This window comes from Capsicum annuum, chromosome 5 (genome assembly GCF_002878395.1).
Source record: "Capsicum annuum cultivar UCD-10X-F1 chromosome 5, UCD10Xv1.1, whole genome shotgun sequence".
NCBI lineage: Eukaryota > Viridiplantae > Streptophyta > Magnoliopsida > Solanales > Solanaceae > Capsicum > Capsicum annuum.
Genome location: NC_061115.1, coordinates 205421367 through 205493455, shown reverse-complemented (window position 1 = coordinate 205493455; position 72089 = coordinate 205421367). Strand labels below are relative to the sequence as shown.

At 36.7% G+C, this 72089-nt stretch overlaps 1 protein-coding gene across 1 annotated transcript; it reads right to left on the bottom strand.

Moving 5' to 3' along the window:
* Nucleotides 1-49856: 49856 nt before the first annotated feature.
* On the bottom strand, nucleotides 49857-51313 carry LOC107871108 (U4/U6 small nuclear ribonucleoprotein Prp31 homolog). Its single transcript, XM_016717911.2, has one exon. It carries the CDS (start codon nucleotides 51311-51313, stop codon nucleotides 50444-50446), a length of 870 nt encoding a protein of 289 aa, XP_016573397.1. The 3' UTR covers nucleotides 49857-50443.
* Nucleotides 51314-72089: the final 20776 nt, after the last annotated feature.

Genomic DNA, 72089 nt, shown 5'->3' with positions numbered 1-72089 from the left:
CAACCATAAGATCATATTTTAGCTATAATCACATCATTTAAAATGGTAAATAGTCATGAACGTACCAAACTGATGCATGCCATCACCGTTATTCAGTCAATGGAATAATAAGCATCATACTACATCTTCCTCCATCCCATACCAGAGAGATATGTATACAAATCTATACATATTCATAAATCGCAATCACATCATTCACAACTATAAACACTTCTTGGATATTTAATCAATACTATAACACGACCCTTGGCCCATTAATTTGTTTGGAATAATCATAACATCATAATCATGACTTTAGGCTCATATACATTTTCGGAACTCATATCAATAATCATATGTATAAGCCATAGCATACCTCTAATTATCTCATATATAGTAGGCATCTCACATACAGGAGGCATAAGAAATAAATATGTTATCATCTCTCAGACTATAGACATCTCACATCTAGGAGGCATAATATAGATAGACGTGTAATTATCTATAGGATATCATATATCAATAGGTCATATGTGAAGACAACGAGGAATATCGCTTCTCTAGGCCAATTTACATATCCAAAGGACCATCATCTCTATAGGTTCAATAATCATAACTAAAGGAAATAACAACTGTATAGGTCAAATATCAAGTCTAAGAGGAAATAGCATCTCTATAGGCCAAATATCAAGTCTAAGAGGAAATAACATCTCTATAGGCCACATAATGTATCTAGGAGGAATATCACCTCTAAATGCCCAATATTACTTCCACATGTAGTATCATAACCATAACTAAATAGCCACAATCTTGAAACATCAATACAAGTTATCAAGTTATGAAGTAACCTTATTCTAAGGTTTACTAGCCTCATCTATGTCTAACATCCGCAACTAAGTCCACAAGACTTAACATAAGCTTAGGCCTAAGTGGGTCGAACGGTCCCACTTCTAATCCATAATTTCCATAATTAGGCATACTATGCCCCAAACTAGGCTAAGGTGTCTAGTTCATCTTCTAGATATCAAGCAAGTCATATTAAAGCCTAAGATAGTAACTTCGACTAGAAGCAAGGGTACTGAAGTCAACTCTACCAAACTTACGGTTCCAAAACTATCACACTAGCCCAATAAGGCTAAATATACAAATCATGCTGCAAATTCTAAAACCATATTCCAAGCATAGCATTATATCATATCTATGCTACAAATTTATCCAAACTAGGGAGAAGGCAATAGGATTCTACAAGGGTATTAAGTAATTCAACCTACAAGTCAAAACTCCCATCTAATTCCCAAACTTATATGTATAATCAATACTAAGTCATTATATCCAATATCAATCTTAGCATTCGCATTCACACGCAATATATATCATACATCATCTATGAAGAAGAGTAGACAGAAACCTACCTTAAGGCTTAAACCGTAAAATCACACTTAAAACACCACATGCTCGTCTTCACTTCACAATCCCCAAAATTTTATCACACTATCAAAAATATAATCTACTCATCAATACGAGTCTAACGATACCCATATTGCACTATTGTGCTTCGGGTCAAAAAAACAACACCAAAAACTCCAAGTGGGTCCCACGTATGGAAATCGCATTTCCGAGGTCAACCCAATGCTCATACATCACCAAGGAATCATAATCCTCAATGAATTGGTGAAAACAAACCAAATTTAGGGATAAATCAAGCCCTAAGCTAAATTGGAGTTTTGGGTCAAGAACTAAGAAATTCACCAATAACGTGATGGAATCTTACCTTAATCCGAATGATACTCATGATAAAAGATGTTTACCAAGCTTCCTAGACACCCACAAAACTCAATTTTTAGTTATCATACCCATTTAGGGTTTTAAGCTCTCAAAGATGAATGAAAAATCCTCAAAGACCTACCTAGACTAAAATCGATATTTCGGATCTGCTGGTGCAGTTAAAATTTTTATTCGAGATCATTTCGCTGAAATTTTAGCTCGGTGGCTATTTGGAACCAACAAAGACTTCTAAGCAGGGAATTGACTCTAAAAACCAAACGAACTGCTCGGTAATCGAACCGTCAGTCCCATCAAGTCATAAATGACTTGGGCCAGCTATGGAGAAGCTCAAACGGTGAAGATAGGCATAAATATGGAAAATGACCTGAAGGGTCTCTACACATTAGCAGTGAGAGCAGTGCAGATTCAAATCAATTGGCTTCAAGCTGGCTCTATCTACAATCGTTAAGCAACTGGATGGAGAATTCCAGCATCTCTTGCAATTAGGTGTTGTATAGTTCCATTCATTTAGTATTGTTGAGACCTTTGGCCTTTTCATTTAGTACAATTACTGGAGAAGGCAATTGCCTCCCATAGGAATCTGGGTCGGGTCTCAGTCCTAGTCTGGCTGATCATCCTCTTGGACCAGCTACTGATCATCGTCTTGGTAAGTTATTGCCTCACCAACTAGCTAATCAGACGCAAGCCTTTCCTCGGGCGGATTCCTCTTTTTGCTCCTTAGTGCCTTCTCTACTATATGCTGGATACAAATATTATATATGTGCATATATATGTCCACATTGGGATACTGGTTGAAATTGCTGTTTTGCACCTCTTCTTAAGCTAATGAACGTCTGTTTCGAACAGCCTCAGTAGTGCTCATAATCATCAGATTGAATTATTAAACGAATCTCGAGTTCAGTATTCTGTGTAAATTGAAATTAATTATGTTTTATTTCTGGAATAGATTAAGTGAATGGCTATGGATCTTCAAATTCTGCTTTTAAAAAATTAACTTGGATTGTTCATATAGACAGGACATGTAGGCGATGAGCTTTCGAACATTGATGTTCAATATATTGGTCCATGGCTTTATACAAATACGGAATGACAAAATCAAAGTCTTAATTGTAGTAAGTCTTAGTTTTGGCTAACTAAGAACAAAACTTTTTTAATATAAATTTCATATTATTCTGAATAATTTTTCCATTACATCCCCCAAAAATGTGCAGAAGATTACTGTGAAAAATCTAATAACTGGATAATGTTTTCTTTTCGAAGTCAAGAGTTAACCATCTAAGCTAAAACGACAGATGGTATCACACTTCCGCAGTTCTTCTAGAATTACTTTGTAACATGGATGTTGGAAGTTTATTTTTATTAGCTAACATAATTGAATGCATTGACGATTCTATGTCGTACATCATATATGAAAGTGAGAAATTATATAAAAGATTTTTTATACGGTAAAGGCTATCATGCTTTTCATATCTACATGTTATAGAAATATGTTAAACTATCGTATGAATTATCTTTAATAATGGAGAGCAATATGTATATAGTTCAAACCATTATATCTCCAAGTCTATATATATCCACCAACTTTGTTCCAAACTCTGTTTCGTTCGTCTAATGTAAGCATGATAATTTGCTCTACAACGAAGTCTTTGAATTGAGTAGAAACTATCAGTTTACCTACATAGAAATTTGTTTAATTTGAGAATCCAAATGCTAATTACTATAACGATCGAGATATGCCATCAAGGAGTGATTGAGATTACTCTATGAGAGTATAAAGGACTATTAGTAAAGAACTATTAGCACTACTGCATTTTTTATACTGAAAAAGCAAAAAAATCATAACTTGAAGTTACTAATCAAGACAATTATATTCATACTGAAAATTTGAAGAAAGCGAAAAAGATAAGAGCGTCAATGTGCCATAAAATAATCCAATGGAACTTTTAAGCTAATGGTACCGAAAACCTTAAGCTCCTCGTTTTCTTGATTTTGTTCTGCTTGTGATTTGGATCCTCTTGCTATTTTCAATTCTTCTCTCATCATGCAATTTCCATAAAAACTCTATAGATTCATTAGCATTCATGCAGAAGATAGAGAGGAGCAAGAGTTGGGTAAATGCAATATACTTCTAGTATATAGATCCTTATGATCTGATTTTTTTTTTAATTTTGGGCATAGTAGGAACTTTAATGCACGGAATTGTCCTATTTTACATACATGAAAAAATCATTGTAGCTTGCTTTTGAATAGCTGAGTGGTAATCATCCTATTAAATATGACCATAACTTCACAAAGAACATCTGCAATAAACTAAGAAATCTGAACACGTTACAATTCCTATGTCACGATCCCGTTTGGAGTCATGATGGCACCTACCACATCCCACTGGTAGGTAATGTATTTTATGTGGTTGCGGGTACAAGAATTTGTATAATTGCAACACCAACTTCAACAATAGTTCATGTATAAACAAGAACACCTTTGAAGTTCTTTAACACCTTCAACACAAGATTGCCTAATAATCTATCCAAGAAGTGTGTTAGATTTTAGAAAATAGATGAAACAAAATTTAAGGCCAAGTCCCCCGACTTCACGGAGTGTCCTTAAGGAATAATTCCCCTCACTGTACCCGAGGTTATGGAATCTTCCTCCTAGGATAAAATGGCCTACAATCCGAACAATAGTGGTACCTCAAATTGTCGGATTCTACTAACTCACTCAACAGTTTGATTGATCATACAGAATGTTTTTAAGACAAGAAGAGTTTTTTTTTTTCAGAAAAATTTCGTTTATTTCTAAACGTGTGGATGAACGCAGGTTTATATAGCCATCAGATGCCTCTTCTGAAAGGTGGCAATGGATCACTTAAAAGGTGTATCCTTTGGAAGAGTCATGTCTGTTCATTCGAAATATTGTGTCTTTTTCTGAACAGACACAACTATCTGTCACACCCCTTTTTTACTGAAAAAAATTATTTTAGTTCAAAAGGGTTTTCATTATTAAAGTGACAAAATGAAGGTTTGTTTCGAAAAAGGATGATTTTTATATTCAAATTCAGAGTCGCCACTTGGCATAATCCGATGTGCCAAGTCACCTTAGGAAAATCCTTTTCAAAACAGTTTTGACTCTAGAAACTGATCCACGAATAGAGATTCCAGATAAGGAATTTTGTTGATCGAGGAAAAGGTGTTAGGAACCCCTCGATCCCTTGGTTCAACCACGATCGCTCGGTGGAGCGTATCGGCTAATTTAACACTACGAATGTATAAACCACACAAAGCACGCAAAACAATCAATCAAGCAAACCAAAACAATCCAAAATTTAGTGTCCAGTCCAATTATACAGTCCAAAATAGAAAAATGCAAAAGCGTAAATCCTATTCTAACCTACGCTAATCCTATACTATGTTCCAATGCTTTACCCGATACCTTGGTCCTTGATCACTGACAATCTTCGAAGACATAATACATCGGGACATTCCCCAATGAATAAATACATGAAACCTCAGGGCATTTCCCGGTCAAATGAATACACTTGAATCGGATGCGATAAACTAGAAAATATTCAACACATTCCACATTCAAACATTCAACAAATACACTTACTCCTAAATTTTGCCTACCCGAGCCTATGTTTGCCTATCCAGTTCAACACGTCATAAATCTATTACATTTATGCTTATCCCGAATTAAACAAAATGACATCAGACCAAAATTAATCTACATTCAAACTTTTATCAATTTCTCCATTCTTACTCCCCAAATTTATTTTTTAACCGCATGATTAAGGCAATTATACACGCAATTCATCAATCAAGTTTTCTCCTCCAAATCCAACATCAAGCAAACAACCAATGGGGATTCAAAACATGCACACACAAAAATTATTCATAATCACATAAAAATTAAAAAGAGAGAAGGTAGAATTGGACCTCAAGCTTTTGATAGACTTAATAATAGAGATAAGAGCTGCTCCGAGAAACTCGAATAATACCAATAAAGTCTCGAATCTATAAATTAGTCACAAAATAGTCCAAATTCAACTCTAAGAAACAAACCAGCTATTCGATAACCCAAATTCTGACCCGAGCAAAATAGATCTACAATAGAAATGAAGAACCATTGGTCAAGAGCACTGAAATACAGCCCGAGCAGAACAAATATACTGAAACCAAAAGTTCAAAAAAGAAACAGTGGAAAATCTAAAAAGCCAAAGCTGCGGCTATCTCGGATGACGACGAAGTGGCCGGACTCTAAGAACCTAACGTTTCTTGAGCAAAATTTGTTCTAAAATAGAGAAAAAAAAGGGAGATTTGGGAATTTTAGGGACTGGGGAAGGCGTGTTCGACAAATTAGGGCTGGTTTCGGTGAAGAGTTTTGCTGGAAAACTTGAGAAGACGGCCGAAAAATTGGAAAACCAGCAAGAAATCCATTGATGGGCTGATCTCACCCTTCTCACTTAATATCCTTCGCCATTCTCCTCTCTTTATTGTATTTTTTGTCCTCTTTAGCTGATGTTGCTAGCTATTGTTTTTGAATAAAAAAGAAAAGAATGGTCCTTGTCCTTGTTATGTTGTCCTCCCTTAATGTTGAGTGCTGAATATTTTCATCCCCCCCACCCGTGAGAATATTGGTGAGTATGTATATTCATTCTTTATGGACCAGAAAAAGAAGAGGGGGTCATGTGGGTGGGGTATGGTAGGTAGGTAGAGGGTAGGGTAGTGAGGTATGAGGGTATAGGTAGGGGTGAGGTGTTGTTTTTGAATTGGAGGGGTAAGTGTTAGGTGTCTATTTTTGAATGGGTGAGTTGTTGAAATCTTTAAGATAAGACAAAATTAGTTACGGTTTGTTACTTGGATAAAAACAAAAAAGAATAAATAAATAAGTAAAAGATGAGGTGGTTACTCATTTGTTTTTCTTGAAGAAAATTATAAGATACAGTCAAAGTGCATGATAACGGAGTAAGAATTATTTTTTACGGGACAAAATTATGTATCTACATCATGCCCCCTTTGAATGTAAACACCGAGTGTTTTCATACAAAGAGTTAGACCACGAGACAGAATTTTGTCCTGATCATTATTCGAGGAAAGAAACAGAAAGAAGAAGGGCAACCGAGTCTTGACGGATATCCTACCTACTCAAGTTATGAGGGAATCAAGTTACAGGTATCTTAAAAGATCAAAATGAGGTGGACTATACCGAGTTGGAGAGTCCAGTGAGGTTCCATCGAGGTTCCGGTCTGTGGCTCTGTCATTACATCAAAATAAAAATTGCAAGTTAAAACATAAATAACATTACAAAAATCCTATCTACGAAGCTTCTTTGGACTCTTGACTTGAGTTTCATTACCCTGTTCTTCAATGGGCTCCTGACTTGCTATTTCATCACCCTGTTCTTTAAGTGGGCTCCTGACTTACAACTTCACCTCTCTGTTCTTCAGGCGGGCTCCCGTCTTTCAATTTTATCACCCTATTCTTCAGGCGGTCTCCTGGAACAAAAATCAAAGCTAAAACGAAAATCATCCCAATTGAAAATTATGATAAAGAAAGATTTCATTCATTCATTTTTGTTGAAAGTAATGTCCCATTTTCCAGGAGGGCCCTGAACATAAGTAAATTCCCATTTTTTAGGAGGGCCCTGAACATCAGTAAATTCTGATTTTCCAGGAGGGTCCTGAGCAGAAAGTAAAACCCATTTTTCAAGAGGGTCCTGAACAGAAAGTAAAGTCCCATTTTTAGGAGAGTCCTGGACAGAAAGTAAAGTCCCATTTTCCAGGAGGGTCCTGCACAGAAAGTAAAGTCCCATTTTCCAGGAGGGTCCTGAACGTAAAGTAAATTCCAATTTTCCAGGAGGATCCTGAACAGAAAGTAAATCCCATTTTTTAGGAGGGTCCTGAACAAAAAGTAAATTCCCATTCTTCAGGAGGGTCCTGGACAGAAAGTAAAGTCTCATTTTTCAGGAGGGTCCTGAACGTAAAGTAAATTCCCATTTTCCAGGAGGGTCCTGAACAGAAAGTAAAATCCCATTTTTTAGGAGGGTCCTGAACAGAAAGTAAATTCCCATTTTTCAGGAAGATCCTGAACATAAAGTAAAATCCCATTTTCCAGGAGGATCCTGAACAGAAAGTAAAGTTCTCATGGATGTATTTTTCTAATGGTAACTGAATTAAGTGAAGTGAATTTGCCCCTGTTTTAACAAAGAAAATTTGTCAGTTAAAAACTTATTGGTGGCTTGCAGCACTTGGCTTCCCAGGCATCTTCTCCAACCGTTGTTTCTTTCACCTTTGTTTCAGATGGTTGAAACTTTCCCCTGTTTTGTCACATCATTGACACAGATCCAGATTTAGGGAAATGAGTTTTGACTCAAATAATGAATTTCCATTTTACCATGCCTCTGAGATGCACCCTTTTCAAATCTGAATACTCCTACGAATCCAGCAGTCTGTCAGTTGATAGACTTCCTTTACTTTGTTTCGAATTACGATCCTATTTCTTTCATGTGCTGGTCGTTGGCTTTTCCTAATACAATTGGAAAGACTGGTAGCAAGTTTTGAAATCCTTTCTCACTTATATCGACATAGACTTGACTAAAGTGTAAAGAAATGATGGTAACTTTAATTTTGATAAATGACATTAAAGAGACAAAAATATGAACATGTAAACGAAAAGAAAGGGCAATGTCCCTTATTCAAAAATAAATAAGAAACAAAAACTTATCTGAATATGGCAACCAACTCCAATGACTATGACATGCATTTTGGATTAAGCTGCCTGATCTTCCTATCCAAACTTCCCATCTGTTGTTGAGTTCGTGCCTTTGCCACTGAGCCGCTTATTCAAACCCATTGGACTCATATATCTCATTCAATTGATGCCATCTTAAAAGACTTTTACCAACAAATCTCTTTCCTTTTCACTTTTCTCTCGACCTTGCCATCGCCTTACGATGACCATGAGGGTTTTCACCAATAAGACTCTCTCATTTTTATTTCTCTCAACTCCCCATTGCGTTATGGTGCCCATGAGGGTTTTCACCAGTAAGACTCTCTCATTTTTATTTCTCTCGACTCACCATCGCCTTATGGTGCCCGTGAGGGTTTTCACCAATAAGACTCTCTCATTTTTTATTTCTTTCCTGATTTCTTATGCTGAGGAAGACAAGTAGTACCCCACAATGTATCATCATATCCATTGCATGCTTAGCCTTAACATTATCAAAAATTGGTTTGAAGAACTTTCTTCGGTTGTAACTTGGCTTTTGGATATGGTTAGAAAAGGATGGCAAGAGGCTCAAACGACACTTGAAGTGGGAGTGAGACTTACAACTTTTGGAATCGACTCAAATAACACACTAACTCATGCCCCAGTTTTTTGTTGACTAGGTGACTCTAAAATCTTTATTTGGTTGGATCGAGCCCTGAATAGGGCAGCCTACATATCTTACTCCCAAGAGAGAGGAATCAGGTCACACGTAGTTCCATTAGCTTGTTCTTGGTTTTTATCTAATTTTCTCTTCTCTTTTTTTCTTTTATTATTATTATTTTTTTTAACTTTTCTTTTATTCTTCTTGTCTTGACATTTTACTTTTTACTCTGTTTTGATTCCAAAAGAGGGATATGAAAGACAAAATAGAACTAAGCTCAATTGGGGTAAACAAAGGATGACACAATATTTAGATAGAAGAATGAAATGCCCTCATCATATCAATCTTAAAAAATGCAAGTACTAAACATGCAATAGAATCAACAAAGGATAAAATATCATACATAATATCTTTTGACTGCATTGGCATTAATAGCCATTTATGCCATTTTTCCTTCAATATCTGTGAAATATAAGGCTCCATTGGGCAACACTTTTTTCACAATAAAGGGACCTTGCCAATTTGGGGAGAACTTGCCTTTAGCTTCAACCTGATGAGGAAGGATACGCTTTAATACCAACGGCCCAACTTTTAAACACCTGGGGAGTACCTTTTTATTACTCGAGCCATTCTTTTCTGATACAATTGACCATGACATACCGACATCAGTCTTTTTTCATCAATCAAGCTCAACTATTCCAATTGGGTTTTGACACACTCATCATCATCAATCTCTGCTTCCATAATAACTCGAAGTGAGGGAATTTCAAATTCTGTAGGAATGACTGCTTCTGTCTTGTACACCAACAAATATGGAGTTTCTCCTGTTGAAGTATGAACAGTAGTACGATAACCTAGCAATGCAAATGGCAACTTCTTATGCCATTGTCTGGACCCTTGTACCATTTTTTGTAGTATCTTATTGATATTCTTATTAGGGGATTCCACAATGCCATTTTCCTTTGGATGATATAGAGTGGAATTTCGATGTGCGATCTTAAGCTGTTAGCACAGTTCTTACATCAAATGACTATTGAGATTGACAGCATTGTCTATAATGATCATCTTCGAAATTCCAAACCTACAAATGATGTTGGCATGAACAAAATCCACCACTACTTTCTTTGTTAGTGACTTGAAAGTTACTGCTTCTACCCACTTTGTGAAGTAATCAATGGCCACCAAAATAAATCTATGCCCGTTTGACGCTTTCGGCTCAATTAGTCCAATCACGTCTATTCCCCAAGATACAAAAGGCCATGGAGCAGACATTGCATGCAATTCAGTGGGAGGAGAATGTATCAGATCACCCTGTACCTGACATTGATGATATTTTAGAACAATAGTAAGCCAATAATAACCTGCTCTGAGAATTTTCTTTGATAAGACATAACTATCCATGTGAGGCCAGCATACTCTAGAATGAACTTCAACCATGATTACCGAAGCTTCTTTCGCATCTACATACCTCAAAACTCCCAGATTTAGGGTTCTCTTGTATAAGACTCCCCGACTTAAGAAAAATCAACTATCCAAATGCCTAATGGTCCTTTTTTGATCATTGGTGGTATGTGTTGGGCATTTTCTTAATTAGATGTATTGGTTGATATCAAAGAACCAAGGTTTTCCATCAAGCTCTTCTTCAACTGCGTTACAATAAATGTGTTGATCACAACTCTGTATATGCATTGGATCGATGTGGGCCTTATCAGGATGTTGGAGCATTGAAGACAAAGTGGCCAAAGCATTATCAATCTCATTTCCAATTCTTGGAATATACCTAAACTTTACGGACACAAGCCGTTGACATAGATTTTTCAAGCATTGTCGATACAATATTATCTTTAAATATCATGTCTCCCAATCACCTTGAATTTGATGGACAAGAAAATCTAAATCCCCTAACACTAATAGTTCCTAGACTCCCATATTAATAGCTAACCTCAAACTAAGAATGCACGCTTCATATTCTGCCATGTTATTAGTATAATAAAATCAAAGTTCCGCTGTTACCGAGAAATGTTGCCCTAATTAAAAAATAAGAACTGCACCTATTCTGACTCATTTCATGTTGACAACTCCATCGAAGAACAACTTCCAACCTGGATCAGCATTTATAACGACTTCATCGATACATAACACTTCTTCATTAAGAAAATATGTCTTTAATGGCTCGTACTCTTCGTCAATGGGATTCTCATCAAGATGATCTGCCAAGGCTTGGGATTTCATGGCAGTTCTAGTCACATATACAATGTCGAACTCGGTTAGCAATATTTGCCACTTTGCCAAAAGATCGATCGACATTGGCTTCTGAAATATATACTTCAAAGGATCTATACGGGAGATGAGATAAGTAGTGTAGGACAAAAAATAATGCTTTAACTTCTATGCTACCCCAGTTAGGGCATAACATGTCCTTTAAAAAAAAGTGTACCTGTCCTCATATGTTGTGAACTTCTAACTAAGATAATAAATAGTCTACTCCTTTTTGTCCATGACATCATGTTGACCTAGAACATAACCAAAAGAATTGTCCATGACTAATAAATATAAGATCAAAGGCCTACAAGGTTTCGAGGGTACCAGCATGGGAGAATTTGATAGATATCTTTTGAGTTTGTCGAACACTTCCTGACATTCTTCAATCCACTCTACCACAACACTCTTTTTCAGCAACTTGAAAATGGGCTCACACATGGTTGTAAGTTTAGCAATAAACCTACTGATGTAGTTTAATTGACCCAGCAAGCTCATCACCTCTATTCTATTCTTGGGCAGCGGCAGATCCTGAATGGCTTTGATCTTCGAAGGATCCAATTCAATACCTCAACAGCTGACTACAAACCCCAATAGCTTTCCGGATGGAACTCCAAATACACATTTTGCCGGATTGAGCTTGAGATTATACCTGCGAAGCCTCTTAAAGAACTTTCTTAAATCTTTAACATAGTTAGCCTGACTCTTTGATTTAATAATCACATCATCTACATAGACCTCAATCTCCTAATGCATCATATCATGAAACATAGAAGTCATGGCTCTCTTGTATGTTGCTCCAGTATTCTTCAAACCGAACGGCATCACTCGCTAACAATAGGTCCCCAACGGTGTGATAAAAGATATTTTCTCCATGACTTCATCATCCATAATGATCTGGTGGTATCTGGTATAGCAATCCACAAAAGAGGCAACCTCATGTTTAGCGCAGTTGTCCAGCAAAATATGGATGTTGGACAGCGAAAAATCATCCTTCGGACTTGCTCTGTTCAAATCACGGTAATAACACATACTCAAATTTTACCGTTTTTCTTCAGGAACAACATTTGATAACCACGTGGGATAACGAGCCACTCGAATTTCTTTGGCTTCAAGTTGTTTCATGACTTCCTTTTTGATTTTAATACTTACATCAGTTTTAAACTTCCTCAACTTTTGTTTGACAGGAGAGAGTGCGGGATCAGTTGGTAATTTATGGACCACTAATTCAGTGCATAAACCAGGCATATCATCATAAGACCATGCAAAAAATTCTTTATAATCAATTAATGCTTGAATCATTCCATTTTTTAATAGTGACGAAGAATGTATACTTATTTTAGTTTCCTTAACATCTTCTTGATCCCCAGATTAATTGACTCAGTTTCATTCAGATTAAGATTCGACTTGTCTTCAAACTGTTCCAACTCTTTGATTATTTCTTCTAGAGCCTCTTCTTCATCATATTACCCCTCTTGCTTCATTACATCTTGATTAGTTTGGATTTTTAGATCAGGCTAAAAATTCTGCAAATATGTCTTGTCATTAGAATCAGCATAAAGAGAACTGTATAAAGAAAAGACAAAAAACGAAATATATTAGACACGAAACAAAAGGTACATTGCATTTCATTAAAAGAAAAGATGGGAGGGTTTAAACATAAACAACAATATAACATAAACAAACTAAAATCGAATTACAACCCTAAAATAACTCGGATAAATAGAAAGAAAAACAAAACAAACTACCAAAACTCCCTCCTGACGGGGAGAGGAGTGACTTCCCAATTGTTAAACTGGACAGCTGTTGTAATACCCCACAAATTTCTCTCCTAGTTTGAGCCTTAGAGCATTTTCGATAAAGCAAAAATCCAAGTCTAAAAATTTTAGAAATATCTTCCCAAGTATGAAACACTTTGAATCGTGTTGTATTTTTATAATTTCAATTTTTTTTATGTAGAGAATTGAATAAGATTTCCATCGATACCATTTTCATCAAAATCTGACATTGAATGAGGGAGTTATGGCCGATTTACTAAACGGTATCAGAATCGCCCAGGTTAGACGGTCTACCTAGAAGACCGCTAAGTCCTTGGCGGACCGTCAAGTGTCCCTTTAGACCAATACAGAACATCCCATTTCTGGCCCCCGAGTGATGGCCAAAGTAGTGGACCATCAAAAAGTTGATGGACCATTAAGGGGTCCGTCAGGTTAAACCAGAATGGCCCATTCCTGACCCCCGAGTGACGAACGATTTGGTGGACCGTCAGATTCCTGATGGACCATCACTTCGACTATCACGTCGAGGTAGAATGTCCCAGTTTTGGAACTCTAGTGACGGACGACTTGTTGGACTATCAGTCCCTCTGACAGACCATCACTTCAATCGTCACAGACCCTGATCAACAGTTTTCAACTCTTTTTCTTTAAAGGGAATTTTGGTCTTTTCCACTCTTTCCCCAACCTCTATAAATACCCACTTAAGGGTTGAAGACCTCATTTCTTTTCTCTTCTTTCACCCAAAAATTAGGGTTTCCAAAATAAAAAATTCTCTCTTCTTTCACCAAAAATTTAGAGAGAATCAAGAGCAAGGATCAAGAATTCTTCCAAGAGCCTTCAAGAAAAGATTTTCCCCAAGGTATGTAGATGTTAATTCTTGGGTCCCTTTCATCCAAGAAGCTCAAGTACCTTTTTTTTTTTTTAAATCTCCAAGATTTATGTTTATGAAGTTTTAATGATTCTTGTGAGTTGAAATTGATGTTCTTGCTATAATTGAGTTGTGGTTCATGTTTGTCTACAAGATTATCAAGCCTTGGACTTAGTATGTGCTATTTGTGTTGTAAATAGATTATGTACTTGTTGTTGATGTTGAATGACCTCCAAGATGGGATGCTTATATGGTTTGTATGAATCTATGATAATATATGAGTAGTTGGGTTATTATACTTATGCCTAAGTTGTGCATGTGAGGTGTTTGATAAAATGACCAAGTGAATGAATTATTCCATGCTAGTAGTAAATCCCCAAACAAGTGTGAACCTATGCATGTCTAGTGTTTGTTGAAGGACCTTAGTGTACGAGTGGAGATGTGATGGTTGTAAATTCCCCATTATGTGCTCTTTGTCATATGCTAAGTTTTTAACACATGTCAAGTGATTAGAAAGTAAGCTATGACATGATAGTGTGAAGTTTCCTAAGCGATGTGCTACCCCAAACACATGTTAAGACTGATATAGGTATGAAATTGTTGAGGTAAAACCTTGTTGAATGGAGTTCAATCTAATAGCATCTTTACCCTATGTTATTATATGATTATTATCCCAAGATTCTTAAAGTGACCCTTTTGTGATTATTATGATAAATAGAGGTTTATGTTTCTAAAATGCTTGATGCGATACTTTAAGGATTTTTGAGGGAAAAAGTATGTTATGATTTCTAATTGCTTGGAGAAGATGCTTTAATAATTGTGATGATGCATTAATGATTATGATGATGAATGAATGCTTGTGTTGATAAATGAATGATTGTGATGGTAAATGGATGATCGTGATGATGTGAGAATGATTATGTTTTACTTTTATGTTATCAAGTCCTGGGGGTATTTATACCTGACAATGGAGCTGTTGTCTAGAGCCCGTGTCAGTTTTGCGATAATTCCAATCGAGCCATGATTCTCAAAACTCAGTGAAATATAGAACTATCTATCTTCAGAAAAGTGGAAAGCTTAATCAGGCTCTGTAATCTCAGTTATCTCTGTAATCTCTGTATCGCTAGTAATCTAGCCTCTTTCCTGTGATCAGCTCAGGTCTAATAGTATTCAAGTGATTCAATTCTAATATTAGAAGCGATTTGAATAATCTATTCAAGCTCTGCATCATCAGTCAGATGCTATGATTTGATAACTTTTTGTCAGATACGGAACTAAGTAATCTCAGCGTACCTCAGTCAGATTTCTTGATAAATATAATCAGTATCAGACTCATCTCAGTCTAAGTTAAATTAAGAATCAAATCAGTGTCTTTCAGTTGGGAGTAGAAACTAGCACCAAGTGAGCTCAAGGATGGGGACTCACGTACTAGTGGAGGATGTGATCCTTAGATGCGATCCTTGTTCTCCAAAACTATGTAGCTAGCGTAGGTTGAGACATCACACCTGCTATATGAGGGTGGATAAGAGACATCATACCTGCCAGATAAGGGTAGATGAGGTGGCTTGACCTGTTAGATAAGGGCTCCACCATTCTCATATGAGGACCTGATAGATGAGGGCCATATAAAGATAATGTCTTTACCCATGGCACGATATTGACATCCTCCCAACCAGGGTTAGAGGTTTGACCCCTAAGAGATAGTAGGGGCATATTGGTTAAGAAACTATTTCCAATGGTCTCAGTTTCAGAATCAGTCTCAGACTTCAAGAAAGAGCTCAGTTCAGTTTAAAGAATTTAAGGATGTTAGATACAGGCCATTAAATATGATTACTTGCTAATTTAAAGATCCACTGCTATATAGGCCGATCTCAAAATCATTTATCAAGAAGTATTGTTATCCACAGACACAAAAACAACCTGTTAGACAAGGTTGCTATCCATTTTAGAAATTTCAGAACTCATGTCCTAATGTAAGTGCATTCATATTCCCAGTTATCAGTATCAGATAAGTCTATGATTCAGTATCTCAGTGTAAGCAGTGAGTGCAGTCTGCAGTAAAGTGGCATTCGAGTTTCAGTCTGTAGAGTTGTGATGATTGTGATTATGGACGGTGCATTTATGTATGTATTCTCGTCTGACATTTTCATGACTATTTAGTTTACATATTATGCATGAATGAGCCCTTAAATTTAGCTTTACCTCGTCTACATACTTGGAACATTTTTATACAGAGGCATTTGTGCTATGATGTTTTGTTAGACACCATAGTTTCAGAGGCACAGGATTTAGAGTTTCCTCAGAAGTTCAGTTTCAGTTAGTAGCGGAAGCAGTAAGATCTCTTTCTTTGAGGACGAATCTCAAATTACTATTATTGCATCAGATTTTATGTATATTTTTAGTTGATGGAGTTAGTTGGGGACATGTCCCATCAACTCCACAATTCAGACAGTTTAGAGGCTTTTCAAACGGATGTTGATGTATTAGTATTCAGTTTTCAGTTTGAGTATGTATAGATGTGTTGAACCTTATGTCCAATTTCTATATTTATTTCAGATATTATGCAGTGTACAGGTACAGATATCAGTAAAGGGTTAGCTTGTGGTCCTTCAGGTCCATAAGCAGCGTGTGACGTCACGAGTGGGATCTCGGGGCGTTACAGCTGGACCTATGAATTGCACGTCTGCCTTACTGGTACCTTCTCCTACTTCAACCATGTCAACTTCGATTAACAGGTTCTAGAAGTCATCAACTAATTCAGCTTCAAACTCTATAGGTGCCACGACACTTCTCTTGATGAATGACTTACTAAGTAAAGGCACTGGGCGAGGGAGTGACCATATTTCTTTCTTTCTTTCCTTGGCTTTATTTAGATCTTCAGCCGTAGGTTTGAAACCCAGACCAAAAGTGCCTAAGTTCTCCCTCGAACATATGGGATGAACTATACCGTGAAGAGACACTCCCAAACCCTTTCCTGGCTCAAATCCATATTTTAACATTTCATTTATCATCATGACAGAAATGGGAGACAATTGTGGCCCTGGAATAACCTGCCCTTCAAAGATATGATTCACCGACACTGTATCAAAATTTTGATAGACAAATGTCTCCTCTACATTATTTTCATCAATAAGGGACAAGGGAGAATCTTCATAGGTGGACAAATCCCCTTCACCATGAATAACCACTTCTTGCCTATCATGCTCAAAGTTGATCATTTGGTGCAATGTAGATGAAACCGCCTTGGCCTTGTGGATCCACGGTCTTCCCAATAACAGATTTAAAGAGGAGTTGATATTCAATACTTGAAACTCTATGGCAAACTCAACAGGCCCTATAATCAACATCGATTCTATTTCACCAATGGAGTTTGATTTTGCTCCATCGAAAGCCCTGACACATACATTGTTGGGCTTGATCCTCTCAACACCAATGTTTAACTTTTGCAAAGTAGAAATAGGGAAAATATTTTCACTAGAACCTCCATCAATCATGACATGAGTGATGTAGAAATCTTCACATTTCACGGTAATGTACAGACCCCGATTATGCCCCATTCTTTCAACTGGCAATTCGTCATTAGAGAAGCTGATTCGATTTACTTCAAAGATTTTTCTGAAAAATTTTCTCAAGCATATTTACCATAATATCCATAGGAACATATGCTTCATTTAATACCTTCAGTATAATGTCACAATGTTCCTTGGAATGCAATAACAAAGATAAGAGGGAAATTTGAGCAGGAATCTTCCTCAACTGATCTATTATTGAATACTCTGGTAATTTCATCTTTTTCAAAAAAATTTTGGCTTATTCTTTGGTTGATAGGATTTTTGAGAGGTGAAGGCCCACTCACTACTATCTTGGTCTTCCTCAAACCTTCAGGCATGAATCATCTTCCTGATCAAGTCAGACCCCCTACCTCATCTACTTCTTCCTTGACTTCCTTTCCCTGATAAGTTATCACAGTCCGCTTATAGTTCCAGGGGACCTTTTTCGTATCAACTATCGAAAGTTGGGTTGCTGGTTTGATGATAATAGGCACTGCAAGTAATTCTTTTACCATTAAAATAGGCTTACCTGGAGCTTCTACTACCATCAACTTAGGTTTGTCCTGACTTAGACCAACATCTTTTCTAGCTCCTTGCACCCTGATCACGAGTTTCTTTGTGCTTTCTTGGACTTTATCTCCTCTCATTCCTTCCTGTCTTAATGACATTGCTTTTAACAAATCTTCCATATTCACCGATTTGTCCTCATTGGTCTGTATTCTGACAATAGGCTTATAACACATCAATGACTCTTTGCCATCGTATATCAACTCCAACATATTGGTTTCAGCATGGGTTGGCAATGGATTCAAGTTAATGTTTGGAACTTTTGGGGCCTGGACCAGAATTTTATTTGCATCAATCAAATCTTGGACAGCTTTCTTCAAATGCCAACATTTCTCGATATCATACCCCGACATGTCAAAAAAATACGCACATCTTAATGAATAATCAAGATTTCTTGGAGGTGGATTAAAAATCCTTCCTTGAATTGGGCTGAAGACCTTTAACTTCCTCAACCTATCAAACAGGCTGGCATATGACTCCCCGAGAGGTGTGAACTAATTCTTGGCTACCTTCTCTTTCTTATACTAGGGCCTAGGTTAGAAAACAGGTTTGAAGGGGTTTTGGTAATTTAGAGGAGCTGAAGGACGATTTTGAGGAGCTTGCACATGCCATTGTGGGTAAAGAGGGGTTTGAGCATATGGTTGTATGCTATATACTGGGTACGGGGGTATTGGAATGGAATATAGTGGGTTTTGTAGGGGATAGTAATGATGGGGAGGATTATATGGAGCTTAGGCATAGGCTTGGGCTTGGGGTTGGTGATAGGGGTGAGGCGGTCTTTTGGGATAGGAATGGGATCCAGCTACAATGGCCGCCACGTCCTCTTTGTTTTTTTACCTCCAAAGGTTCCAGAGGCACCTTGAATCGCTTGGGTGGTGGCTTTCAATGTGGCAAAACTCACTATCCGGCCGGTCTTGATTCTGTCCTCTATCATCTCTGCCATTTTGAGGACTTCAATAAAAGACTTTCCTATTGCTGGAAGTAAATGTTGAAAATAGGTCTCATCCTGTGCTTGAATGAAGACCTCTATCAGCTTACTCTCCTTCATTGGAGGTTTTACCCTGGTGGCCTATTCACGCCATCTTATTGCATATTCTCGAAAGCCTTCAACACTTTTCTTCTTCATGTTGACCAGGGATTTCTCATCAGGAACCAGATCGACGGTATATTGAAAATGTTGCACAAATTCATTAGCTAGGTCATCCCAGTTGTTCCCAATTGTCAATATCCTGATCGATGAACCATTCTGAAGCCAGACCGGGAAGACTATCGCCAAAGAAAACCATGAGCAACTCGTCTCCCCCCTGCAGCCCTCAATTGGTTGCAATAGCATCTCAAATATGCCACGGGATCACCGTGCCCCACTTACTTCTCAAATTTGGGCATTTTAAAACCAAGGGGAAGGTTAACGTCTGGGAACATGCAGATATCTCTATAGGAAACACTCTTATAACCCCCGATTCCTTCCAAATTCCTCATGGCCTATTCCAAACTTTTCAACTTCCGCATCATGACTTCTTGTTCCTCTGTTACAACAGGCTTCTCTATAGCAAATAGAAATGCAGGTGGTTGAGTGTACCCATACGGTTCATTCATCTTCAAAGTAGGTTCCGGGGCATAATACTGATTATCTAAAACCTTCAATACCGGTTCACTAGCAGACCGAGGGAGTACCATTGTTGGACGCACAGTATAGGCAGGAGCTTCAGGTGGTGGCGGAGCCATGAACACAGGCGCTACCGGTGGTGTTGGATGAGTCGTGAGCCTTGGTTGAGGAATTGCCTGGGGCACACTAGAAGTGCTAGGGTAATATTGACGCAGAGTGAATCCTGGTTCGTACTCCGGTGACACAATGGGAATAGAGAATTACGCCTGAGAGAGCAGTGGGAAATTGGGGGTATTCCCAAGATCTTTGGAGAGTGAAGGAGGAGGCATTCCACTAGATCATGCTTGGTGCAGATCTAGCAATTCTTGTCTAAGTCTCAATACCTCATCATTGCGTTCTGAACTTTCTTCCCTGGGATCCTGATCTGGGTCAATGAGTGAATTTTCAATCTCCCTACTAGCCATGGCAAGCTTCGCTTTTGATCTAGTGAAGTACGGATGACTAGCCAAAGTGCTACAAACCAACCACTTATCTGAAAGAACATACTCATCAAAGACAAAACCCGTTAGGATTTAGGCCAGGCAACAAGCATAGAAATCACATTGTATACATCCTAGGTTCATGTACATTTCTACCAGACTTAGAGGGTAATGAGGCCATTTTAACATCATCCCGATCTTTATCCTATGCCCATTTGCTTCTTTCCTCCAGCCACACCTTTTTTTTTCTTTTCCCCCTCACTTCTCTCTTCTTTTCATCAGTCTCTTTTCTTTCACCTTATTCTCTCGTCACTCTTTTTTTTTCTCTCACTATCTACCTTCTTTTATCATTCTTTATAGCTTTTGCTTTTCATTAAAAGAGGAAAAATAATGAAGAATGAAGAATCAAAATGATTAGATCGAACACAAAACTAGGTTGCCTACGTATCATGTTGTACATGAATTAGATCTTGCGTAGTTCGGGAAGCACATGCACAAAGTTGAAGAATTTTTTTTTTCATTTTTTTTGAAAAACAAATAAAAAAAAGAACAATGCAACAATACTACATTTCATAAAAGAGGCGACTCAAACATATTTCAAATTTAAGACAACCTTAAAACTAATCAACGATGACTAAACAACACTCTAGGCCCATAGGACAACATGCGTAACATTCCTTATAAAGACCCTAACATTAAAACAAACTTGACACCGACTTAACGAAGAAATAACACTACAATGGCAGAAAACTAAAGGACTCAAACTAAACAAAAGATAGGAAATGCTCTTTCAAACTGGTGCTCTGTGTGATGACCCTGGCTGAGATGAACTTGTCTGTGAAGTTCTCACTTTTCCCTTCAGACTTTGCAATATATCCTGCAATGATGCTTTAATACTCAGGAATAAGCTTCTCACACGTATCGCCGCCTCTTGGAGACTACACCCAAAAAGGTTTTTCTGGCACCCTTCCACAGCTGTGATCAACTTAACTGCTGAACTCTCAAAAGCTCCACTTTGGCACCAGGATCTTCCTGCTCATCGTCCTCAACCACAATTTCTTCTTGTATTTGCCCTCTAAGTTGAGCTGGTAATGGTCTACTAATGCCGCGGGGTATAGATTGTATCCATATTTTATAGTTTTGATTACACCCCGGATTATCCAAACCTTCCACGAGGGTATCAACATCTCGCCTCATTGTGTTATTCCAGAATTACTCATATTTTCTTTCCCCCAAGGCTTGGTCTTAAAAATACTCTACGTCCTTTAAAAGGTCCATTATCGATGGGACGTCTTGCACCCTACCCAACTGACGCATCATCCTTCTTTGACTGTAAGGTCTAGTGCAGTTAAGTCCTATTAAAACTAGAAGTAGTTGCATTTGAGATCCAATCAAGATTCTCTTAGGACGAAACCACATATAGGTCAAAAGAATGTTGTCCGGAGTTCTTGATTTGAGAAATTCAATCTAGGCATTGACTCCCACAGGTAAAGAAAATTTATCAAAATGCATTCTCTCATGCATGGCTTACACTTGATCACCCAGACAACGGTCGATCATATCTGCTTTAATCAAAGAAGGCGTACGAAAATGCTCCATCATCCACAACTGCAATATCAGATTACTCCCCTAAAAAAATTATACCCCTCCTTTTACTTCGGTTAAAGCCTTATATATTTTTGGTAAGATCATTGGTACAATGGTAACCTTATCATTTTTATTGAATAAAGCTATCACCACTGATTGTGGACAAGTATTGATACACCTCTCATCTAACGGAACACTCAGATGCCCAACAAAGCTAGATAGAAAACCTCAAGATGACGCTGTTCCTAGATTTTTTTGGTAGTATAGAATTCATCCCAAAAGCAGTCGAAACCTTCTAAGGACCCAAATCTAGCAAACAAATAGTCAAAGAAAATCCAAGATTGTTTGAGACATCCCAGCTGCTTGTTGTCTTTCAATCCACAGAGTCTAAGAAATCTTTTGCGAGTATGGTTGTGGGCTAAAATCATCTGTTGACCCATATAAAACAATTGAAACAAACGAGATATTTCTGCCAGGGTGAGAGTCAGCTCACAACTTCCAAACCTAAACACCAAATTATTTGGATCCGAAAAATTAACAAAGCTTCTATTAGATTCGGACGGGGCGTGAGATCCAGGAGTGCAGCAAGATTACCTAACACTTTCCTCACTTCGTGCTTTACAGAGTAATTGAATGTGCCCCACCACTTGATCAAATTTTTGGGTACCTTGATGACCATAAGGACCCTAGACATTGTGGACAGAACCATCCTGTAATAACAGATAAGACATTATCTCAAGAAATCAAGAAAAGCAAAAGATTCCCAACCTTTGGGACTTTGACACGGACATATATCGAGGGGACAGACCACTTCATGACTCCAATTCGCCGAATAGTAACACTGAATAAAATCACCCTACTTGTTTAGGACCCACTAACAACACTAAATGACAAAGAGAAAAACCTAAGCTAAGACTAAGACAAAGGCCAAAAATAAAGATTACCAGACCCATCGAGGGTTGCCTACATATCCCGTCCTGAGGGACGGGAATCAGGTACGCGTAGTTCATCCAGATAGGATAATTAAGGATTAAATAACCGACTGAACCCTGACTTGAGAGACGCGACCACAAACAGAAGATGCAAAATATCAATAAAATCTTTTTGAGTTTTCAATTTGACACTTCACATAAAAATGACACCAACAACTATGAAAGAAAAATATTTTTGGTATTTTCATGAAATGTACAAAAGTCCTACAAATTTTTTTGCATTTTTCTTTTATAAAAACTCCTATGAATGAAAAATCTTTTTGAAGTTTTTGAATTGTGAATGCATGCTAAACGAGGTAAAGAAAAATCTTTTTGATGTATTTTTTTTTTTTTTTGAAAAATGAGTGCAAAAAGTAAAAAAAATCTTTTTTTTTGAATTTTTGAATCGTGGAAAACAAAATCCATAAAGAACCTAAAAACTACGAAACTCTTTTTTTGATTCACCTTTTCTCTTTTTTTCCCTTTTTTTTTCATGCCTACACATCTTTCTTTAATTCTAGAACATGCTTTCCCCAAATCAGTCCGTCAAATGACCCTGTTACCCTAAAAAAATGCAACAATTAGCACGTAGGGATGCTTAAGAGGAGAGTCTCCTACAAAGGACCAAGAGGGCCCCGCTAGGTCTCAATATGATGCACATAAGCATGACCTAAAGGCTGACCTACGTTGGAGTTCACTAACAAGGCCGTTTGGGAGAATATATGGTCGATAGTAGCTTCTTTGCTTTTCACCTACTCCATACATCCGACGGCTTCCTCTCCTAAAATAAGGGTAACTTAACTAGAGTTCGTGCGCACGACGTGCACTCCGGGACTTGTTGTAGAAAGAATTAACTCGGGTTATGCAAATGATGCAAGATATAAAGCGGTAACACATAGGAAGAAAAACTATAAATACGTAGCAAGTAAACACTCAATGATGATAACAATAACACAAACCAAATGTTTATACACCCATAATGTCAAACTAAGCTGACATAACTCCAAAAAATAAGCTCAAATTTTGAAAAAGATTCCCAGCAGAGTCGCCAGAGCTGTCACACCCCTTTTTTATCGAAAAAATTTGATTTTAGTTCGAAAGGGTTTTCATTATTAAAGTGAAAAAATGAAGGTTTGTTTCAAAAAAGGATGATTTTTACATTCAAATTCAGAGTTGCCACTTGGCATAATCCGATGTGCCAAGTCACCTTCGGAAAATCCTTTTCAAAACAGTTTTGACTCTAGAAACTGATCCGCGAATAAAGATTCCAGACAAGGAATTTTGTTGACCGAAGGAAAGGTGTTAGGCACCCATTGATCTCGTGGTTTGACCACGGTCGCTTGATAAGAAAGAAAACTAAGAATAATTGACGAAAGAGAACCATGTACGTGCTTCTCTCTCCAAAGTTCTTTTCTGAATAATGAAAACTTGATAATTTAAAAACCCTCAAAATTGCTATTTATATTAAAGCCTAATTAAGGTAATAAAATAACAAAATCACAGTTGGGCTCGGATTTAGGTGACGGCATATTGGTGTTGATCGTCAGGCTTCTGACGGCGTCTCAGATATGTCATCAAAAGTTGTGCCTTCTTAACCTGTTCTGCCTCACTCTGACGATGTCCTCCGATGGCTTACCAGAGGAATGACGGCGTGTAGCAAATGTGTCAGACCTTCATCTTATTTCACCATGTTCTGTCCCACTTGACGGAATCTTCTGACGACTTACCATACTTGTAACGACATATTGAGAATGTCGTTACCTTTATCCAGCAACTCTTCTTCACTATTCTTCCTGACGCCTTTTTCTGGTAGCTTACCACATCTCTGACGTCTTGCAAGAAATGCCGTCAGACTCATATCATCTCACTTGTACCAAATTTTACTTATTTTGTTCATTTTTTCTATGTTTTCCTCCCATCCTTAACTTTCCTACAAAATCTTAAGAAATAATATCAAAAACAACAATAATTACTTAAGAACTTACAATTATTTCAGGTTAAAAAGTCTTAAATGTGCTACAAAAATCTAGCACATCAACACCCTCAACTTAAAATAATTGTTTGTCCTCAAGCAACTACATAACACCATACTACGATGCTTAACCAAGAGACACATAAGATACCTATCACAGTTGATTATCAAGTTTAGCTGAAAACTCATGCCACTCTCCACGTTTAACTACTTATAAATCCGATTGTGCATATCAATGAAGATTAACAATGTGACCCAAAGAAATCAAGATATGGCATCAATTCAGCAACAATAACCATGCATATGTACAAGTTACACTACCCAAACAAGTAAATAGCTAGTAATGCAATCGATGTTCCCTTACAACAAAGAAGTCCCTCCTCACTCATATATGAAATCAAGCATGTCAATGCGGGGACGGTCAAGAGACACTCACTCTCAGAAAGAAATCCCAATCAATGCATGTCAAATACCATATGCTTGCCCTTATTTTCATTACCAAGGTGTCCAGACAGGTAAGTTAGGATTACTATAGGTCTTTTATTCGGCTTGTAATGTAGGCTAAGGGCTGGTATGAAATTCAATGGCATTTAGAGTGACTAATCCTCCTTGGCACTACCTTAACTTATGGGGCCTCACTTATTAGCCTTTTTCTCAATTTTTCTCTTCTCTTGATCACACACATTGAGGATAGGTGTAGTTCTTCTTATTCATTTTTTTTCACAACTATTCTTTTCTTATTCTTTTTCCACAGCACCCTACTTTTTATTCTTTTTCCTTTATTCTACCATTTCTCATACTCATTTTACATCACGTACCCCTATGATAGCTACCCTCAACTTAGGTTGTTTGCCTAAGTTAAGGTGCACAGTGTCCAAGGAGGACCACGGCCAAAACAGGTTCATTATGATATAAATAAGAAGGTGATAGGTGTCATAGAAAGAAATGGTCCATTCAGGCTCAAAATAGGGATCAAGAGATATCATGCATAATAGGGAAGGTCATTTAGGCTAAAAGTGGACTAACATCAACAATGTCCTATGATCCTTTCCTAACCCCTATCTTTCGACCAAACTAAGACTAACCGTGCAAGTTCTGGATTTAACATTTAAAGGGAACTAAGTAGTATCTCACACACACATGGCACAAAGGTGCATCACAAGTTACTACCTATCTAGTTCATACGATTGTTTAGCAATGGATATCATGTCACTAGTACTAATGCCATAACAAGATGCACAGTGGTCACACATAAATGTATATCACACAGTTATAAAACAGACTAACGGAGAGGTGTTTATCAGTCTCAAAAATCAACAAAAATATGTCAACTATCCTAGATACTTATTTTTCTCCCAATTAACCACAACACATCACAAAACAAATACAATATGCCTAACTATGTCGGCTCTACTACGAACAAGACTCCAAGGAAAAGAGGCACGGCAACAAAAACCCTAGGAGGACATCAACACCCATAAGTATCCCCACCCTCAACTTAATATCATGCATTGTTCCCAATACGTCAAATCAAAATAAGAGAGATAGAAACATACCTGTGGCACCATGGGTGCGAAGATCTGATTTCAATCACATAATATGAATACAACTAATAAAATACCTTGGGTTTCCTCCGAAGAAGCGCCTAGTTTAACATTGCGGCATGACCCAACTCAACTTTTTCCTCTACCTTGAGGATATGAATTTTACCCCCAACTTAGAGTCCATCTTTTTGTATCGCTCATAGGGAGGTGGTACAAAGATTAAGAAGCTGAGTAATGGATGATGCATGGTAAACAACTCAGCTTTAAAGTGAGGTGTATTTTTGTATTGCTTATCAAGTGTAAAATAAAGAATATAGGATTCTTGTTCCTCATCTTCACAGTCTTCCACTATTTTAGATGTGGTAAACATAATGTGGAAAAATGCTTCAAGTGTGGCCCAACAAATCCTACTTCAAAATTTACACTATCCTCTACACACTCACTTTTATTCATCTTCTCAATATTTTTACTTTGAATTTGGCTAGAGTCTTCATAAGAGATTGGTTTGGCTTCTTCTTTTGCCTCTAGCACCATTCCCTCAATCTTGGCATCATCCCTCATGGTTGGCTCGATTGGTTGGGAAATCTCCAAGGGTTGATCAACATCAAGCTCATCATTAGTATAGGAATCTTGCTCTTCATCGTCACACTCTTCCATTATTTTAAATGATTCCACAGACAAGATATCATCTAAACATAATGTAGAAAAGTGTTTTGGATGATTGACCTCGATATCCACCTCTTCTATCATTTCTCTTCCCTCGTTAACTGTCCTAATGTCTTGACGTATGTCACAAATGGTATCATTCGTTGTATCTATACGATCCAACATTAGTTGAAGCATAGCTTCAATGTCACTCTTTCCAGTGCTGTGTTCTTCCTTTTCTTGACCATAAGACCTATCATACTCATAAGAAGAACTAGAACTTGGGTTAGCACAATAGGGGGGGGGGGATTTGAGAAATCACTCCAATGTCCATCTTGACCACCACATAAAGACCAATTATACTCCTGATAAGATGGAGATGGTGCACACATCTCTCTTCGGGAAGCATATCTATAGTTATGTCAAAAATGGGGTCCATCATAATATAGACATGGATCATCCAGATAAGATTTCCAACCATCAAACTCACATTCAATCCATGATGCCATAGTAAGAAATAAGCAAAAATAAATAGAATCTACCTAACACACGAAACAAAGGAAATCACAAACAAATATTTACAAGTTTGAATTCAAGCAAGTAAGCTAAAATTCCAAACAAACTCAATACGCCAAATTGTTCCCCGGCAACGGCGCCATTTTTTATAACACTCAACTTACACCTCAAATTAGTGTAAGGCGGTCGTCGTCAATATAATTACCCAACTTTGGAGTTGGGGTCGAATCCACAAGGAACAATATGAGTGGCGATTAAACTAGTTTGAAATTATAGCTACAAGTTAAATTCAAACAAATGATACAAAAATATAAAATGGGGTTTTAGTATTAATGTTTGTAATCAATATAAATGGAAAACCAGAGTTATGATCACCAAAGGTTTCGGGTATTGACAGATACTAGGTAATGCTAGAGACCCTCGGAATGAGTAGAACAACAAAATATCCTTGACTATGATACTATCTGACTTATCTCTCCACCTCACCAGACAATTTATTATCTAATTCTCTCAAACTTAGATAATTTATATATATCCAAACGGATGTTATCTCAGGTAGATTAATCTAGTTATGACATTAATCATTAAACAGAAGGTTGGTAGCTTCTGAGTCCCTGCTGATAATTCCCGTCCTCAAGTCTATTTCTCCGTTAGAAGTAAATAAAACCTAAGGCATAATCTAATATTTGTAACCACTAGATTTCAGTTAAAATCATAGAATTTCAAGTTGTTCTACTACACCTTGAATTCGTTAAACACCTAGCATCATATCAAACCCTAATCATTGGATCCCATAACCCCAGCTAATAGAATTAGCCGCTCATGATTTGATGAAAGAAATCACAAGTTGAATTCATGATGATAATAATCAACTTACTTATAGATGGAAAACAACAAGCAATTTCTTTAATTAAATCCCAAGTTAGAAACCCAAGAATAATTGATAAGAATGAAAACTAAGAATAATTGATGAAAGAGAACCATGTACGTGTTTCTCTCTCCAAAGTTCTTGTTCTGAATAATGAAAACTTGATAATTTAAAACCCCTCAAAATTGCTATTTATACTAAAGCCTAATTAAGGTAATAAAATAACAAAATCACAGCGGGTCTCAGATATGTCATCAGAAGTCGTACCTTCTTAACCTATTCTGCCTTACTCTGACAATGTCCTCCAACGGCTTACCAGAGGAGTGATGGTGTGTAGAAAATGTCGTCAGACCTTCATCTTATTTTACCATGTTCTGTCCCACTTGATGGCATCTTCTGATGGCTTACTACACTTGTGACGACATATTGAGAATGTCGTCACCTTCATCCAGCAACTCTTCTTCACTGTTCTTCCTGATGCCTTTTTATGGTAGCTTACCACATCTTTGACGGCTTGCAAGAAATGCCGTCAGACTTATATCAGCTCACTTGTACCAAATTTTACTTATTTTGTTCATCTTTTCTATGTTTTCCTCCCATCCTTGACTTTCCTACAAAACCTTAAGAAATAACATCAAAAACACCAATAATTACTTGAGAACTTACAATTATTTCAAGTAAAAAAGTCTTAAATGTGCTACAAAAATCTAGCACATTATCGCTCAGTGGAGCGTATCGGCTAATTTAACACTACGAATGTATAAACTACACAAAGCACGCAAAACAATCAATCAAGCAAACCAAAACAATCCAAAATTTAGTGTCTAGTCCAATTATACAGTCCAAAATAGAAAAATGCAAAAGCGTAAATCCTATTCTAACCTGCGCTAATCCTATACTATGCTCCAATGCTTTACCCGATGCTTCGGGTCTTGATCAATGACAATCTTAGAAGACATAATACATCGAGTCATTCCCCGGTGAATAAATACATGAAACTTCAAGGCATTCCCCAGCCAAATGAAAACACTTAAATCGAATGCGATAAACTAGAAAACATTCAACATATTCCACATTCAAACATTCAACAAATACACTTACTACTAAATTTTGCCTACCCGAGCCTATGTTTGCCTATCCAGTTCAACACGTCATAAATCTATTACATTTATGCTTATCCCGAATTAAACAAAATGACATCAGACCAAAATTAATCTACATTCAAACTTTTATCAATTTCTCCATTCTTACTCCCCAAATTTATTTTTTAACCGCATGATTAAGGCAATTATACACGTAATTCATCAATCAAGTTTTCTCCTCCAAATCCAACATCAAGCAAACAACCAACGGGGATTCAAAACATGCACACACAAAAATTATTCATAATCACATAAAAATTAGAAAGAGAGAAGGTAGAATTGGTCCTCAATCTTTTAATTGACTTAATAATATAGATAAGAGCCACTCTGTGAAACTCGAATAATACCAATAAAGTATCAACTCTCCAAATCAGTCACAAAATAGTCCAAATTCGACTCTCCCAATTTGTCAAGAAACAAACCAGCTATTCGATAACCCAAATTCTGACCCGAGCAAAATAGATATACAACAAAAATGAAGAACCACTGGGCAAAAACACTGAAATATAGCTCGACCAGAACAAATATACCAAAACCAAAAGGTTCAGAAAAAAAACAGTGGAAAACCAACAAAGTCGGAGCTCCAGCTATCTCGGATGACGACGAAGTGGCTGGACTCCAGGAACCTAATATTTCTTCGGAAAAATTTGTTCTAAAATAGAGAAAAAAGGGAGATTTAGGGACTGGGGAAGGCGTGTTCGACGAATTGGGCTGGTTCTGGCAAAGAGTTTTGTCGAAAAACTTGAGAAGACGGCCGAAAAACTGGAAAACCAATGGGAAATCCATGGATGGGCTAATCTCACCCTTCTCACTTAAGACACTCCGAATCACCAAGTCATTGTTTGTTTATATATGGATGATATGTTGATCAAACATGGTTTGGTAAAAAACAAATAACATATTTATCACATTCATTTATCTTGAACCCATTTACCAACATGGTTTGGTCAAACTTTTAATGCCATTGTTTAGGTTCTTGCTTTAGTCCATACAATGAATTAATAAGCTTACACACCTTATTTTTCTTTCTTGGAACCACAAAATCCTCAGGTTGTTCCATGTAAATTTCTTCCTCTAATTCTCCATTTAGGAATCCGATTTTCATATCCATTTGATGGATTTCAAGATCATATACCGCCGCCAAGGCAATAAATATTCTAATCGATGTTATCCTTGTTACTAGAGAGTATGTATCAAAGAAATCAAGGCCTTCTTTTTGTTTGAAGCCTTTCACTACAAGTCTTGCGTTGTATTTATCTATAGTACCATCCCCCTTCATTTTCCTTTTGAAGATCCATTTAGAACCAAAAAGTTTATTTCCTGGAGGAAGATCAACCAATTTCCACGTATGGTTGCTTAAGATTGAATCAATGTCACTGTTGACTGCCTCTTTCCAAGAGGATGAGTCTGATGACGACATCGCTTCTTTTAATGTTTGAGGCTAATTTTCTAGGAGAAATGTTACAAAATCTGATCCAAATGAAGTAGACGTTCTTTGACGTGTACTACATCTTGGATTCTCTTCATTATGTACATTCTGACTTGGTTCATCTCGAGTTCATTTAGATCCTCCACTAGACTATTCATGTCTAATTTTATATGAGTAAACATTTTCAAAGAATTCAACATTATCTGATTCAATTACCATATTTCATTTATATCTAGATGTTTGGATTTATGAACTAAAAACCGACATGCTTTCCTACTTTTAGCATATCCTATGAACACGCAGTCCACAGTTTTAGGTCCTATCTTAACCTTTTTAGGCATAGGAACTTGGACCTTTGATAGACACCCCCACACTTTGAAATATTTCAAGTTGGGTTTCCTTCCTTTCCATTTTTCATAAAGAATTGATTTTGTCTTACTATAAGGAACTCTATTGAGTATACGATTGGCTGTAAGGATAGCTAAGGCATTCATTATTTCCTTCAACGTTCAATTTTTCCTTTCCACAATTCCGTTAGATTGAGGTGAATACGGGGCCATAGTGTGATGGACGATTCCATTCTCTACACATATTTCGACGAAGGGAGATTCATATTCTCCGCCCCTATCACTTCTTATCATTTTTATCTTTTTCTCTAACTAATTTTTCTACTTCAGTTTTGTATTGCCTAAACCCATCTATTGCTTCATCCTTACTATTTAGAAAGTAGACATAACAATATCTAGTGCAATCGTCAATAAAGTTATGAAATACTTTTTCCCACCATGTGATGGTGTTGACTTCATATCACAAATGTCAGTGTGTATTAAGTCTAAGGGATCGGAATTCCTTTCAACGAACTTATAAGGATGCTTTGCATACTTTGATTCCATACACGTGTGACACTTTGATTTATCGCACTCCAAGTTTGGCAAAACCTCTAAGTTAATCAGTTTTCATAACATTTTGTAATAACATGGCCTAAACGTTCATGCCACAAATTATAAGACTTAAGCAAGTAAGAAGAATTTGAACTTTTATTGATTTCAACATTCATCTTATAAAGGCCCTCGGTGAGATAGCCTTTTCCTACATATACTTCTCCTTCGCTAATTACAATTTTTCCAGAAATGGTTACACATTTGAATCCATTCTTGTCTAGAAGTGAAACAGAAATCAAGTTCCTACATAACTCCAGAACGTACAAGACATTGTTAAGTGTCAAGACCTTTCCTGAAGTCATTTTTAAGCCCACTTTTCCTGTTCCTTCTACCTTAGCTGTAGCGGAGTTAGCCATGTAGATCATTTCTTCTACTTAAGCCGGAGCAAATGCTGAAAACAACTCTTTGTTGGTACAAACATGACGAGTGGAACCAGAATCCTTCCACCCCTCGTGAAGATTCCCCACCAATTTGCATTATGAAAACATAGCACACAGATCATCACATTCTTTGTTGGACTCAATCATATTTTCTTGGTCCTTTTTCTTACCTTTCTTAGGGGCACGAAAATCTGTGGACTTATGGCCAATCTTTCCATAGTTTAAGCACTTTCCCTTGAATTTCTTCTTGGGTTGATTTCTTCCTTGTTCAACTTTCTTCCTTTTCTTAGAATTGTTTTGGTCACCTTTTACAATATGTGCTTCATTAATTGTAGAGTTTCCTTTTGACCTTCTCTCGGAAACTTTATTATCCTCTTCAATACACAGTCGGACAATAAGATCTTCAACAGTCACCTCCTTGCATTTGTGCTTCAAGTAGTTTTTGAAGTCTTTCCACATAGGTGGTAGCTTCTCAATTATCGCTGCTACTTGAAATCCATCATTCACAATCAAACCTAAAAAACAGTTTATGTGAGTACTTTGAACATTTTCAATTTGTTCAACTAAGGTATTTTTTAAATATATACCTTCCGCTAGGAGATCATGGATGATTACTTGCAATTCCTGCACTTGAGAGACAACCAATTTGCTATCTATCATTTTAAAGTGCAGGAACCTTGCAACAAAGAACTTATTAATTCTCATATCCTCTGTCTTATATTTTCGTTCTAGTGCCCCCCACAATTCCTTTGATGTCTTAGTTCCACCATAAACATGTAGAGGTCGTCTTGGAAACCACTCAATAAATAATTCCTACAAAGAAAGTCCGAGTGTTTCCAAGCCTCTACAATTATGAAACGCTCTTTGTCCGAGGTTCCCTCGGGTACCTCAGGAGCATCCTCACTAGTGAACCTTTGAAGACATAGTGTTGTGAGGTAGAAGAACAACTTCTGTTGCCATCGCTTAAAGTCAATGCCCTCAAATTTTTTGGGCTACTCCACAGGTGCCATTGGTTGCGGAGATTTGCTTGACTTGTTGAGGAAATACTAGTTGCCCTTATAGTCATAGCTACATATTGCATTTCACTTTTGTTAGTCATTTTTCTGTCACCACAAGAAAATAAAATTTAGTATTTTCGGAATACTAATTATAAAGTTAAGCAATTATAAAGTTAAGCAACTTTAAACTCTTCTTCTTGTTTCTAGTTAACGACGAAGTTTTTATGACTTCCAATCGTCAACCAAATGATCTTTAACTTGTTAAGATTTTATGTCTTTGAATCACTAGATAAGTTCAAACGGAGTAGAAAGCTTAAAGCTTTAATCTCCAAAAATAAGCAATACAAATTCTGCAAGTATTATTCTTTAAGATTGTTATTTTATGTAGTTTTGGGCACAAGAATCTGTATAATTGCAACACCAACTTCAACAATAGTTCATGCATAAACAAGAACTCCTTTGAAGTTTTTTAACACCTTCAACACAAGATTACTTAATAATCTATCTAAGAAGTGTGTTAGATTTCAGAAAAAAGATGAAACAGAATTTAAGGCCAAGTCCCCCGACTTCATGGAGTGTCTCTAAGGAATAATTCCCCTCACTGTACCTGAGGTTATGGAATCTTCCTCCCAGGATAAAATGGCCTACAATCTGAACAATAGTGGTATCTCAAATTGTCGGATTCTAAGAACTCACTCAACAATTTGATTGACCACACAGAATGTTTTTAAGATAAGAAGAGTCTTTTTTTTTTAGAAAAAATTCATTTATTTCTAAACCTGTGGATGAAAGAAGGTTTATTTAGCCATCAGATGCCTCTTCTGAAAGGTGGCAATGGTTCACTTAAAAGGTGTATCATTTGAAAGAGTCATGTCTGTTCATTCGAAACATTGTGTCTTTTTCTGAACAGACACAACTATCTGAACAGTCACACCTTTCCCAAAATAACATGTCTTTTGCTCAAAGGTTGTGTCCCTCCATTTTACATTCACACCAATTAAACCCAACAGGTAAGCTGATACTGTAACCCAGAGCTATGGCACTGGGTTACCATGGTAAGAACGTCCAATATGGAATATATGTATAAACACAATATATATAAATATTTATACGACTAAGGACAACCGATATTCAAACAGAAATTCTACGACCTGATAGTATTAATACAAGAGCTTCTACACTTGACAAGAGGAATTTAAAATCTCAAAATCTAAAATGTCCTAATTAATCTCATACATTTGTCTCAAAAGCAAAAGACAAATAAAGATAGAGAGGAAAAAGAGTAACTTAATCTCTAAGAGGTCATCCTGTCACCGAATAGTTAACTCGCATGAACTAGCTCAACGGCGGAAACTAGGACCTGGATCTGCACTAAAAAGGTGAAGAAGTGTAGTATGAGTACCAAAACACAGGTACTCAGTAGGCATCATCGGCCGACTAAGCTCAAATATAATGTAAAGACGATATAAAGTAAGACGATAATCATAAAGTCAAGGAATAGGATCGAACCTAAATCTACTTTGATACCACTGTAACATCTATATTACTAAAGTAATAACATGACATACTATCTCTATATACTACATAATCTCTATCACAACTGAGTATCATTTAGAAAATGTAAAGCAATAGACACAATCGCAACGCATCTACTTGCCATAATCATTAGGAACTATCTTTAGAACATAAATACAAGAACTTACCACGACGTCCCATACCACCGGGAAGTACACTAAAGAGAGCACAACAAAGAACTATCATGGCGTCCCATATCACCAGAGAGTACACAAAAGCAATACAACAAATAATATCATAAAGCACAACTACTTCATCAATTTACCGAAAAAGAGACCTCATAATTCAAGCACGTAGGCGGTTGGCCCCATGCGGCCTAACCTTACAAATATCAATGCAGATAAGTAAATTGGCCCCACACGGCATCATAAAGTTCTTACCTCTTTCGAATTCACTGGTCATCATCATAATATCAACATATTCCTCCGGATTCATCTGGTATCATCATAATATCACACATTCCTCCAGACTCAAACCAGGCATCATCATAATAGCACGTATTCCTCCGAACTCGAACCGGGCATCATCATAATATCACATATTCCTTCAGACTCGAACCCAGCATCATCATAATAGCACATATTCCCCCGAACTCAAACTAGGCATCATCATAATATCACATATTCCTCCGGACTTGAACTAGGCATCATCATAATATCACAATTTAAACACCCTCAGTGGTCAAGTGAATAGTGATCCTTTCATTATATTTCCAAAAACATCATTTAAATGACAAAACCATATTCCATATATTGCCAACGCAATGCAATTGAGAAATGTTGCTTTCAGTTATATAGAGTTTTCTATGAATGCAACAAGGTTTAGTGAAGGAGAACAAGGACTTATCTTTTCATAAAAGTACAAAGACAATTGTCTCAAAGATACATATGTTTCGTTGTAGATAAATTGTTCCACAATAAGACATGCTAAGAGCCAAGAACGTGAATGATATCTACATTATAGGAGCAAACATATCATAGAGCAAGGTGGATCGATTTTGTATGCTTGTTAGGGAGACCATTAACCACTTATTTCATGTAGAATTATTATACATACTTAAAACACTACAATAGGTATCAACAGACAATTCTCGTGTATAGAGAACACCAAATTGCAAAGCTCATATTTTCAGCATACAACAGAATCAAAAATCAAGCTTCACCCTAGGTCAGCATTCTACTGCATAAAATCACAGATCCAAGCAAACCAAGTAAAAATAATTGATGAGAGTTCAGGCGTTCTAATTTACTTAGTTCAAACTTAAGGTGGGTTAAGTCCCACTTCTAAATCCCGGGAATGCCAAGCTTTCTAACACATGTCTAGCTTCTACGCGAAATTAGACTAAGTCATTCATGCCTTATTATGAGGGCTTACCAACCCTTTCTAGTTCTACAGGGAAAGTCTCTTCAAGAATTCTTTCTAAGTCAACCCAACACCAAGGTCATCTCCTATTAGGCATTATATACGTCAATATACTCCTAATAATAGAGAAGTATACCAATTATGTATACCTAGGACAACTATAATGTCCTCACGCTAGTCATGAGACCACAAATAGGGTAACCAAGGTCCTAGGCTAAGGCTTAAATATCATACCTTATAATTTAATAGTCTATAGCAAACCATAAATCCCAAGTTCACCATGTAATCAACTATCATCTAGGTACCCAGCCTAATCTTGTAAGATATCAATAATTACATCATAAACAAGCTCAATCTATACTACAGGTAATCCTAACCTATCTTGAATCCAAGCAACTCATGAACCAATGAGCTTTCCCTTTCCTTTTCAAGAAGTTTTCCCTTCCATAAGCAATGCTATCAAAAATACACTCCAAGCATTACAACAAGAATGAAAACACCTATTATAGTATCATTGTGCCATTGGTTTCCAATAGGTGCCAAAACCCCAATTGGGTTTCACCCTTGGAAAGGAGTTTCCAAGACCAACCCATAGCCTAATTATCTTAAGAGAGTTAAAACCCTCAAGAAATTTACGTGAAGCACTTAATTTTGGGATACAATTGACCCACAATGATTTAGGATTTTGAGTCAAGAAATCATGAAATTAATATCAAATTAGAAGAATTCTTACCTTGGATTTGTAGTAAAAAGATGAATTACACAAGTTGTTAAGCTTCCAATCAACCTAAAAGACTAATTTTTTCCCTCCAATGTCCTAAGGATGCTAGGGTTTTAGAAGAAGTGAAGAATGCTCAAAATCTCCCAAAAAACCCCTTTTATATGGTTTTAGATGGTCCCGCAAGGTCAAAATTTATTTTTGACCTTGCAAACTCATTCGGACTCCATTTTTCGCAAACTATGTAATCCCACTAAATTTGACATTTCGAATGCATTGGTGATCTCGGATTTTTCATCCAAGGTCATTTAGACCACTTGTGGGTCCCACACCCATATATTTCAATTTTTGGACTTTTTCGACTAATGGGTCAAACTGAGCTCGGTGCTGTGGGATCCGAACCAAGAGTCTATCTATCCTAAAAGCGATATTACATAGCTACTGGCACAGTCAAAATTTGCATCCAAAATTATTTTACTATTTTTTTGCTCGACGGTCATTCGAAATCGATAAAGACTCAAATTGGAAATGTGGTTCTATAAACCAAACGAACTGTCAGGTAACCGAACTATTGGTTCCAGCAAGTTACTAATGACTTAGGATGGCTATGGACGAGCTCTATCGAAAAAAATAAGAAAGAACACAGCTAATGACCCGAAGGGTCGTTACAACATCCACTACTTAGGAACTTTCATCCCCGAGAGTTAAATATAAGCAAGTACGTGAAGCCTCGAATAGGTAAGGATACTGGGCTCGCATCTCGCTCTCTAACTCCCAAGTGGCCTCCTCCACTGGGCGGTGCCTCCACTGAACCTTAACTGCAGGAATATCTCTCATACGCAGTTACCTCATATCACTAGCCATACAAGCACGGGCTCCTCCACAAATGTCAACTTATAGTCCAACTGGACCGAGTCCCATCTAAGCACATAAAAAGGATCTGGAATATACTTCCATAACATAGAGTCATGGAAAATCGGATGGATAGTGGCAAAGTTTGGAGTTTGAGCCAACTCATAGGCCACTTTGCCAACAATGCGAAGAATCTCAAAAGGACCAATATAGCGAGGGCTAAGATTACCCTTCCTTCCAAACCTCATCACACCTCTAATAGGTGAAACTCGAAGGAACACACGATCACCCACTCCAAATCTCAAGGCACGGAGTCTACGATCGGCAAGGCCTTCTGCCTACTCTGGGCTGCTCTTAACCTATCCTAAATCACCTTGATTCTATCCAACGAGTCTTGAAGCAAATATGTACTACAAGGTCTAACCTCAGATGTCTCAAACCATCCTATAGGAGAACGACACCTCCTACCATACAACGCCTCATAAGGGGCCATCTCAATACTCGAATGATAACTGTTGTTTTAGGCAAACTCTGTCAAAGCTAAGTGTTGATCCCACTAACTGCCAAAGTCCATAACACAAGCTCGGAGCATATCCTCTCAAGTACCTGAATAGTCCGCTCGTATTGACCGTCTGTCTGCGGATGAAAGGCTGTACTCAAATCCACTCGAGTACCTAACTCCTCCTGGAATGCTCTCCAAAACCTCGAAGTAAACACAGAATCACGATCTGATATGATAGACACAGGAAGCCCATGCAAACAAACTATCTCCTGAACATAAATCTGGGCTAATCTCTCGGCACTGAAGGTCATCTAAATAGGAATGAAATATGCCAACTTGGTCAAACGATCCATAACAAACAAGATACCATCGTGACCACGGGGAGTACGAGGCAAACTACCAATGAAGTCCATGGTGATCCTTTCCCATTTCCCATTTCCACTCGAGAATGGGAAATCTCTGAGTCAATCCACCGGGACGCTGATGCTCGGCCTGATGACAACACAAGAAACGAGCTATGAAGTCTGCCATATCTCTTTTCATTCCAGCCCACCAATACAACTACCTCAAATCTTTATACATCTTAGTCGTACCAGGATGAATAGAATATCTAGAACTGTGAGCCTCATGAAGAATAGACTGGATCAGATCATCAAGTAGGGGAACACAAATATGACCTTGGAATATCAGAATACCCTCAGAATCCATAGTGTGCCTCTTAGACTCACTATTAATCACCTGGTCATGAATAAAGTACAATTTGCTATCCTCAAACTGGCGATTACGAATCCTCTTAAACAGGGAGGGCCTCGCCTCTACACAAGACAAAACTCTTGCTGGATCCAAAATATTGAGGCAAACCATCAAATTGGCTAAGGACTGAATGTCACATACCTATGGCCTCGTAGAAACTGAAATACATTCCAAACTATCCATACTCACTGCCTTGCGACTCAAGGCATCCGCCACCATATTAGCCTTACTCGGATGATACAAGATAGACATATCATAATCCTTTAGCAACTCTATCTATCTACACTGGCGAGCATTAAGCTACCGTTGGGTTATAAGATGTTGAAGACTACGGTGATCAGTGAAAAATCTCACAATGCATACCATACAAGTAATGCCTCTAAATCTTGAGCGTGAAAACTACTGCCGTCAACTCCAAATCATGAGTGGGGTAGTTGCGTTCATACATCTTAAGCTGTCTAGAAGCATAGGCAATGACACGACCTTGCTGCATCAAAACATATCCAAGACCAACACCAGAAGCATCACAAAACACTGAGAATCACTCGCCCTCAACTGGAAGAGCTAATACAGGGGCAGAAATGAGACAATCCTAGAGCTTCCTAAAGCTCAACTCATACTCCTCTGACCATCAGAAAAGAACTTCATTTTGAGTCAATCTAGTCATAGGAGCTGATATAGTAGCGAAGCTCTCAACAAAGTGCCTATAGTATCCCGCCAAACCAATAAAACTGCGGACCTCAGTCAGAGATGTAAGCCTATCCCAATCACGAATCGCTGCAATCTTAGTCGGGTCTACCATAATACCTACCTTGGACACCACGTGTCCGAGAAAAAATACTAACTCAAGCCAAAACTCGCTCTTGGAGAACTTGGCAAAAAACATATGCTCTCACAAAACCTAGAGCACAATCCTTAGGTGTTTCGTATGCTCCTCACTACTCCTCGAGTACACAAGAATATCATCAATGAACACAGTAACAAAGGAGCCTAGATAGGGTCTGAACACATGATTCTTCAAGTACATAAATGTGGCAGGGGCATTAGTCAGCCCAAAAGACATCACCAAGAACTCATAGTGACCATAACGGGTTCTGAAAGCTGTCTTTGGGATATCTTCTGCCCGAATCCTCAACTGATGATAACCAGATCTCAAGTCAATCTTAGAAAACACTACTGCACCCTGAAGCTGGTCAGATAAATCATCAATGCGAAGCATCGGATAATGGTTCTTCACCATCACTTTATTAAGCTGCCTATAATCAATACAAATATGCATGGAACCATCTTTCTTCGTTACAAAAAAAAATAGGAGCTCCTCATGGGGATACACTCGGTCTAATAAAACCCTTACCGAGAAGATCCTGAAGCTGAGAATTCATCTCCTTAAGCTCGGCAGGAGACATACGGTAGGGTGCTATAGAAATAGGTCGGGTACCAGGCTCAAGGTCAAGAGAAAACTCAATCTCACAATCAGGGGGAATACCAGACAAATCATCAGAAAATACATCAGGAAACTTACACACAATAGGAACAGAGTCAAGCGTCGAACTCTCTACACGGGTATCACATATATAACCAAGATAAGACTCGCAGCCGCTCGATATAAGTCTCCTAGCATAAACATAAGAAATAATCCCTATCGGCTCATAGCTAACCGCTCTCTGCCACACGATTGGGGGTATACCTAGCATGGCTAAGGTAACAGTCTTGGTAAAACAATCCATGAATGTATGATAGTGAGCTAACCAGTCCATGCCCAGTATCACATCAAAATCCAGCATATCCAGAATAATAAGATCAACATAAGTATAAACATCACTAACTGTCACAACATATGATCTGAATACCCAATCCACCACTAAAGAATCACCTACGGGAGTAGATGCACGCAATGGCATAAATAATAAATCACTAGTCAACTCCAATCGTGGTTCATAATAAGCAGATATATGAGAATAAGTGGATCCAGGATCAAATAAAGTAAGAGCCAACTTGCGACATATCAAAATCGCACCTGTAACTATAGTATTTAATGTCTCATCCTTGGGCTTAGTAGGTACTACATACAACTGACCATGCCCACCACCTGGCTGGGCACCTGAACGTCCATCTGCCCTGCCTTCTTGAGTACCACCTCGAGTACCCTGGTAACCATCTCTACGACCTTGCAAACCACTTCTACCTAAAGGAGGAACTACCTTAATAGGAGTAGCTCCCTGGGCTGAAGCAACTATCGCCCCACGACTAGGGCACTCTCTAAAGAAATGACCCGGAAGAACATAAGTAAAACACGACTCACGAGAAGAACCAGAACTCATAAATTCGGATGATCTGGCATAGCTACCACGCCTAGCATGGCCGATAGATGAACCTCTCATAGACTGATCACCACCCTTATTAGGGCGCCCACTAGAAATAAACTATTTTTCATCAGTTGTCTGAAGAGCTTCCTGAACTGGTCGACTCTGAGGCTGAAAAGATGGGAGCGGAGGATGTCCAACATAAGAAATACCACTTATAAATCAGAAACTACCACGGCTCCCACCAAATCTACCCTAGAATCTAGGCTTCTTATCACTGCCCTCACGACTCTCCTTGTGCATCTCCTCTATCTCTCTAAGATGATCAAAAACCTCAGCAAAAGTCCTACCTGCAGCAACTAGACTCTGAGTAGCCATCCGAATAGGGAGTCTCAACCCTCTGACAAAGCAACAAACCCTCTCATACTCAGTGTCCAAAATAGATGTCGCATGTCTAGCCAACTCATGAAAATAATCCTCATACTCAGAGAATATCATAGAGCCCTACTCCAATCTAAAAAACTGATCCCTCAGTCGATCTCTAAGACTACGCAGCATGTACTTCTCCAAGAACATCTCGGAGAACTGAGTCCATGACAGGGGAAAACATCCAACTGGTCTAGAATCCGCGAAACCTTTCCACTAGTGAAGAGCAGAAAAATCCAACTGAAATGTAGTGTAATCCACACTACGAGTCTCAACAAGGCCTAGAGCACGAAGCCTATCCTCACAAGCAGTTAGAAACTCAAATGCATCCTCCCCAAGAGCACCAAAAAACTTAGGCGGAGTTAACCTAAAAAATCTACCGAAAATCTTTTGCTCATCGACAGACATAACAGACTGGGTCACAACTGGTAGCACGTTTACCGACTGAATGACTACCGGTGCAAAAAGAATCTCAATGCTGGGAGTTGCAGTTGTAGACTGCGTCCTGGTCCCAAAAGTTTGTGCACCATCAGACGGTACACCACCAACCATACCAAGTATCTGAATCATGAAATATCTGAGAAAAAAAGAAGAAATAAAACCTGGGGGGGCCTGGGCTGGTCCTTGTCCTACCACTGGCTGTGGCAGAGGAATCTCTGGCTCAGGTGCAAGGATAGGTCCCAGGGAAGGCAGCCTATCCTAGCCCCTAGCTGGGGACACATCACGAGGTTTTTCTCAAACTCTAGGTCATCTACGAATAAGAGAAGGATTCTCGAGCCTAATCTCGGGACTCGCACCTCGCATAGGGTCAGAACGTCTCCTCGACATCTATGAAAGAGTAATCTCAGGACTCGCACCTCGCGTAGGGACAATACGTCTCCTCGACATCTGTGAAAGAATAAAGTCAAGAAAATATACTGCAAATCAACTCAGACTCTTAGCACGATATGAATAAAAAAAATGAAAGACTCCTAAGAATGTCACATAGCCTCCCGAAGATAGAAAACGGACGTCAACATTTTGATCCGCATGACTCTGTTAGACACTTGCTCTTGTATCAATAATATCGGTGAAACCTAGGTTCTGATACCAATTTGTCACGACCCTATTTGGAGTTATGATGGCACCAACCACATCCCATCGGTAAGTAAGTTGATACCATAACCCGGAGCTATAGCAATGGGTTACCTTGGTAAGAATGTACAACATGGACTCTATGTATAAACACAATATATATAAATATTTATACGACTAAGAAAAACCGATATTCAAATACAAATCTCATGACCTGATAGTATTAATACAAGAGCTTCTACACTTGACAAGAGGAATTTACAATCTCAAAATCTAAAATGACTTAAATAATCTCATACATTTGTCTCAAAAGCAAAAGACAAATAAAGATAGAGAGGAAAGAGGACAACTCGATCTCCAAGAGCTCACCCTGTCTCCAAATAGTCAACTCGCACGAACTAGTTCAACGGCGGCAACTAGGACCTGGGTCTGCACCAAAGAGGTAGAGAAGTGTAGTATGAGTACCAAAACACGGGTACTCAATAGGCATCACCATCCGTCTAAGCTCAAATATAATGTAAAGACGATATAAAGTAAGACAATAATCTTAAAGTCAACGGATAGGCTCGAATCTAAATCTACTTTGATACCACTGTAACAACATCTATACTACTAAAGTAATAACATGACATACTATCTCTATATACTCCATAATCTCTATCACAACTGAGTATCATTTAGAAAACGTAAGAAATCAATCATTTAAAAGAGCTGTAGTTAGTTCAGCATTGCCCTTTTAAGTGGTAAATCATTTAGTTCAGAATTAAGTGGTAATGCTCTTTTAAATTATTTTTTTCGATCCCTCTATTACATGTCGGTCATTTGCTTTAGTGCCACTCTCCTATTAACTTGTTTTTCGATTCCTTATTATCATAGGTTATCTCTTTTGCTTTCGGCTATTATATTTATTACTGTTGATATTGTTCTGCACTTTATTACATTACTTTTTCTCAAATTTGCTTTAAACTGTTTTATTTGAGCAAGGGTGCATCTTTTGAAAATTATCTTTTTACATATACACAAGGTATGAATAAGATTACGTATACGTCACTTCCGAAAATACATCAAGTTGTTGGCGTTGTACGAAATAAAACTAAAGAAAGTACAAAAAAGGAAGTATAGAACGAATTAAAACTTGAAATCTAGTCTATTTAGATTTGAAGACCCAAAATCTAGTCCATTAAGATTTGAAGACCCAAAAACCTTCACAATATATTTAATTTTCAACTATTGTAAAGTTGTTCGTGCATTTGGTGAAGTCTTTGCAAATTGGAAAATCTTAACACGCTTATCTAAACTTTTATTTCATTGTTAAGAGTTCAATTTATAGTTTTCCACCTCGTAATACCCTTCTATTTTTCTTAACCTCAATTCCTTTTCTTTTTCTTTTTATTTTAAAAAAGGTCTTCGCAAATTTACTAGCAGAATTATAAATAGTCATTTTCTATTCCAAACAGGATTGGTGCTGCGAAAGCTTTGAAATAAATGATTTTCATACTTTGCGACTGTTTCAAAAGTTCTTCCTTTGCAACTGTACATTACGGGAGGTATTATATTGTAGTGATTTTGCTTAAAAAGTGTTACTATTATCTTTATTCCTCTTGTTTTCTTGAAATATATCTTCCATAGTTCTTCCATTGCTAACAAGAACATTTCTAACTCCGCTACACATATGGTGTTTGTTGCTACAAATTGTACCTGAGGAATGTCAGAAAAGTAAATAAAACAAAGCTCACAAAGCTCAAGGCATGTAACCATGCTATAATTTAAAGAGTATTTCATCACTTTAGTTGGACAAAAAACAATAGAAGTTTGGAGAATCGAAGTAAAGGTTGATAATAGAAATGTTTTAAATGAACTTTAGCAGAAAGAACCTGAAAACAAAAGATGTGAATGCGAAATTCTATAGGAGCAAGAGAGCCTGCATCTCCAATTCCGGATACAGCCCAACATGGTTCTAGCAATGTATTTAGAGATGGCTATGGGGCGGTGCGGGTGCGGGATGGTGATGTGGAGCGGTGCGAATTTTAGACTATGTGGGTGTGGGGCAGGTTTAAGTAAGTTTTTTTTCTAAATGGGGCAGGACGGATTGCTGGTATATGCAGGTTTAAACTTAAAAAAAGTTAAAAAATAGTATTATTCTCATGAATCTACCTAAAATTATATGTATTCTTCACTTAAAATTTTATGATACTTAAAACAACATATATAACAACTATAAATAAGCAATTTTATAACTTGTTAAATTTCTTTATTCATCTTAATAAAAATTTAATATTTGATTATTACTTATACACGTGATACTTTTCTAATAGTTTTTTAGTGAAAGTAATATAATAGAAATTGATTGTTACTATTTTCTAGTATTGAAAATATTATGATTTTTAGTAAAGTTATAAATTTTCAAAAAGGACAAAAATAAATAAGTGGGCCAGTGCAGTGCGGGTATGAGTGTGAGGTTATGCGGGTTTGAAGCTGATGTAAGGTGGTTTTAAAATTCGCGGATTTAGAAAAAACCCGCACTACACCATTGCCACCCCTAAATGTATTTCATAGATGGCCTTGCGATAAAAATAATTAATACAAGAAGATTCAGAATTTACAAGAAGGTTCAAAAAATAAAAATATAGTGCTTTGAATTTGAAGTGAATTTTGAACCTCTAAATTACTGAACCAACCTCTAATCTTGTGTTCGGGGAATCCAAAGCATATACTTAATATAAGGGAAAAAAACTTACATATATAGAGTAATTTTTTGACAGAGGACTTGGGTGAACCCCCTCGCTCCCTTTTAGATCCGCCTCTGGTCAGATAAGGCAAGTGGCCACACGAAAGGGCAATGCTGAACTAACTACAGCTATATTACGCAAGAAATTTGATGTTGATTTGGCTATAAAAGCTAAATGAGACAACGCATATCATGCTAATCCTCCAAGAGCAAAAGGCATACAAACCAGGCGCACAAATTCACACCATATTTTCAACCTGCTATTTCCGCCTTGGTTGGATTAATCTACGTGTACTCCAAGACGAAAAGATGAAACACGAAACCAAGATCTGCAACTGTTAGCAGTACCTCTGCCTCCTACTCAGATATATTAGGCTTGAATACTCACTGCAACCCACTTCTGATAGCCACAAGAAAATACCAGCCATTGTACTAATATTAACATCAATAATAAAATGCCAACTAAGCCTACTCTTAGAACTGAAAGGAACAGAGGCAACTTCTGTGAGAAACCGTGAAGACAGAAAAACTGTACAAGATGAATTCGCACGACTGGACATAATAGGATAACAGTAAGTCTAATAAATTAATCTAAATGAAAACATATCAAGAGATATTGTTGACAGAACCAGACATCATGGATGTGAACTACTTTAAGAACAATCAAAGAATATGCATGCAATATCGCTTATTTGAGTTTCATGACCAGCGGGTACATCTTATTAGTAGATTTTTGTAGTAGATCATTATGTTCCATGGTGCTCAGATTTGCATAGTACATTCAAGGTGAAATTATTCCTAGGAAAATTGACTTGGTGGGGATTTAAAATTTGAAATGTCACCTCTTGAGTTCATCTATACCGGAACAAGTATTGCTGTACTACTGCAAATAGATGGGCTGGTTGGGCTGAGCTTAAAGCATGGAAGCAAGAGTGGGGTTATGATCCTACGGAATTGTGTGGATATTCAGCAGGGTTGTTATGCAATTACTTGTTTGTTGGAAAATATCTCAGGAAAAAATCAAATGGTGTATTCTATGGACCTCATTCCAATCTAGAGAGTTTGCAGCTATCAAAGGCGTGGAATGAGCAGTGAATTATTGGTGGCGACTTCAACATATGCAACTCAAAAATGAGGTACAATTGCATTAGGGGATCAAAAGCCAGGAAAAGCTTCTCAGACATCAGGCAAGAAGTAGACTTGATCAGTTAATCGACCTCCCTCTCCATGGTCCCTTCTTCACTTAGTCTGGGGAGAGGATTCCATTCAAGACTCCAGGAATTGTCGGGTTTTTTGTTCTCATCTCAATGAAATGCAATTTTAAAGAAATAAAACGAATTGGAAAGTTAACCCATCATATTCCAAATTTGAAAATATGTGGTTGAAGAGCAAAATTCTTGGAGAAAATTAATGAGTGGTGGCACAATTACTCTATTGGGGGCACTCCGGACTTGAACTTGGTGCAGAAATTGAGATGTCTAAGAAAAAGATATCACTAACTGGCATAAGCAAACCTAAGGCAAGCTAGAACCCAGGAAGAGTAAAGCATTAGATGAGACTATGGTCACTGAGAAAGTATCATGAAGAAAGTCTACGCCTGGCACAGGGAAGGAAATAGAAACACTAAATATTGCCAAAGGGGTGCTAACTCTTACAGGAGAAACAATCTGATCAATAAATTGAATGCGGGGAGGAGATCATTGAGGGTAAAGATCAAATGAAAAGTTAAAGTTTTGATTTGTTCTGAATCTCTACACTGAGAATGAGAAATTGAGGCCTACTACAAACTTTGAAGATCTAGCCTGCATTTCTCTGGAAGAAAAGGAATGAGTAGAAAGAGCTTTCGAAACTGACGAAATTCTTGCAACAATAAATTCATGTCCTGTTGATAAAGCTCCAGGCCCAGATAGCTAAACAATTTATTTCCAGAAAACCTAAAATTCATTAAGATGTTCTTGTTGAATTTACTTCCATCAACACTGCTATATGGCCAGGTCTTGCAATGCCTCTTGCATTGCACTTGTTCCCATAAAGAAGGGTGCCATTGAACTTAAAGACTACAAGCCTATAAGCCTTATTGGCAGCATCTACAAATTTGTTGCCAAAGTCTTAGCTGAAAGACTAAAAACGGGCATTGGGAAGCTGATTTCAAGGAAGCAAATGTTTTCATTAAGGCCAAGCAAACCACAGATGTTCTAATAGGCAATGAAACTTCAGATTGGAAGCTTGGATATTGAAAAAGCTTTTGATCAAGTCAACTGGTCCTACCTATTACACATGCTGATAAGAATGGATTTTGGAGATGGGGGATTAAACCAGCATGACCACAGTTAAATACTCAACCCTGGCTAACAAAAGCTCAGTTGGATTATTCTCCAGATGGAAACATGTAGAGGCAGGCAGACCCCCTATCCCCTTTACTTCTTGTTCTAGCTATGGAGAGTCTTAGCAAGATGTCGGATAAACCCAAACAACTACAGCAGATAGGGAGTTTTTACTGCTGGAAGTAACACAGAAAACTCTGCATCAATCGCCTATCTGCTTTGTGCAGATGATACCTTAATCTTTTAATATTTGAAGTTATTTCAGGTTTACACATCAATATGCTCAGATGACCTACTATGCTGCAGACTATAATCCTTCCCCACAACTTACCTAGGCCTTCCTCTGGGAGCAAAATACAATAATGTCTTACCAAATAATAACTGGTAAGATGTTATTGTTTATCTTACTCTTGCATGTTATAATGTAATATTTGCTGTATTCTGCCAGCAGGACATAATGAACTGTTGGCAGAACACAGCATATGCTTCAGCTGATAAAAAATTGTATTACCAATCAGATGTTAGCTGAAAACAATGAACAATTGAACATTAAATATTACATTACTTTACGTTTGAATCATGATAACAAAGAGCACGTCTTGGACGTACACTACTAAGATCAACAGGATTAGATCAGATGTATGCTACTTTTCCCTCAAGCAAATTCAAACATTATTTCTATATTCTTTACTCCCCAAGTAGAGGTTGTTGGGCATCTTTGTATTTAACTACACCCTGATTACTATTGCAACTAATTGTGAATCCCATGCATGTATAAACAAGTAAACGGCCAGCATTCTTATGTTTGGCCGCCAATACAAACATAATAGTATCTCAAGTGCATATTTAGCATGTCCTGGGTACAGCTAATTATGCCAGTTTCCCAGATTACATTAAGAAAGGATGTGAAGTCCAAGTTGTGTCAAAATGAAATCTTTTAGTAGGTGATGAGTGCCACTTTCTAAGAAAGGGGGAGAAGATAGTGAACCGAGTATGTCCCCTGCAAGTGACGCATGTCCCCTGCAAGTGACGCACTAGAGAACCAGGAAATAAAATCAAGTCTCAAAATTAGCTAAAATTCTATCTAAATGCTCTAAAATAGTGCGACTTTTTATGCTTATTTCTCCGGGTATATCGTCTACCTCTAAAACCTAAATCTAAAAGATTACAGTAGTTTAGGCAGCCATCAGTTTATCATAATGTGAATTGCTCATAAATCGTCTCCATATTCTTCAGAGGATCACAGTTTTTCATTAAATCTCCTCCAAATAAGCCGTGGTGCAGTGATACTTTTCCACAAAGTATCATATCAAATAGTATGAAGACTGTAAGTAGGAAACTCCAGTGTGGAGTGTGGAGCTTGAGGGTTATAGAGAGTCAGGGTTGGTGTCATAGACGAGGAATACTAGAACGTTCAGGACCTAGGGAAACAAGACATAAACTAAGTTAACAATATCAACTGTATCAGCCATCAAAGAGTAATATCAGACTTATTGGAAGTTCGCAGCACATATTAGACTTCAAAAGTAAAAATGTCAAAATTACATGTTTTATATGATGTAGGCTAACTATTGAAAGATCAGTCTTATTCAGCCAGATCTTCCTGAAAGTGTCACTAGACACCAAATGCTTGCATTGACAAATTAAATTCACATTTTCGTGAAATTATTGGTGAACTTGAAAGCAACTTGTCATATTGAATATGTTGTATATATTTCTCTAGTACTAGGAATTGCTTCTCCATAAAAGCAGCATCACCATGAAAAAGTAAAACAGAATCGAGATAAATACTACTAAGGTGGTGTGATCAGCAGAACAGATGAACACAATCGGTCTAGCTATATAACCATGTGATACAAAAGAGAGAATTTTAATTTCTTTTCTAACGAGAAACTTTAGTATTTAAGAGGAAATTCTTGACAGTATACCTGTATCATCATATCTTAGTTTCTCACAAGCATACCGACTTTCACAGGGAGAAATATTCCACACATATATAATATATGATATTGCAAGGAAATAAATACCAACTTCATTCTCCAGTGCCCAAGGACATAATAATTCATAAATTATACAAATTGCTTGAAATCACTAGAGTATTTGCTAAAAACAGATAGAACTAAAAGTAACAGCTACTGCTAGTTTACTTGCCCCAGCCACGGCCAATCTATCAAACAATATTTAATTAATCTTCGCAAAAGTTGCAGCCTCAGATCACTAGTTGCTTTGAATTCCGCTGCCAGCAAGCTGCTTTCCGGAATTCGATAGCTTGAAAGAACTTGACATTGTGTCTGCGCCACCACTTCCAACCTGACCAAGCATACCATAACCCTCCTTAGGGTTTTCAGGTATTCCAAAGATCATATTATTAACTAGCTTCATGAAATTATATGTAGGTTTCTTCCTTATGGAAAGAAAACGGCCAGGACCACGGCCACCTCTCCTTTTCTTATACGGCTCAGATTCAGTAGGATCTGGAACTGTAACAGGACAAGGTTTTTTCCATTCCTCTATCACTTGAAGTATCTCCTCCCTAAGAGATCTTCCATATTCTCCAGTAGGTTCTCCTCTAGTCGAGTCCATATGGGCAGCTAATTTACATTTTTTTCGCTAACCGTTGATAGGTTTGGATCCTAAAGTCAGGAAGTGTACCCTTAAACAATCCACATTGATTAATATAACCTGCTCCTAACGGACCAACATAATAAGGTTCAAGGGGAGGGAATGGTGGTAAATTCTTCAAGTCAGCGACAAGAAGCTCAATATCATCACAAGACATTTTTTCCAAGGACAACAGACTACCAGCAGCACCCACAAGTTTCGCAGCAACCACACTCCCGAAAACAACAGTAAGATTAGGAGCAAGATATCCCATACGATTTTCTACAAAATCAACAACCTTTTTCTTTGCAGAATCAAGAGCAAGCACTCTATTACACGCTTCTATTGTCTTATAGAAAACATCTTCTGCTAATGCCTTACCAATTGTACTTAATGCCGAATAAGTAACAACCTCAATAATCTCCACGGGCAACAATCCCTCCAAATCCACAAAATTTACATCCATTTTATTCCCAATCTTTTTAACAACACGCGCAAAATCAATTGGATGAGCTACAATTGACTCTAACTCAGGAAATTTCAATCGATAATTTTCACATATAAAATCATGAATTATAGTAATCTCCTTATCAATATCAACTAATAAACCAATACATGCTTCTATAAACTTAAATTCAGCATCCTCATCAACTTGCTCAACAACACCTTTACCACGAACATTCACAATTAAGTCATGTTCAACTTTCTTCATTAGGTCAATATACTGCCCCGATTTTTGCAACGTGAAAACATCGTCAAGCAATTTCCCATCTAGTTCCATCTGTTCAGCAATATCCAAATTAACAACGTTATTGTTCAGTTCCTCCAGATCTTTTAGCAGTGAATCATCGGCACGAATCGCCATCGTTGCAATTTTCGACGAAACCAACTACTGCGTGCTTTATATTGGAAACACTTTACCCATTTGTAATGGGAATCCCCAAAACCCTAATATATAGTACTAGTATGTAGTTGGTTCCCTGTTTGGTTAAAAAGCCATCTAAAACTTTTTTATTTAAATCTATATCTATATCTATAATTTATAATATATTAAAAGTGTAAAAAAATTTTAAAAAATGATTTAAACATTTTGTCCTTTATCAAAAGATTCTTCTTAGATAAAATTATTTTTTCATTATTTTCTTTAATTTATTATTTAATTATTTTTATTATATTAACTAAACTCCATATACTTCTAAAATATATAAATAAAAAATTAATTAATATTTTTCCTTGTACTAATCAATTAGAAAAATACTTTTAAAATAGAATAGAAAAATACTCCTAAAATAGAATTCTATTAAAGAAATACTTCTATAAATATTGAGATGCACGTTAAGCTACGAAGAAATCAATTTACTTATCGAAAAAATATGATTGATACTCATATAGCTTAATTCATTTGCATGTCTAGATTGGTGGATGTTTAATTTTTTAACCCTCAACTTCTATGTCGGTCAGCTTTGAGAAATTATTTTAGGTAAAGGTTAGATTTAATTATATTATTTTTATATCTCTGTTTTGAAATTTTTTTTTGTGTAAAGATTAAATTTAGTTGTATTATTTAATATTTTTATTATCGTATTATTTTGTTATAGTTTACAGATAGTAGATGAGTGTCAAACGGCTTTGAGAAATTTTTTGTGTAAAGGTTAGAGTTAATTATATTGTTTTGATGTCTCTATCATCGTATTGTTTTGTTGGAGAGATGGTAAATGAATGTCGATCGACTTTGACAATTTCTTTTGATAAAGGTTAGGTTTAATTAAATAAATTCTCTAAAAAATGTAGAATTTAATTATTGTATTTATCTTTATTATTTTGACAAATATCCTATTTAGTGTGACGTTTGAACTCAATAAAGTGAGGTACACGTGCGAGGTGTGTACACCTAAACTAGTCTGTGAAAAGGATCAAATATGCTCCTAAACTTTATGAAAGGGTGTAAATATACCCTCCGTTACAAGTTTGGTTTATTAATGCCTTCGCTGTTAAAGTTTAAGAGCAAATATACCCCTTTGGACATTAAATGATATACTGAAAATTTACAATCCCTTTTCCCCTTTTTTTAAAAAAATTTAATTGTCACATAACTTGCCACATCATAAGTTTGAACCAGCCCATGACCTGACCCAAGATCCACACCTATTGTAACACCTCTAATACTGAAAAATCGATCATCTTTGTACAATCAAATTCTGAACTCTTGGCCTGAAAATTTGGTAAATTCTAATCTAGTAAAGAACCTACCATAAGAGCTGAAGCATAGAGGAAAATCTCAATTTTTTCTTGTTGCATCTCCCCTAAATAGCCAAGGAATTGGAGCATTTGATTTTTTACATTACGATCCAATTGTGGCCATCTTGCTGTCATGTCATGAGTACATATTGTTCCCTCTAGAGTCCCAGTAATCGATTAAATTTGGAGGAAAATCTTACTGTGTTAACTGTAATGAACATATAATATGCTTCGTCACTTACATTATTATCTGTAAGCAATATCTAAATACTTTTTCTTCGCGTCAATTGATCACTTAATCGTAGTAAATTATCACCAAGTGTAGAAAATCATTTACCTAAAAATAGCTTTTGCAGTGAGGTTTAGTGTTGATGTTTGGTAAAATTTGCATGTTCTAAACTTTTATAAGTAGAAAACTGCAGCAAACTGCAGCATCTCAGTTATACAATATAAATAAGATGATACATCTCTTAAGCAATGCAGATATCATATATCCTAATAAGATCACCAAGAAGAAAAACAGGTGAGCAATGAGCAACCTTGGTCGTACCAAATTGGTGGATTTTGGGTTGGGTCATGAGTTAGTTCAAATTGGTGGGTTGGGTTCAAATTGTAAAATAGTTGGGTGGATTTATTTTTTGTGATGTGACAATTATCTTGTTTATGTGTTAATTAAAATTATAAAAAGGGAAAAAGGAGGTTGTTAATTTTCAGCACATTATTTAGCATCCTAAAGGGTATATTTGTTTCTAAACTTTAACAGCGAGGATATTAGCGAACCAAACTTGTAACAGAAGATATATTTAGACCTTTCCGCAAAATTTAGGGATATATTTGATCTTTTACCCTTTGAATTTTGATTTTAAATATTTTATACTCCTATAATGTTTGTCATGAAAATTTTATTTCTCTCTAGTAAACTTTAAAAAAAAGTTCTAAACTCATTTAAATATGTATGCACTCGTGGACCGGGTCATATTAGACCACAATCCACTCGATTTCTACTGTTGGACGGTTTATTTGCTTTTAATTTTTTTAAAAATAAATCGGGCTCTGGACTTTTAATTAATATATATATATGTATATATATATATGTATGTATATATATATATATGTATGTATATATATATATATATGTATATATTCAGTTATATATAATATAAAATATCATTGTTATTATAGATAGAATGTCATCATAGACAAGTAAAATATAACATAAAAAATTAATTTTTTGAAAAATCAAAAGACCTCTATAGTGAAATGTCGTTATAACAATGCACTCAGTTATACATAATAAATGTTATTGTTGTTATATGTAGAGCGTCGTTATAAAGAAGTAAAATATGCCATGAAATTTGATTTCGCAGAAAATCAGATCGCTATAGTGAAACATCGTTATAACGAGGTAATGTTATAGAGAGATTTGACTGAACATGTATAATAATGTTTATTTTTCAAATTTAAATACTCAAATCTGAAAAGAAGGAGTTGCTCCAATGCGAAGAACCTCCACTTTCAATCTTAAAATTATGAGTTCGACTTGCCAATGGAGCATAAGAGCTACGAGTTTCCTAATGAAGGATAAAAAAAACACCAAATTCTACGGCCTTATTGAGTATCAATATATCATCATAATCATCCTCCGATCTTGCGGGGTATCAATATATTATCATAACCTTCCTCTGTCCTTGTCGAGTATCAATATATCATCATAATGTAATACCCCGTAGAAGTCTTAGCTCGTTTCAGCTCTCAGTTGCATGTTATGGGGTCCAAAACTTGAAAATTTGGCTAAGTGTTGGGGGATTAGTCATTTTCAAGACCCCTGACTTTGATGATTTTATTTTTGGTCTTTCCTACCTCAAAACTTTGATTTCTGAGTTGATTCATGATCGGGGTTTTTAAAAGTACATCTCAAGTGAGTTTAAGAATTTTTGTACGAGCGTAAGGGAATGTTTGGAAGCCCAAAATAGTAGCAGCATTGGGATAGCCGCACCGCGGGCTCCAGGTGCACCCCTCTAGACCGCGCTCCTGAGCCTACACTGCGCCCTCCATTCTAGCGCTCTAGAGCTATCGCCGCGCCCTTCGTCGCTGCCAGCTTCTGATTTTTGGCATTTTAGGGGCATTTGGGTCTTTTTCCTTCACCCAATCAGTCCATAACACGAAATTTAGGTCCCTAAAGAGCATTATTTGTTCTATTAATCACAAATCCTCTCAAGAAATTCTCCTCTTTTCTCAATAACAAACCTTAACCCATTCTCAAGGAATCAAGGAATTCAAGCTTCAAACCTCAAGAATTTCCTAAGAATCTTCATATATTTGATAGTTAAGGTATATGTGATGTTCATCTATGGGCTCTTTTTACCCATGGAGTCCAAGAACCCCTTTTTAGTTTTAAATTATGAGTTTTACATGTTCAAGTTGAATTATCTCCATGAAGCTATTATTGATTTGATTTTTAGTTATGTTTATAAGTATTTTCGATGGGATGAGCCATTACATGTTTTGAATCTTGAAATCTTCATATTGAAATCCCTAATTCATTGTTTTAGTATTGCAATCATATTATCCTTGCATGTTTTACCCATTACCATACTTAAATTCATGACTCTTATGTGTTTGATGAAATGTCTAAATGTTGGGTTTTTGAGCAATGATCCCCTACTATGGATTTTAAAGCTTTATATGTCATCATTGTTATTTTCATTCAGTGCTGGTGGGTTATGAATACCCGATACCTAGTTGTTTACATAATTTTAGTATCTTCAGAATAATTTTCAAATAACCCATTAGAATTGTCATTCAGTTAGTTGTTATGATCAGTTGTTGCTCAGTTAAGTTTAGTTCTGTCTAGTAAATAGTATCATTCAGTTGGAAGTAGGATTCAACACCGAGCGAACCCAAGGATGGAGGCATTTCTACCAATTTAGGGTTTGACCCTTTGTAGAATTCCCTGAGTTACAAAACTACGTAGCCAGTGTAGGTTTGAGATGTCTTCCTACCAGCTTAGAGTTGACATATATCAAATGAGTTTCTTGCCAGTATAGAGTGACTCCTTAGTCCTCCAGGACACCAGTTTAGTGGATCCACACAGTCAGTGTTAGTACTGGTGGCACGGTACTGACACCCTTCCAACTGAGGTTATAAGTTGGACCCCAATTAGCTCCGATTGAGACATGTCGGTTAGATGATACCTCCAACAGTCTCCGTGCAGTAATCAGTTCAAGTTTGCTTGACCAAAGCATACAAATTACCAGTCATTTAGTTATTAGATTTTTATTATTTTAGTTTATAGATTATTTCAGAAATGTGTATATATATTTTGGTCTTGCCTTCTCAGATATTTCAGTTTCCATGCATTCATGTTCAGTTATCTCATGCTATACAGTTAGTCCTTATTTTGCATATACAGTACCCTATGTATTTTAGTCTGTCCTCGTCGCATATACCAGTATATTCAAAGTACTAACCGTATACTCTTCTTTGTGCTATGATGCCTTATATCATAGGTTCAGACATTTAGTTTTCCAACCATACTTAGACAGTCCATCGCTTCAGCAGTAGCAGCAGTGGTGAGTCCTCATCTATCGAAGACCTGTTATGTTTATTCAATTATTTTTGCATTTCTGTTCAGTTAGTCAGTTGGAGTCAGTTGGGGCCTGTCCCATAAACTCCTCAGTCAGTTTAGAGGCTTTCAGATATTTAGACAGTCAGTTAGACAGTTGGTCAGTTTATTAGTCTTATCAGTTGTGTTTCAGTATTTTATCAGACATTACAGACTTATAAATTTATTGTATTTTCAGTATTCTGACCTTATGGATTTGTTAGTTATTTTCCGCACATATCCTTTATTATTATGATAGTTAGTGTTCACAGTAAGTACTAACTTATGGGTTAGCTTATGGTCACTTATTACCGTAAGCTTTGTTGTTACGACTAGGGGGTAGCCTCGGATCATGACAAAACTTGGTATTAGAGACTAAGGTTTTGAAGTATCCCTAGGGAGTCTAAAAGCCACGTTGAGTAGAGTCTTGTACATAGGTGTGAAGCGCGCCACACTTATGGACAAGATGATACAAGACGTTTTAGGAAAAGTTTCCCTTCTTTCAGTATTCATGTCATGCGAATGAGCATGAGCTCTATTTAAAATCTCTTTCTAACTCATACTTTGTTCCATTTTCAAACAATGCCTCCTAAAGAAACAACGAACGAAGGAACGTGAATCATCCCATACCTTCACCTGTTTAGGAAGATTCACTAAATGAGTATGTCTCTTATGCTGAATTCTGAGTTACTTTCACTACTTTAGCTCACTCGGTAGCTGCGCTCAGAATCATCAGTAGGCTATTTTCTCAGCCAATCCAGTCACCAACACATCTGCAGCTAGGATTTAAGACTTTACCCGAATGAACCCTCCCTTGTTTTTGGGATCCAAGTCTAAGGAGGATCTGTAGGAGATTCTTGATATGGTTCATAAAGTGACTTATATTATGGGTGTCAATTAGAGTGAGATTGTAGAGTTGGATACATATTAGTTACAGGATGTATCTTACACCTGGTGTAAGTAGATAAAGGAGGATAGGGGTGTTGAGGCAGGGATTGTAGAGTGGGAGGAGTTTGCCACAAGTTTTCTAGACAAATTCTTCTCGTTAGAGTTGAGGGAAGCTAAAGTGCAGGAGTTCATCAATTTGAAGCAAGGTAATATAAGTATGAAGGAATACTCACTTAAGTTTACTTAGATGGCGAGGTATGCTCCTTCGATGATGGCGGATAATAGGTCTAGAATGATTAAGTTTGTTTCTGGTGTAGATGATAGTGTGGTCGGGGAGTATAGGACTACTATGTTGATTAAGAAGATGGACCTATCTAGGCTTATGGTTTATGCTCAGTAGATTGAGGAATAGAAACTTAAGGATAAAGAGATAGAAAGAGAGAATAAGAAGGACAAGACAAGTAGCTTTAACTTTTCTCAGTTGAGGTTAGAGGGTGGTAACTATTCTCAGTTTTATCAGAAATTTTTAGCCCCAACTTCGTCTTCAGCTAGTGCGCCAGTTCCAAAGTTCTGAAATGACAATCAGGATAGGGCATTAGGCTCCAAGTCCTAGGTAGTGTGAATAGTAGTCGTACTAATCCTCTTTGCAGAAAGTGTGGTGAAAATCATCAGGGTGTGTGTAAGGCTGGCAGTGATATATGTTTTGGATATGGAACACTAGGCCACAGAGTTAGACAATGCCCACAGGTGGGTCAGCATAGTCAGCACAGTTATTCCCAAGTTTCAGCCGATCGCTTGACTCAGTAGGGTGCCGCTTCTAGTGCAACTAGTGGTCAGCGTCAGAACAGGCTTTATGCACTCCATTCCTAGCAAGATCAAAAAAGTTCTCCTTACATAGTTACAGGTACGTTACAGATTTTCACCTTCATGTTTATGCTTTATTAGACCCCGGAGCTTTGCTCTCCTTTGTATCCCTCTATATAATAGTTGATTTTAGTTTCATTCCCAAATATTTAGCAGAACCTTTCTCAGTGTCTACTCTAGTGGTAGCTACATTATAGCTAGGCAGGTATACAAGAATTGCCCAGTTACAGTGTCCCAGAGAGCTACCTCATTTGATCTAGTAGAGTTAAAGATGACTGGTTTTGATGTCATTCTTGGCATGGATTAGCTCCACTCATGTTATGCTTCAGTTGATTGCAAAAATAGAGTCGTTCAGTTTCAATTTCCCAATGAACCAATTATTGAATAGAGGGGTAGTACTTCAATGCTTAGGGGTAAAATTGTTTTATATCTTAAGGCAATAAAAATGATATCTAAGGGGTCCATTTACCATCTCATTAGAGTTAAAGACTCTAGTTATGAGACTCTAAGTCTTGACTCAGTCTCGGTAGTAAGGGAATTTCTAGAAGTTTTCCCTGAAGATTTTCCCAGAGTTTCTCCCGAAAGGAAAATTGATTTTGGGATGGATCTCCTTCCAAATACCCAGCCTATCTCTATTCTGCCCTATAGAATAGCCCCAGCTGAGCTTAAAGAGAGAACTAAAGGCCTAGTGGTACATTGCAGAAGTTCAGTATTCCCACTTAGAAGTGAGAAGTAGTGAACATGGATTTTGTGACAGGGTTGCCTCGTACGCGTCGTCAGCATAATTTTATATAGGTCATTGCAGTTAGAATGACTAAATCAACTTATTTCTCGCCAGTTCACACTTCTTATTCCATAGAGGATTATGCCAAGATTTTTCTTAGAGAGTTAGTTAAGTTGCTTGAGGTCCTCTTGTCTATCATTTTAGATAGAGGTACTCATTTACCTCTCACCTTTGGATGGCTTTTCAGAAGGGTCTTGGTACCCAAGTTCATTTTAGTATAACTTTTCATCCTCAGACAGATGGTCAAGCAGAGAGGACCATTAAGACTTTAGAAGACATGTTGCGAGCTTGTGTTATTGACTTTGAAGAAAGTTGGGATGACCACTTACCTTTGATCGAATTTGCCTATAACAACAGTTATCACTCCAATATTCAAATGACGTTGTTTGAGGCTTTTTATAGGAGGAGATGTAGGTCTCCAATCAGTTGGTTTGAAGCAGGTAAGGCTGCAGTAATAGGACCAGATTCAGTATTTGATCCAATGGAAAAAGTTCAGTTGATTAGGGAGAGGTTAAAGACAGCCCAAAGTTGTCAGAAATCCTGCGCAGATGTAAGGAGGAGAGATCTTAAGTTTGATATTTGTGACTTAGTCTATTTTAAAATCTCGCCCATGAAGAAAGTGAAAAGATTTGACAAAAAGGGGAAGCTCAGATATATTGACCCGTTTAGAATCTTGAGTCATTTTGGAAATGTGGCTTATGAACTTGAATTTTCTGTAGATTTAGCCTCAGTGCATCCAGTATTTTATGTTTCCCTGTTGAAGAAATGTATTGGTGATTCAGCTGTTGTTTTCCCTTTAGAAAGCATGGATGTTCAGGATACCCTTTCTTACAAAGAAGTCCCAGTTGAGATCCTTGATCATTAGATTCATAGACTAAGGAACAAAGAAGTTCCCTTCGTCAAAGTCCTTTAGCTGAATTAGTTCATTAAGGGAGCCACTTGGGAAGCAGAAGCAGATGTGTGAATCAATTACCCTCATCTTTTCTCTGCAAACTTAGATGCAGCTTAAGTTAACAATTTTCTCAGAATTAACTCTCTTCTATTCTAAGTTTAAGCTATGAAATCCATTTTATGTCATTGCATACATTCAGTTAAATTCAGTTCTTATGTCATGTTTTAGACTTAGCCATGTAATCATGTTTCCAGTTATGCATGTTTAGTATATGATTTCAGTTTCCCCAGTATTCTCATCTTAATTAGTCTCATTCGAGGATGAATGTTCCCAAGGGGGAGATATTATAATACCGTATAAAAGTCTTAGCTCGTTTTAGCTCTCAGCTGCATGTTAAGGGGTCCAAAATTTGAAAATTTGGCTAAGTGTTAAGGGCTTAGTCATTTCCAAGACCCCTGAACTTCAATAATTTTATTTTTGGTCTTTCCGACCTCGAAACTTTGATTCTTTAGTTGACTCATGATCGGGGATGTTAAAAGTACATCTCGAGTGAGTTTTAAAATTTTAGGATGAGTGTAAAGGTATGTTTGGAAGCTCAAAACACTGGAAGCACCGGGATTAGCCTACGCCGCGGGCTCCAGAGCACCCCTCTAGACTGCATGCCAAAGCTTGCATCGCGTCCTCTATTCCGGCACTCTAGATCCCGTGCTGCGCCCTCCATCGTGGCTAGCTTTTGATATTTGTTATTTTAAAGGCATTTGGGTCTTTTCCCTTCACCCAATCAATCCATAACACGAAATTTAGGTCTCTAAAAAGCATTATTTTCTTTTTAATAACAAATCCTCTCAAGAAATCCTCCCTTTTTCTCAAGAACAAACCCTAACCTATTCTCAAGGAATCAAGAAATTCAAGCTTCAAGCCTCAAGAATTTCCCAAGACTCTTCACATATTTGATAGTTGAGGTATTTTTGAGGTTCATCTATGGGCCTTTTTCACCCATGGAGTCCAAGAACCCCTTTTTTGTTTTAAATTATGAGTTTTACATGTTCAAGTTGAATTATCTCCATGAAGCTATTATTGATTTGATTTTTAGTTATGTTTACAAGTGTTTTCAATGGGATGAGCCATTATATGTTTTGAATATTGAAATCCCTAATTCATGGTTTTAGTATTGTAGTCATGTTATCCTTGATGCTTTACCCATTACCATGCTTAAATTCATTACTCTCATGTGTTTGATGAAATGTCTAAATATTGGGTTTTTGAGCGATAATCCCTTACCATGGATTTTAAAGATTTATATGTCATCATTGTTATTTCTATTCAGTGCTGGTGGGTTATAAATGCTCGATACCTAATTGTTTACATAATTTCAGTATCTTTATAATGATTTTCAGATAAACCATAAGCATTGTCAGTTAGTTTTTATGATAAGTTATTTCTCAGTTAAGCTTAGTTAAGTCTAGTAAACTGTGTTATTTAGTTGGGAGTAGGATTCAACATCGATCAAACCCAAGGATAGGGGCATTCCTGCTAGTTTAAAGTTTGACCCTTAGTAGAAATACCTGAGTTACAGAACTACGTAGCTAACGTAGGTTTGAAACTTAAGGTTGACACATATGACATTAGTTTCCTGCCAATATAAGGTGACTCCTTATTCCTTTAGGACACCAGTTTAGTGGATCCACACAACCAATGTTAGCACCCGTGGCACAGTACTAACACCCTTCAACTAGGGGTATAGGTTGGACACCGATTAGCTCAGATTAGGACATGTTGGTCAGATGATACCTCCCATAGTCTCAGTGTAGTATTCAGTCCATAATTTAGTTTAGGTTTGCTTGACCAAAGCATACAAATTACCAGTTATTGAATTATCAGATTTTTAGTATTTTAGTTTACAGATTATTTCAAAAATGTAGTTATATATGCTTGGTCTTGTATTCTCAGATATTTCAGTTTCCATTCATTCTTGTTCAGTTATCTCATGCTATACATTTAGTCCTTATTTTGCATGTACAGTTCCCTATGCATTTTAGCCTGTCCTCGTCGCATATACCAGTACATTTAAAGTACTGACCATGTACTCTTCTTTGAGCTATGATGTCTTATATTATAGGTTCGGGTGCTCAGTTTTCCGACTGTACTAAGACAGTCCAGTGCTTCAGCAGCAACAGCAGTGGTGAGTCCTCATCTATCGAGGACCTTTTATATTTTTAAGTTATTTCTGCATTTCTTTTCAGTTAGTCAGTTGGAGTTAGTTGGGGCCTATCCCATCAACTTCTCAGTCAGTTTAGAGGCTTTTAGATATTTAGATAGCTAGTTTGATAGTCAGCAGTGGTGAATCCTCATCTATCGAGGATCTTTTATATTTTTTAGTTATTTTTGCATTTCTATTCAGCTAGTCAGTTGGAGTCAGTTGGGGCCTTTCCCATCAACTCCTCAGTCAGTTTAGAGGCTTTTAGACATTTAGACAGTTAGTTTGATAGTTGGTTAGTTTATCAGTCTTATCAGTTGTGTTTCAATATTTTATCAGACGTTACAGACTTATGAATTTATTGTATTTTCAGTATTCTGACCTTATGAATTTATCAGTTATTTTTTTAACATGTCCTTTATTATTATGATATTCAGTGTTCACGGCAGGTATCATCTCATGGGCTAGCTTGTCGTCACTTGTGACCATAAGCACTGTTGTCGCGACTAGGGGTTAGCCTTAGGTTGTGACACATAATCATCCTCCAATCTTGTTGGGTATTAATATATCATCATAATCGTCCTTCGATCTTGTCGGATATCAATATTTCATTCTAATTATACTCTGACCTATCGGTATCAATATATCATCATAATCATCCTTTGAAATCAAACCAGTGACAATCAACATCATCATTATCTTTTGAAATTGAACCTGATACATATCATAATAATCATTATCAATATGGCCAAAAGCATAATCATGAGAGTATTAAACCACATAACCATGAACATAATATATTAACATGATCAATAATCAAAACTGAAATCGTGAATTCTAGAATAACCAATAGTGTGATTGCCAATATAGTAAATAAACACAATATTTGGCATGATCGCTAATATAATAAATAAGTATGCTCTTTAGGGTAATCAATAACATATCAATGTTCTTTATAAAGCAGAGATGATAACTTATCAAGAGCCTAAATAAGGGCTTATCATTAGCATATCAACACATAATCAATGGCATAAACTATAGATTATTCATAGCATAATCAATGGCTTAATCACCAATTTAGTCAATAAGCATGTCCTCTAGCTTGAACAAAAACATAAATGCTAATTTATCGATGAGCATAATTTCTAGCATAGTTAATATCTTATTTGTTGGCTAAATTAATAGCATAATCTTTGGCTTAGCTAATATGATAATCAAAGTCTTCTTCAATAATATATTCGGTAGCCAAACAATAGTCAAATCAATAGCATAATTTAGTATTTCATCATAAGCTTAACCAATAACTTATCGCAACATTATCCACATCTCATCATAGAATAAGTGACAATCTAATCCATTAGTATATGAACATTACTTCTAATGCCATTATTACCATAACAATCAAGTGCCAAAGTTCCTCAATATTGCCTCAAAAGGGCATTTCCTAGGCATTTAATAAACATGTAAGGGTTCAAGAAAACTAATCATCCATCTTGACTTAAGGTGGGCTAAAATACCTACTTTTGAATCTCTAAAATACACTATAAGTTAAATTCTACCACGTACTAGGCTGAGGTATCTAAATCCACTCTTAGATGTATAACAAACCATAATTAGCCTTAAGATAGACATTCTTCTTAAGCACTTCAATTACGTCAATGAAAACTAAGGCAACCTTCATTAGCGTAAGTAACTAAGGCCAACTTACCCGAGAAAATTGAAGGAAACGTGTCATTTAAGTCTTGAATGAAGGATTGGTGACATTGACCAACTTAAAGGGTCAAACATAATTAGAAAACTTGATTAATATTTTCAAAACTTTCTAATCTTTTCAAAAACTATAAATCAAGCCACACCCCTCTCATCTCCAAATGAACCGTCTTTCTGCTTTCTCTCTCTCCCAACCAATAGTTCTGCAAAATTTCTTCCTTCAATCCCTGGTGAATTCTACCTCCGGTGAAAAATAGTTCGGCGAGTTCTTTTTCTACTTTCAACCGTCAATCGACGTGACAACATTATTCTCTGGCGATAATAACTTTGAGTTCTTTATCGTCTCATTTCTTCTTTCACAAGTAAAAAATTATGTCTTTTTGGTTCTGAAGAAAAAGAGGAACTTGAGCAAAATTCTCTTCTAGTTTTGGTTAACAATTTCAATATTTCTTGCTTAAATTTGAAATGTAGACCAAAGAAAATCCTAATTTCTGGCATTTTTTGTCTACTCTTTCTGGTGTGAAATATAAATTTTTATTATTATTGTAGTTCTTGTTGTCAAATTGTTGATTCGATTTGTTGGTGCTTGTTGAGTTTTTTGAAGTTTAATTTTTGTTGTTTATGTTTGTACATACTCAAAACAACAATGTTTGTGACTATTAGTCACTGTTAATGTTCTTAGTGTGTGTGTTGTGTTGGTGTGGCTGGGTTGATTTGTTGTTTTTATTGGTAAAAATGGTGTATTTGATATTAAGCGGTGATAGTATTATTGTTTTATTGAACAAAATCCTGGTACTATTTTTTCTACAATAGATGAACTATCTGATGCAATAGATGAGCCATCTAATGCAACAGATAAGCCATCTACTGTAAAAAAATAAACCATCTGATACAACAGATTAAACTCTAATGTAACATATGGAAATTTTATATAACAGATGAACATCTTGCAACAGATGAAAATCTAGTGCAACAATAAAAATCTGAATCAATATATGAACAATCTAACAGATCATTTATCTGTTGCAACAGACAACTCTTTTGTTGGAAGAAACCTAAACAATATTGACAGTTGATAATATTTCCAAAAGATAACTTATTTGGCAACAAATGAGTGACTATTTTTATTGTTTCCAATGGATTTCTCATCTGTTTCAAGTTTTTACTATTTCTAATGGATTACTCATCCATTGTAACGTGTTAGTTATATGTTTCAATGGATAACCTACTTGGTGTAACAGAGGAGTGACCTATTTCAATAGATGAGTGATCCTTTTTATTATTTTTGATGGATTACTCATCCGTTGCAACAGGTTGGTTATATGTTGCAATAGGTAACATACCTGGTGCAATAGACCAGTCATTTGTTTAAACAAATGAATGATCTATTTTTGTTGTTGCAATAAATTACTCATCCTTTGAAACATGTTAGTTATATGTTGCTACATATTACGTACCTGGTGCAACAGATGTGTGATCTGTTGGAACTTTTATTTTACTATTGTACATATCAGATATATTGTTATCCCTTTTTAATGATGCATTAATCAATTATAATCTATTTTATGTTCCTATTATTTTTAGATTATATATCTCCCAAGAGAAAAGAAATTAAATCAAGTCCAAGTAAATAAACAAGTGAAGCAGCTAGGCTACATCCACCACTATATGATCTTGTTTTACAAGCGTTATCTTAATCAGAAGAAGAAGATAATGAACATGGGGATGAGGAATATTTCAAAAGAGATGATCTAAATGCTAATTGCTCTTCCATTGAAGGGTTGGTCAAAACCTTCAGCATTGATAGTTATCCTGTGAGAATGTAATGTGATGGTGCCACAAATATAATGGGTGGTTTCGTGGTTAAGTCATTCATGGGAAAATCTTTTGACGCCTTCAGAAAAATATTTTGAAAACATAATTTAGAATCTTATTTTAGGGACAGTTGCTTTGGGCAATATCTTGATTTGTCGGAGGACAACAATGCTCGTTTCCAAATTAAAATGGTATATGATCATCTCAACCGTAGGTTTATGTATGAAAACAAAGATAAGATGGATAAGGTATGGATAAATTATTATGGCATGCTTGTTTGTTTTGGTTGGAGGGAATTTTCCATAGTTACCAGATTAAAATATTATCCTCCTTCTCCTTCTCAGGTTATACCTATTCTACCCCAAAAAAGCACCCCGCACACCCAAAAAAGGCAAAGGAAAGTTGAGTGATAATGATGACCTGGTATCCCTTGTTGGTCCAAACTTTAATAACATAAATTTGATAGAAGCATTGAATGGTAAAAGACTTTCAAAGAAGCACAAACAATCATTATGCTTGGTTTGGTTTGTACATAATATTCTTTGGGCAAGAGACGTTAACAACAATATACCACTTGGTTTGATAAAGCTCTCCAAGGATCTTGAGGCATTTAACAGCTATCCTTGAGGTTATGAAAGCTTCAAAATAACTGTCAAATATTTGTTGACTCCGTTAACACCAAATACAACCAACTTATAAGGCTTTCCATGGGCTTTCATGGTAAATATTTCTTTTATTATGACATAATTCATTTTTTTAATCCAATAATGCTTGTGATTTATTAGCGTTATTTTATAGGATTGGGCATTTGAAGCCATTCCTTATTTGAGACAATAAGTGAACTATATGAAAGATGTTTCCTGTCCAAGAATTCTGAGATGGTTGTCAGCCAAAACTGATAAAAATACAAAATTTCTTGATCTTTTCACTCCCCCAAAGGAAACAGTAAGTCTAATACTAATTAAGTTTTTGTTTTAATTAATGATTTTTAAAAATGATTTCATCATCATTCTAATATATGTACTGATTTATTTTAGATTGTCCATCCGTGGCTTATTCCAACCAATCGAGAGTTGAAGATGCCATCTTTTCTTACTTTACAGTGTGTACAAACTTTATCAAACCCTAAGGTCATTGATAGAGTAAAAAAGGAATTGTTTGTAGCAACAACCATCACAAGAAAAATAATTTTGGAGGGTGGGCTTATTGTTGTTGTTGGTGGTAGTGGTAGTGGTGCTTCTATTGGGGCTAATGATGCTCTCCTCATATAGTTTTTGAAACAACAAATCATTATGATTATAATCATAATAGTTATACAGATTTTGCCACTTTTAGCAAATGTTCGGCATGCAAATGTCAAGACTGCAAGGAGAAATATGAGGGAGTGATTAATGCTATTAATGCATTAACTGCTTCTATAAAGTAAATGACGTTTAAGAGGGGTGCCATTCTATCAAAGTGGATTTCTGTAATGCCCCGAAATCTGATTCTCGAGATGCCACAAGGTGCTCTGAACTACAAGTAGTACTGATGTAACCCTGACTGCCTTCTACTAAATCTGAATCTCAAAATAGGGGAATATGAATGTAAAATCATAATAAATGAATACAACTGTCTGAATTATCTAAGTATATCTGAAAACTAATCTTATTAGTCTGATAAAACAAATACTGAAAATCTAAATACTGCAATAAAAATCTAGAACTGAATCTAGTAGTCCGACAAGCCTCTACTCATCAAATCTAGAGAGTCACTGGGATAGGCCCCAACTGACTCTACTATCCGAAATGAATACTGAATTATCTACTAATAAAATGGAAATTTTAATAGCTAAGTCCTCAAACTATGAGGACTCACCAACCGTAGAGATGTAGATGTGATTCTCAAAATCACTCATGCAGCTGAAATTGAGAACCTGAACCTATATTATGAGACAATGTAACACATAGACGTATATATAGATAAGTACTTTGGGAATGCACTAAGCATATGGGGGTGAATGTTATAAGTAAACAATATTATCACAATTTATAAAATCATGCATGCTAAATGTAAATGACTCACATAGGCTTGAGAAATCTAAAAACTGAAGATCATAAATCATAAACAATAAAGCATATAATATAAATCTTGTCACCCATTACATTCAATTCTAAAAACCATTCTTTCTGAAAACTACTACATTATCTTGCCCTTCATGTTAAGACTTTAAGAATATTAATCACCATAGCTTCCAAAACATATGCTTTTATCTTAAGGCTTTAAACCAATAGACTATTTTACGAGTAGGGGCTTACTTTGGGAGGTTCTTCTAACTGACATAAACCATGTGAGCATTCATGGAGTCCAACATCTTACCCACGTTGGGGAGAGCTGTTCTACCCTTACCATTCGAATAGAACCTTATCTTAAGTGATCACAATGTTAGTCATCCATGTAGAAGTAGGAATAATCTTAATCCTATAGGGGCACGTAGTTTTGGAGCATGAAACCTTGGAAACATACCTATCTCAGTGCTAAATACTACTCCCATTCTTATGCTCAGGATCTTAGGAAATCCATTTGAAAATAGTATAACAGTTTACAAAAAAACTAATTATGCTCTTTCTTTTCTTTAAATCTCAAGTCATATTAATAATGTGGATTCTTTATCTTAGCTGAGGACCAAAAGGTCAAATCTCTATAAAAAATCTAAGAATAATCTTATCATAGGGTGCTCATAGCACAATCAATCTTGAAATAGAAATCTTTAATTAGGACTTAATGACCCATGCATCAATTTCATATTAAAACATCATAATGTTCATGCTTGGTAATGTAAATATTGATAAATCGATTCAAAATCTAGAATTTACTGCAATAGGCATGAAAATATGAACATAGACATGCAATTCAACTTCTAAATCACTTGAAATCTCATAACCTTGTAAATAGAAATATTGGGTATGGACCCTAATTTCAAATTCATGGAAAATCATATAAAATCAAATAACTTTTGTAATTAAAACATGTTTTGGGCACAAGGTTGAAAGGAGTATCCTTGTTCATAGCCCCACATACCTTAATTGATGATCTTAGATGAAAATCTTGAATCCTGGATTCCTATTGTGTCTTTGGAGATGAATTCTTAGAGTTCTTGAATTGGGGTCCTTAATCTTGAACTATGAATCCTTGGTCTTGAAATATTTTGGAGAATTAATGCAGAAATTGGATTTCTTAGAGAGAAAGTTTGAGCTTTAGAGTTTTCTTTTGAGAGTGAATGGATGAAATAAGCATAAAGTGCTTTGGAATGTGTTAAATATTGTGTTTTAGATAGATTGGGGCCTTGGGGATTGACCAAAATGCCCCTATTAAACTTTAAATTGGAACTAAAAAATGTAACATTTATTTTGAACTAGGTGGCCACCGCGACGCGCCACTATCACAGTGGCTCACTGGAAATTGACAAATGGGAACTGGGCTTCCTCCGTGATGCGCCAATATCGCGGTACCCTATAGTTTTTCCATTTTAGGCACATCTGCGACGCACCATTATCGCTAAGGTTCATTGAAAAGTGATAATTGTGAAATGGGACATCACTGCGATGCAGTGGAATCGCGAAGTCTTACTGAAAATTGACAATTGTCATTTAAATTATCTCTGCGATGGTGTTTTGCGACTGGAACTTAAATTTGCCATAACTTCTTACTAGGTTATTGGATTAAGGTGAATCTTATATTGTTGGAAAGCTAATTCAATTTTCAGCTTCAAAAGCATGATTATAAATTGTAAATCAAAAATCCTTTCTGTAAGTTCACGATTTCTAAACTGTTAACATAATTAAGAAGAATTTACTCAGCCTATGTAGATTTAGGAAACCCCATGTACCTTAGATCACTTAGGAGGAAGAGTGGAAACCAAATCTTGTTTCAGTTTCTTGAATCTCTTGACTTCAAAGATGAACTCTTGATCTGTGGGGGAGGGACTAAGGTTTTGATTTGAGAGAGAGAAGTAGTTTTCTGATGTAATTTACCCTAATGACACTTTAATTTTGTGTTACGGTAGAGATAGGGCGAGGAAAAAGACTATAATTCCCTTCCTAAGGCCGGTTATTATTTTAAAAAATACAAATTGGGAATCGATGTGTTCCCCAACACGACGCATTAACATCGCATCGGGACACTATTTCATCAATTCAATTATCAATGTGGTGCGTCAACTTCTCTAAGACATCCCCTCCACTCTCCCGAACATAAATCAACTCTAAAATTCATATCTCAAGGCTAGAAAAATCGATTTAGAGATCACACAAGTTTAGGAGGTTAAAAAATGTGACTAAGTCCTCTTGATACTAAAGAAATTTTCAGATGATTAACCCCTTAAACATCCTATGGAGTGAGATATTAATTCGAGGATATGACAGGGTGTTACATTATCCCCCCTTGGGATCATTCATCCCTGAATGATGACTCGAGACACAACCAAGCACGATTTCAAGAATTCAAGGGATAGAGTAGGATATATAACTCATATCATTTAGGTGGTCATCTATAGTCTCAAAGAGGGTTGGGTATTTGCTCCGCTTATCACCTTTGATTCCCAAGTTGCTTCCTCAACTTTTTGATTTCTCCAAATCATCTTAACCGAAGCCATTTCCCTATTCCTTAGCTCCCGAACATGGTGGTATAAGATAGCAATAGGTTCTTCTTCATATGATAAGGAGTCTGTCACCTTGATCTCCTCTACAGGAAACACTAGGGAGTTATGTCTAATACACTTTTTCAATATGGACACATGGAAATCTAGATGAATGGAAGACAGACTTGCAGGTAATTCTAGCTCATAAGAAACCCCACTTATCCTTCTCACAATCTGATATGGTGCTATATAGCGAGGACTCAGCTTTCCTTTCTTCCTGAATTGCATGACTTCCTTCATATGAGAGACTTTTAAAAACACCCAATCACCAACTCAAATTATAACTCCCTTCTCCTTACATCGGCATAGTATTTCTGGCAACTCTGAGTTGCCTTAAGTTGCTCCCTAATAATTTTTACCTTCTCCATTGCCTAATGAACAAGATCAGGCCGAAACAGCCGCGTCTCACCTACTTCATACCACCCTATTGTGATCTACATCTTCTCCCTTAAAGTGCTTCAAAAGGATCCATCTTAATACTGACATGGTAACTATTATTGTAGGCAAACTCTATCAATGGCAAATGATCTACCTATCATAACCCAAACTAGGGCCGGGCCGTGACAGACCTCCCGAACCATGAAGGCTCGGAATGCCCTTCTCTATCTGGTAATCATGTACAACACTCATATAATAAAAGATGATACGGAAACATAATCTGCTGTGGAGGCAAACTCTATCAATGGAAAATGATCTACCTATCATGACCCGAACTAGGGCCTGGTCGTGACGGACATCCCGAACCGTGAAGGCTCGAAACGCCCTTCTCTATCTGGTAATCATGCACAATACTCATATAATAAAAGAAGATGCATAATATAATCTGTTGTGGAAATATGGTCAACTTTGAATTCAACATAAGTATGGAAACTGTAAATCAACTACATCTAAATAACATCTGACTCAGTCTGTGAAATATCTACTACATGAAAATCTGACAACTGTCTGAAACTGGGACAAGGTCCCTAGTAGACCAAAATAGAATTAAGTGATATAATCAGAAAAGACAGACCTTCTGGAATAGAGAAGGCTCACCACTGCACAATCTGGTCAGCTATCTGAATTATCTACTGCTTATCTGGACCCCTAGACTGAATCTTAGAACCTAAGAGATAGGGGGAGAGGGGGGGGTCAATATAGATATACTAGTAAACAGAGCATATCCAAAATAATTATTTATAAATCAACATATATGAGAACAATTTAAAGCAGTTCATAAGTATATCATATAGTAAGAATTCACATGGGCATTTTAAAGACTCTGTAAAAATCATCTAAACTCTGAGAAATCTATGTTATTTTTGGGCTAGGTGGTATACCCTACAACTCTAAAAAATTTCATGGGCTATATGGAAACTTCCATTAACTTAGCAGTGAAGCCCCTAACCCAAGTGTGCCGCAAGGGTCGGAGTCTCTGAATCTACTACGCCACATGGCCATCGCCAGCGTACAATAATAATCTACCTGTATCGGTAAATACGGTTTCAGGCTAAGAGTTACTTGAACTTGCGCATTCTTTGGGTAACCACCTAACCCTCTTTAAGCCCCTTTTTAAAAACTCTGTCAAAACATGCAGTCTTTGAAAACATATTCTGAAAACATGCTCTGAAAACACTCTGAAAACATACTCTTTATGTCATAAATACATATGGTAACGTCATACCATTGACTTGCAAGTCGCATTCTAAACCATTATTAGTCTATCATAATTCGCTGCTTTCAAAACATAAGTATTGGGACCACCATTTCAATAATTCAATTCAAAGAAACTCTTTCTCAAACCTCATGTAAACACATGCAAGGAATTCACTATGTCAAGAATTTCAGTAGCCCAGGGTGGTCATGTCAAATTTCTCGATTCACATGCAATTCTTTATCTTAAACACGAGAACACATTTATACCAAGAAACACCCTCTCAATAATTTCAAATCATGCTCAAATGCTATAATATTGCAAAAACATCTTTCAAA

Coding starts and splice junctions, on each gene's coding strand:
- LOC107871108 (XM_016717911.2), bottom strand. CDS start 51,313: ATGGCGATTCGTGCCGATGATTCACTGCTAAAAGATCTGGAGGAACTG.